This window comes from Anomaloglossus baeobatrachus, chromosome 5 (genome assembly GCF_048569485.1).
Source record: "Anomaloglossus baeobatrachus isolate aAnoBae1 chromosome 5, aAnoBae1.hap1, whole genome shotgun sequence".
In the NCBI taxonomy this organism is placed as follows: domain Eukaryota; kingdom Metazoa; phylum Chordata; class Amphibia; order Anura; family Aromobatidae; genus Anomaloglossus; species Anomaloglossus baeobatrachus.
In genome coordinates, this window is record NC_134357.1 from 276,307,428 (window position 1) to 276,379,516 (window position 72,089).

Consider the following 72,089-nt stretch of genomic DNA (forward strand, 5'->3'; position numbering starts at 1 on the left):
ACACGCTGAAGTCTCTGGTAAACCAAACAAGATGGTGAACGGTGCCCGCAGCTGGCTGTAGTTTTCCCCTTAACAGGTTGGTGGTTTCCGCCTTTCTCCTGCACCTCTCTTGTGTGAAAGTTATGACTCTTATGCCTAAGCAACGGCAGTCCGCTCCCCAGCTTGCTGTGTGTCAGGAGAGCCCTGTTTGTCCGCAGACGCTGGCCCCTTGGGTCTCTATGCCTTGGCGGTGGCTTTACCCTAATCGTTGGGCTGTTGTCTTCAGTCGGGTCTTGTGTGGGAAAGGTCCTAAAGTCCAGTCCTCAATCAGTTGATTTGACTTAGCCTAGTTGTTTCTGGGCCTCGTACTGGGTCTGAGTAACCAGGGGTGGGATTCAGCCGGTTCTGCCCAGTTCTGGAGAACCGGTTGTTAAAATAGCAGCCGGTTCCTAGAACCGGCAAGAAACAGCTCTGGCGATCCGGCTCCCTGTATTGATTTGTGCTAGTGTCTCTTTAAGGCTCTAGCACAAATGAATCCCCGCCCCTCCGCGCCACACTTCCTGGTTCAGTGCAGCCTGTCGGCCCCCTGATCCAGCGTGCAGCGACGCACTGAAGCTGCAGAGGTGACGGCAGCGTGAGGAGGGAGCTCCTCCCACTGCCAACTGTCAGCGTCTCAGTTCAGAGTACCGCGGAGGAGGACAGGAGACACAGGAGAGGCCGCCGCTGCTTGGATCAGGTAAAGCGCTCAGTGAGCCGAAGCTGCAGGGAGAGGAGCCACATAAGATGGGAACGGTTACTATATGTGGCTATAGGGGGAGAGGAGGCCACAATAGGATGGTATCTGCAGGGGGGGAGGAGGCCTCAATAGGATGGGATCTGCAGGGGGAAAGGAGGCCACAATAGGATGGGATCTGCAGGGGGAAAGGAGGCCACAATAGGATGGGATCTGCAGGGGGAAAGGAGGCCACAATAAGATGGGATCTGCAGGGGGAAAGGGGCCACAATGGGATGGTATCTGCAGGGGGAAAGGGGCCACAATGGGATGGTATCTGCAGGGGGAAAGGGGCCACAATGGGATGGTATCTGCAGGGGGAAAGGGGCCACAATGGGATGGGATCTGCAGGGGGAAAGGGGCCACAATGGGATGGGATCAGCAGGGGGAAAGGGGCCATAATGGGATGGTATCTGCAGGGGGAAAGGGGCCATAATGGGATGGTATCTGCAGGGGGAAAGGGGCCACAATGGGATGGGATCTGCAGGGGGAAAGGGGCCATAATGGGATGGGATCGGCAGGGTGGGAGAGACCATATGGGATGAGATCTGTATGGGGAAGGTCGTCCATTCCAATTTTAGCAGGGCTCCTTTAGTAATAATTTTTAAAAACTGTAGAAAAACCGTTTAATACAATATGACTGACCGTGACTGGAACAACTGATGCTGGACAGGAGAGTGACTGTATAGGAGGGGAAGAAGGGGAAAAAGATTATACTTTAAATTACTTGTATTTTTGGTTGAGGAAAGTGCGTGAAAATGGGTGTGGCTAACAAAATGGGTGTGGTTACAAAATGGGTGTGGTTTTCAAATGGGTGGGGTTTACAGAGAACCTGTTGTTAAAAATTTGAATCCCACCCCTGTGAGTAACCCTCCTGGTGCTTCGGTTTCCAATTGGTTCCCCGGTTCGGTACCGGCGGGCCACCGCCCGTCCCCGGTCCCTACGGTTCCACCAGCTGTAATCCCAGCTCCTGCAGGCGGCCACCACCGTCTGCCTCTTTGCCAGAGGTGACTGGGCTCCAACCCAGACACCTGGTGTAGACTTTGGCAGGCCTAAGCACAGGTCTGCCCTTGAACTTGACTCCACTTCACTCCACTGTCAAGACTAAACTCTAACTAACTGTTTTCCCGCCTCCGGGCCTGTGAACTCCTCGGTTGGTGGAGCCAACCGCCTGGCTCCGCCCCCCTGGTGTGAACATCAAACTCGGAGGGTGGTGACAAAGGTTTGTAGTTTGGCTGCTGTCACCTTTTTAGGGGAGGGGTGTGTGTGCATGGGACTACCTGGGACGACCTGACTAGTCCAGAGCGTCACACATACATCACATGAGGGGTTGGGGACATATATATATATATATATATATATATATGCCCCTAGCCCCTCCTGGGATGTAAGTTCCCCTAGCCCCTCCTGTAATGTAAATGCCCCCAGCCCCTCCAATGATGTAAATGCCCCCAGCCCATCCTGTGTTGTGTATGTCTCCAGTGTCATCTGTGATGTATATTCCCCCAGCATTTCCAATGTAATGTATAAGTCACAAGAGGGGCTGGGGGGCATACACATCACAGGAGACACTGGGGGCATACACAACGCAAGAGGGGCTGAGGAGCATACACAATGCAAGAGGGGCTGAGGGGCATACACAACGCAAGAGGGGTTGGGGGGCATACACAATGCAAGAGGGGCTGGGGGCATACACAATGCAAGAGGGGCTGGGGGAACAGACATCACAAGAGGGGCTGGTGACACAGATATCACAAGAGGGGCTTGGGGCACAGACATCACAAGATGGGCTAGGGGCACAGACATCACAAGAGGGTCTGAGGCACAGACATCACAAGAGGGGCTGGGGCAGAGACATCACTGGGAGGGGGCAGACATCACTGGGGGGCTGAGACATCACTGGGGGCAGAGACATTACTGGAGGGACTGGGGGCATGGACAGCACTTTCAGAGCACAGACATCACTGGGTGAACACAACACTGGGGGTGATACACAGCATTGGGAGGGCACACTACATGGGGGGGCTGCACAGCACTGGGGGGAGACTGTACACAGCACTTGCAGAGCCATGACATCACTGGGGGGACACAAACCTGGGGTGATACACAGCATGGGTGAGGGGGAGTGGACACAGCACTGAGCGTTGCACACAACTCTAAGGGGTGGTATACAGAACTGGAAGGCCCCAATGTACTGGATGGGGCACAGAGCGCACGGAGGGCAGACGCTGGAATGCAGGTGCCGGACACACAGCGCCGGAAGGAAGAGGGGCGAGCACACTGATCCAGAGAACAGAGTGGCAGGCACACCGCTACGAGGGCAGAGGGGCGGGCACACCACTCCGAGGGCAGAGGGGTGGGCACACACCACTGAGCACGCTGACAATGGACAGTGGCGCATGGGGTGATTTAAAGGGCCAACAGCCACAAGACCGCAGCAGCGGCCACAGCACTGCAGTCCTCGGGAATCTGCCCAGGGGCCGCATAAAAGGTCATCCCCACCCCTGGCCTTGAGGCACAAAGGGCAACAGAATAATTAAGTCAAGACGCCTCTATTTTTCCAGACTCTGGCTCTTACTCCTGCTCCAATTCTGATACTTAGTAATACTAAATCTACTGCAATAAAAAGGTAATATCACAGTTTTTACTTTGTTAAATAGGGGCTTAGATTCTTGATTAAATATACTAAATTACTAGCTGTAGTACCCGATGTTGCCTTAGATAGTAACTGAATATATCTTTGTCTCTCTCCCACTCTCTCACTCTCCCTCTCTGTCTGTTTCATTCTCTGACTGTCCGTTTCCCTCTCTGTCTGTCTGTCTCCCTCTTTGTCTGTCTCCCAGTCTGTCTCCATCTCTCTCTTTGTGTCTGTGTGTTTCTCTGTGTGTCTTTGTGTGTGTCTCGCTCTGTGTCTCTGTTTCTGAGTGTCTCTGTGTGTGTGTATTTCTGTGTGTGTGTGTCTCTGTCTGTGTGTCACAGTCTCTGTGTGTCTCTGTGAGTCTCTGTGTCTGTGTCTTTGTCTCTGTCTCTCTGTGTGTCTCTGTGTGTCTCTGTGTATCTGTATATCACTGTTTCTGTGTGTCTGTGTGTCTCGGTGTATATGTGTCTCTGTGTGTGTCTGTCTCTGTGGGTGTTCTGTCTCTGTGTCTCTGTGTTTCTGTCTCTGTGCGTCTCTGTGTGTATCTGTCTTTACCGATATCATATTACCTCACACATTAGCTTATTATTCTAAGAATGTCCTTCGTTGCCTATAGCAACCAATCAAAGCTGACTTGTAGCTCCCAGCTCCATTGACCTTAATGTAAGAAGAATAACTGTAAAGTGCGGGGTTAAATTTTCCCCTCAAAACAGTCTACGACGTTCCCTGAGTCGAATGAGGCGGCTGTGCAAAATGTCTTGATTGTAAATGCGACTATGCGGATTCCTTTAGTGGACACACACACACACACACACACACACACACACACACATACACACATACATACTCCGCTTTATATATTAGATTATAATTTCTAAACTTGTGGAGATTCCTATGAAAGTATATAAATTAACCAATATTTATAATGGACTATAATGTTTTAAAGCTGGTGTCAGAATCAGTACATTTCTACTGACACTGACTGTCTCCAACCAAAACTTTCTCCAACTATGCCTCCATAGCTCTGTTGCTTAATAGGAAAAAAGGGATATACGTTTATAAAAAGATATAATAGATCCAGGTAATCTGCTCACCTCAGTGTGTTGTGTAGGCAGAACTCCTGTGAAAGAGCAATTGTTGCTGCTGCCCTGTAGCTGGGGGATGAACTCCACCAGGATGCTTGAAGGAAAAGACAATTCTTGGTTTTGGGCTGCGTTAACCGGAATGAATATCCTTGATCTAAGAATATAAACAAGCCGTTTTTATTCTACAGAGCAGGTAAGAAAAGTCATCCAGCTTGAGCATCCAGAAATTCCAAGTTTAAATAAAACGTAGCTATTATTCCTCTTTTAAAACCAGTCAATATATAAAAAGGCCGACAGTATGTCTTTATGAAGTGGTCAGCAACAGACAACGCGTTTCAGCAGACTTAGTGCGCTTTTATTAGGGTCTAAAGACTAGCATCTTTTTCAAGTGTACAAAAGGTACAGTTGGTTTTTACACTTGAAAAAGATGCCAGTTCGGCATGGAAATGTACCGCCCCCGTGTCAGCGGCCGAGCCGCTCGGATCTGGAACCGCGGTGGCTCGAGGGGTCTCCGGACCCGGGGAGGGGTCGTGCGGACACTCGAATTTAAAAGGGGGGATATGTACAGGGGAGTTAGAAGTTCGTGACGCCACCCATGGTGCGTGGTAAGATGGAGTACCACCGCTGCTGTTGGCGCCGGTGGTGGTGGTATAGCAGCAAGGTGTTTAATCCCTCCGTGGGTAGGGGGTTTTGCCCCGGGGCCCGGTGATGGTAGTGAAGGGGTGCCGTTGGAGAGGAAAGGGTTTTCTGCGTACTCACTCAGTCCAAGAATACTGACACTGACAACTTGTAAACCAGAATTTTGAGCACCACTGCAGCAGGGAGGGAGCACGCGTGGATCCGTGCGCCTTGGTGTTGCTTGTTAGCCTGTGACCTTTTCCGTGGCACTCTCTTCACTATTTGGACCCTGTATTGTGGAACTAGTCGGGTCCCGCTCACCCGTATGGCTAACGGATTGAGCTTGCTCTCAGGGTTCACACTTGGGATTTTCTGGACTATGGATTGGGAAAGTCCTATCCCCTCGTTGTGCTACTACCCCGATTTTGGAGCGGGTGGAGGATGAATCTTGAAGACTTCACCCTCGTCGGGTAAATTACCGGGCTGCGTGAAGCTACTTCCCGGCCTAGGGTCCACGTACCCCGTCATGCCCTGGCCCCTGCCCGGAGATGGCTCTAGGCCGCCGGCTGCCCTTCTCGGCAGTTCCGTGCCCCTTGACACGATCCCCTGAGATCAGGGTTCCAGCTCCTACCAGGCCCAGACCAACATCTGCCACATAGTATTCTACAGGGAGCCCTGCTCCTTACCTCCTCCAACTACTTGTGACCTCTCCGCATGAGAGTCACCGCACACTCTCCTGCTCCTAACACCTCTGACTCTCCCCTACCAACCCCCCAAGTGGGTGGCCCTATTCCCTTCAGGCCCCCAAATGGTGTGTCTGGTGGGTGTGGTGCAGAGTGTTCCTAGGGTTTTGGCTGGCTCTGCTCTTAGCAACACCGAAGGACAGGAATCCGTAATCAAGGAGGATTTGGATACCGTGCAGAAGGGCAGATTGCAAAATACCCTGTGACGACCTAATAGCCCAGGGCATCACAGAAACACGTAGAATAAAAACGACTTCTTTATATTCTTGGATCAAGATTATTAATTTCAGTCTTTTCCTTCAACTTCGATCTTTATACAGAGAAAATTCTCCTTTTAACAAAGGACTAACCACATAGTTCCACAGTAGATTTTTCCCATCAGTCATCAACCATTGCCCCTCAATAGCTGTGTCCTATCGGGATTACTGGACAACATTCCGTAGCGGCAATATTTATACCTGTGTCAGGCCTCTGCTGATACTGCCATGTCTTCCAGTAAATTGGCAGCTAGAAAATAATCATTGCTACTGTTGGGCTGCTCTGGCAGGGCATGATGGCACCACGGCATACACATACATAGCATATTATTATTTTCATATATATATATATATATATATATATATATATATATATATATATATATACTAGAAGGTGGCCCGATTCTACGCATCGGGTATTCTAGAATTTACGTATTGTGTAGTTCATGTATGATTTTTGTTATAGATATAGATATAGATATATATATATATATATATATATATATATATATATATATAGATGTTGTGTGTAGTTACCAAGTGTTTGTGTAGGGCGCTGTACATGTTCTGGGTGTTGTCTGGTTGTGGCGGGGGGTGAGAGCGGTGTTGTATGTGTGTTGCGTGTGTTGCGTTGTTTGTGGAGCGCTGTGTGTCTGTAGCATTGTGTGTGTGTGTTGCGTGGTTTGTGTGTGTTTTGGGGGGAGGTATGTTTTGTGCAGTGTGTGTGTTGCGCGGTATGTGCGTATATTTATGTATGCCGCGGTGTTTGTGTGTTGGGTGTTGTGTGTGTGCAGCGTTGTCTGTGTGTGTGGGTGTCTGTGTAGGGCGGTGTTTGTGTTTCCCAGTGTGTGTGTGTTGTGCAGTGCGCGTGTGTGTGTGTGTTGGGGGGAGGTGTGCACCTCCCATCGTGCTCCATCCCCCATCCTGCGCACCCCCCATTGTGCTCCATCCCCCATCCTGCGCACCCCCCATCGTGCTCCATCCTCCAAGCTGCGCACCCCCCATCGTGCTCCATCCCCCATGCTGTGCACCTCCCATCGTTCTCCATCCCCCATGCTGCGCATTCCCCATCGTGCTCCATCCACTATGCTGCGCATTCCCCATCGTGCTCCATCTCCCATGCTGCGCACTCCCAAACGTGCGCCATCCGCCATGCTGCGCACTCCCAAACGTGCTCCATCCGCCATGCTGCGCACTCCCAAACGTGCTCCATCCGCCATGATGCGCACTCCCAAACGTGCTCCATCCCCCATGCTGCGCACTCCCCATCGTGCTCTATCCGCCATGCTGCGCACTCCCAAACGTGCTCCATCCGCCATGCTGCGCACTCCCAAACGTGCTCCATCCGCCATGCTGCGCACTCCCAAACGTGCTCCATCCGCCATGCTGCGCACTCCCAAACGTGCTCCATCCGCCATGCTGCGCACTCCCAAACGTGCTCCATCCGCCATGCTGCACACTCCCAAATGTGCTCCATCCGCCATGCTGCGCACTCCCAAACGTGCTCCATCCGCCATGCTGCGCACTCCCAAACGTGCTCCATCCGCCATGCTGCGCACTCCCAAACGTGCTCCATCCGCCATGCTGCGCACCCCCCATAGTTTAGACATGCAGGCGCATGGAAAATCACCACATCAATTCAATAGCAACAACTCATATATGATGAGAACAAAGAGGAACGGCGTCTTTAAATTCACTTAATAGAAGAGCCCATACAAGCAAAATTATGAAAATATTAAATATTTTATTAAGGTGCTGTTGGGTACAAAAATATAAAATACATATGGACCAGAGGGAGCGGTGCTGAAGGGGAAAGAACCCCACGTGTCCCAGAGTGTAAAGAGGAATAATTCCTCAACCGTGATCTTGAAGGGCTTGTAAGAGGTGACTAATGACCAAGAGCAAGGCTGCGTCATAAGATAGTGGAGACAGGTATACATACAAAATGCAAAAACCTTCCTAAATACAAGCAGCACAACTCACCTCCTCAAGTCACTGTTCAGATCACTGCACCACCGGGGTAACCACGAGGGGACCGACGTCCCAACACGTGTTTCGCGTTTAGGGTATGCTTCGTCGGGGGACAGATAAAAAAGTGTGCAAGTACTGACCTTAAATAGGCACCCAAAGTACCTCAAGAAACCACCCACCATGAGCGCGTCATAGGGAGCCCTGAAAACCGGACATCCGCCCAGGTTCGGCGTCCACAGAGAAGATCGGACGGAAGAAAACTTCCTGTGACGTCACCAGTATTGTTCCGGTCCCGCTGTTAAGGACGCCACCGCAGCGATGTCCGAGCAACAGGCACGCCCCACGACGCGTCTCAGAATACCACCCCCTCCCATCACCATCATCACACCCCCCCACACACACACACAAAACGCGCCGCCCACTACCAGGGTAGGCAGAAGCTCCTCCGTATCACCAGCCCAGGAAAGAGCTCACCCCATATCCACGCGGGTATGCCCACCGCAATACAATCCGAAACAGCGGATAAACCCCAAAATACTTCACAAATGCATCCAGTCTTACTCCTTCAGAAGGAGAGACTGCCACCCTCCAGAGGAAAAATAAGTAGAAAATTCAAAACGATCATCTATTAGATATCCCACATCCCAAGAGGAAGCCAAATATAGTAGAAGATGTAAAGAAATCCATATACTCCTGTCAGGCTACTACAATAGGAGAAAAATAGGGAAAGGAACAAAAACCACAATATATAAACATATAACACCTTCCCAAAAGTATATGGAAAGGCACCAAATTCCAAAATTTTCCAATAACTAGTAATGCAAAGATTTGTCCCGTGAGAGTCCATGTGACCAATTGTATATAATATGATGTCAGCACCCCGTATCTTCCTTATCCATGATGTAAAACGGAATCCAGGATGTAAATGGTCGTTTTTCATGGTGGTTACAGTCCATCCGTTCCAATGCATATATTTCCACCCGAAGGTAAGGCAGGATGATGAGCAATGAGAAGCCAAGTACAGGGTTTACGAAGAGGGGAAGAAAAGGGGAGGGGCGTGGAAAGGGAGGGGGGAGAAGGTTTTCCTGAGGGCGAAGGGGGGGGGGGGAGAGGGGGGGGTCCTTCACAGAAGATGATACACATGGGTGCCCACTCACTAACAAGAAAAAGAGAAACAAACACTGTTAAAAAGAGAACCATAACCACTGTCCAAAAATGAAATAAAATAAAATAAAATAAAATAAAGAGAGGGCCGCATGGGCAGTCTAGAATGCTCAACCAGATGAAATATTGTGGATACCAAGCGGCAACATTTGCGTGCGTGTAACACACACGCACGTCAGTGCCGCTGATACACCTCATTGCCTAGAAAAAGGGGGGGGGGGAAGACAATGGAAAAGTAAACGTAAAAACTATAGGAAAGGCGCAAAAGAGAGGCGCTCATTGAGGCCATGTGGGGACATAGTCCCCAAGGTGAAGATCCAGCGACATTCAACCTGTGCCAGTCGTTTTTTGAGATCTCCACCCCGAATACCCATGTGAACCTTGTCAATACCTCGAATCTTAAGAGTTTTTGGATCACAGTTGTGGGCCGCCCTAAAGTGTCGAGGTATTGTTTTCAAGGTATCCGGGTCTACAGCTTCCTTAGCTGCGAGGATGTCACGCACATGTTCTCTTGTGCGTATTCTAAGCTCACGGGAAGTCAAGCCGATGTATATCATGCCACAGCCACACATGGCATAATAAATTACGCCAGATGTGCTGCAGGAGATATACTCTCAGATCCGATACTCTCTCTTCCCGTCGGCTTTAGAGAAATGGGTAGCTCGAATAATGTTCTGACATCCCCGACAGCTGCCACATGGGTAACAGCCAACCCGTTGAGGACCACAGCCAAAAAGAGGCGGCACCGTAGCCACATAATGGCTATGTACTAAGGTATCCCTAAGGCTCCTGCCTCTCTTGGCTGTCATAAGAGGACGTGCTGGAAGATATCCCGCCAGGGAGGACTCAGTCTGAAGAACCCCCCAGTGTTTACTCAGCACTTCTCTTATTTGGTCCCATTGGCGGCAGTAGGTGGAGATAAATCTAGCCACAGGTTTAGAATTCGCTGCTGGAGACTTTCTCTCCAACAATAATTGGTCTCGTTGAGAAGATCTCACTCGCTGGTATCCCCGCTTAATAGATCTTCCGCTATAGCCCCTATTGGCAAATCTCTCCCTCATGTCACATGATTCCACTTCAAAAGCCCGATCCGACGAGCACAGTCTGCGCAACCGCAAAAACTGGCCGGTCGGAATCGCGTTTATCGTGGACTGCGGATGTCCCGAGGTCGCATGAAGCAGAGCATTCACCGCAGTGGGCTTACGGAAGATATTGGTGGATACCAACCCGCTGTGTTCGATTGAGATCCGGATGTCCAGGAAATCAATGGTCCTAGGACCGATGTGGTAGGTCAAGTAGATGTTAAGACTCTTGGAGTTGAGTCGACGCACAAAGTCCTCGAACTCAGAGCCGGTTCCCCCCCAGACGACCAGCACGTCGTCTATATAGTGGAGCCAGCACTGCGCATGGGAGCTCGCCGGCACGCTGTCCCCGAAAACCTCCCTCTCCCAAAAACCGAGAAAGAGGTTAGCGTAGGACAGCGCGCAGGCCGCCCCCATCGCAGTGCCGCGCCACTGGAGGAAGAACCGGTCCCGAAAAACGAAGAAATTGTGCGTCAACACAAACTCCAACAATTCCATGATTAATAAAGATAGAGACCTATCAATATTACTGGCATCCAGAAAAAAATCGCACAGCTTTAAGTCCCTCCTGATGGCCTATACTGGAATATAGAGCCTCCACGTCCATAGTCGCCAGTGATACTTCCTCCTTTAAGACCAAACCCTCCAGCCGCCTCAGGACGTCAGAAGTGTCTCGGACATAGGAGGGCAACGTCTCGACTAATGGGTGCAGATAATGTTCAATGAACTTGCACGTGACGTCACACAGCCCTCCTATGCCCGAGACAATAGGACGTCCCGGGGGTATGTTGGGGTTTTTATGGATCTTTGGGAGGAGGTAAAAAGTTGGTACCACTGGCGATCTAACTAGGAGGCCCTCATAAACCTTCTTGGGAATGGTCCCTGCCTCAAAAGCACTAAACAAAATCTGCTCAAGATCGTGTGTATAGGACTTCACTGGGTTGGAGTGGAGGGGCGTGTAGGCCTCCCGATCTTTAAGCTGCCGCCATGCCTCCCTTTCATAGAGTTCCACTGGCCAAATTACGACATTCCCCCCTTGTCTGCAGGTTTTATAACCACCCCTTCCAGAGGCAGTATTTCTGTCAGAGCTTTCTCCTGTTTCAATGAGAGGTTGTTGGTACCACCTCTCCGGGAGAGCTCCTGGATATCCCTGGTAACCAGGTCTCCAAAGATCTGGATCGGGGGGCAAAGTGACAGAGGGGGGAATGCAGTTGACCTCGGCCTCACATGATGGGGGAAGTTACCTGGTGGGTGGCCCGTAGACTCCTCCTCCAACTCCTCAAGTGCCGCCAGAGCTTCTTCTTCCATAGCTGACATAGATGGTTTTCCTGAGCCTTTCTTGGAGTGTAACTTATGCAGCACCAGCTTCCGAAGGAACAAATGGAGGTCCTTAATCACTGTGAAGACACTAAAATTAGACTGCGGGACAAAAGTCAGTCCCAGCTTAAGAACCTCCAGCTGACTTTCAGTAAGCCGGTGCTGAGACAAATTAATCACCTCCAAATTAGTATCACCACCCTTCTTTTGAGCTGGAAGAGGAGTCCCGCGACCACCACCAAGAGCCGGAGTATTCTTATTCCGTGTGGTTAATGCTCTCGTGTTTGGTCTCATATTCCTAGCCCTTTCCGATGTTGATTCTTCCTCCAATGAGGAAACCGACAATGCCGAGACAGACATAGATGAGGCATGATGTTTCTTCTTATTCTGGGAGGCCCCCCGCCATCGAAAGACCTGGCCATTCCTATAATCTGTAACGTCCCGCTGATATTTCTTGGTCTTAATGCTCAAAATCTCCCTCTCCCACTTGGAGAACTCCCTGTCCAGTGACTCATTAAATTTACTCAATTCGTCGGGGGTTAGCTCCGAGGACAATTGGGCCTGAGAGTCAGATATTTCTATTTCTAAATCATGAATGCTTTTCTCATTCATCTCAATGAGGAGCTTCATGAAGGTGTTGGAGCAACTAGCAGCAGCCTCCTCCCACCACTTCCTAAAGGATTCCTCCGAGACCACAAAAGAGGGAAATACCCTGACCCTCAGCCCCCTCGGTACCAAACCCCGTTCTACATATCTTTTCATAAATGCCACATTCCACCACAGGCGTGTTTTCCTATTGAGCATTGTTTTAAGACTGCCCATGCGATCCAGGACAGTCCTGGAACTCAGGTTATGTAACTCAACCCCTTCAGTTTCAAACGCTCGGTCCAATTGTGTCTCCCACGCTTTCTCGCGGGCCTTGAGATCCATTAGATCCTGCAAAAAAACTGTGATAAACCACAGGAACAATAATTTAGACATGCAGGCGCATGGAAAATCACCACATCAATTCAATAGCAACAACTCATATATGATGAGAACAAAGAGGAATGGAGTCTTTAAATTCACTTAATAGAAGAGCCCATACAAGCAAAATTATGAAAATATTAAATATTTTATTAAGGTGCTGTTGGGTACAAAAATATAAAATACATATGGACCAGAGGGAGCGGTGCTGAAGGGGAAAGAACCCCACGTGTCCCAGAGTGTAAAGAGGAATAATTCCTCAACCGTGATCTTGAAGGGCTTGTAAGAGGTGACTAATGACCAAGAGCAAGGCTGCGTCATAAGATAGTGGAGACAGGTATACATACAAAATGCAAAAACCTTCCTAAATACAAGCAGCACAACTCCTGTGCAACGACCTGTGCCTTAAATAGGCACCCAAAGTTTTCAGGGCTCCCTATGACGCGCTCATGGTGGGTGGTTTCTTGAGGTACTTTGGGTGCCTATTTAAGGTCAGTACTTGCACACTTTTTTATCCATCCCCCGAGGAAGCATGCCCTAAACGCGAAACACGTGTTGGGACGTCGGTCCCCTCGCGGTTACCCCGGTGGTTTAGTGATCTGAACAGTGACTTGAGGAGGTGAGTTGTGCTGCTTGTATTTAGGAAGGTTTTTGCATTTTGTATGTATACCTGTCTCCACTATCTTATGACGCAGCCTTGCTCTTGGTCATTAGTCACCTCTTACAAGCCCTTCAAGATCACGGTTGAGGAATTATTCCTCTTTACACTCTGGGACACGTGGGGTTCTTTCCACTTCAGCACCGCTCCCTCTGGTCCATATGTATTTTATATTTTTGTACCCAACAGCACCTTAATAAAATATTTAATATTTTCATAATTTTGCTTGTATGGGCTCTTCTATTAAGTGAATTTAAAAACTCCGTTCCTCTTTGTTCGCACCCCCCATAGTGCTCCATCCCCCATGTTGCCCGCAGCATCAGCCTCTGTGCCCGCAGCATCAGCCTCTGTGCCCGCAGCATCAGCCTTTTCTGTCCCTAGCATCAGCCTTTTCTGTCCCTAGCATCAGCCTCTCTCCTCCCAGCCTACCCCAGCCTCAGCTCCATCCGCCATGCTGCGCACCCCCCATAGTGCTCCATCCCCCATGCTGCCCGCAGCATCAGCCTCTGTGCCCGCAGCATCAGCCTCTGTGCCCGCAGCATCAGCCTTTTCTGTCCCCAGCATCAGCCTCTCTCCTCCCAGCCTACCCCAGCCTCAGCCTCCCCCAACATCAGCCTCTCTTCTCTCAGCCTCCCCCCTCCCAGCCTTCCCCAGGATCAGCCTCTCTCCTCCCAGCCTCCTCCAGCACGCCGTGCTCTTCTGCCGACACTCACAGATCCGATCGTATACACTCACACCCACCCACCCGATCGCATACACTCACACCCACCCGATCGCATACACTCACACTCACCCGATCGCATACACTCACACACACCCACCCGATCGCATACACTCACACACACCCGATCGCATACACTCACGCACACACACATTGACGATATTACACATACGCGCTCACACTCACAACATCCGGAGATACCACATGCTTCTGGTCATGTGATCCTCCGGCAGGTCCTGGAAGCTCACAGCACAGGATCGCCGCCGAGAAGCAAGCGATATCCCAGGATGTTGTGAGTGTGTGGATATGATGTGTGTGTGAGGTGTGTGTGAGAGTGAGTGTGATCTGATGTGTGTGTGTGTACTCACCTGTGAGTCGGAGCTCAGTGTCAGTTGGGCCAGAGCGAGCGTGCATTGCGTGAGGGGGGCGGTGCCTGCAGAGAGCCGGGGCGAGAGGCCAATCCGTGTGGGGGGCGGGGCCATGGCGAGCCCAGCGGCCAATCAGCTTTGTGTCACCGTAACACAATTTTGGAGCATGACAGACAGACAGACAGACAGACAGACAGAATAAGGCAATTATATATATAGATGTATATATATATATATATATATATATATATATATATATATATATATAACACACATCTATGGGTATAACAATTACAGAGATATATCAATACACAGTTTACTTAAAAGGACATCACCAGTCTATTATGTAACGGAGAGACAAGTTTACTCCTCATAATAATGTATCAACTATGGACCACAAAGACGTATTTATTCTTTTCCTTTTCGAAACAGTCTAGTACTGAAAAGTCATTATGCGTGTGGTTTTCCAAGAAAAGATGATCATTTATAGACAACTTAGCACAATTACATTACTAAAGATTGTCTTTGTGCTTAAGGGCTTATAATGCAATGTGACAAACATTATATTCCTCTACATAATATTATTAACTAGATTGCGACATTCGCAGGCTGAATAAACTAACCTGTGGCATCAATCTAAAAATTAAGATAATTGCAGGTCTGCAAAAAAAAATTTTTTCTAGAGCTGTTTTGGTTATTCCACAAAATCTTTATGTTTTTGGGTGCACTGAATCTGAAAATGACCTCCGTTTTGTCATAGGATATCACGTTTTCTGACAATTTAGGTAGCTGTTAAATAAGGCAGTACCTCAAAAGAAATTAAAATAGACATAAAATTAATTTTTTATTACAATTTTTTCATGAAAATAATTTTTTTTAACTAGAATATGCTCACTAACACATTAAAATTAATTATTCTTCCCTGTGAGGCTCCTCTTGGTACATTTAGGTACATTTACGCTTGTGACGCTCTCCCGTTAAAGCACCTGCGAAACACGTGTCGGGACCGGGTCCACATGTTAGGCTGACAGACTCCCCTCTTTGGGTGCTATACATACCACAGGTAGGTCCTTCAGGTATTGTATGATTTTTTTTTTCTCTTTATTTGAGATTATGCTATGTACTCGCTGGTGGTGTTACATACTATTGTGTTCAGGCCCTGATTTGGACCTTATCCTGTTGGTTACTTTTCATGTATAAGCACTCCATTACTCTACTATTTTAGGGGATATACCTATGTTTCTCTGGTTATTTATATGGCCAATTGGAATTAATCTAACTATCCTGTTCCCCGCACAGAAATTAAGGGGTAGCCTGTCTTCCTCCCTGTGACTTTCTTTTCTCTGTCTCATTTAATTGGATTTTAACTATGCATGTCTAATCACTAACTGCAATCACATGTGATTTCCAGTATTTTGTATTTTTTGTAATAATAAAAACTGTATACTTTTTTCACAACTGTGGTGCAGTAATTCTTACTCCAAAAAAACATGGTAAATACCCCCCCTCGTTCACAAGTTTTTGTATGTATTCTATGGGGTTCATGTACACTACCATCATTATGAGGTTCGCTGTACTTGGTCTTTGTTTTTCTCCAATTTACGCTTGTGAGTAGCATCTGGAATGCCTCTCTGAAGTGTTGTCTGCCAGTATGGTAATGCTCCATCTTCCCTGGTATCTTCATTTCATCTTTAATATCCTGGTGGAACCATTCACCTTGCTCTTCACTCACAGCTCCCAAATTTCAGAAAAGTTGTCAAGGTGGGAATGGAGGAAAGGCACTATCAAACTCATCAGGCAACCTAAAGCTTGTAATGCTTTCAGCATTTGTCCAACAATCTTTTTGTAGTCAGGATCTTTGTTATTGTCTAAAAATGTCTCTATGACCTCTTTACTGATAAAATGTGGTATGTACCACACAAGTGGTGTGAGCCTCGGGAATGTTGGCTGTTATAATCTGGTCACCGTGGATGATCACAAAAATCACTTAAGCAGAAAAAACACAAGACTAGTTGGAACCTGAGCTGACCGCAATCCTCTGTCAGACCACACTAGAAGTAGCCGTGCAGCGTTCCTAAACACACCTAGACGCCTCGTCACAGCCGGAGAAACTTACTACACCTCACAGATAGATATGAGGAAACCTATCTTGCCTCAGAGTAGTCCCCAAAAGAATAGCAAGCCCCCGACATATAAAGGCAACGGTGATGTAAGAAAACACAATACACAGATAGGAAATATAGATTAGCAAAGGCGAGGCCCGACTTCCTAGATAGAACAGGACAGGACAAATAACTGTTTGCGGTCAGTGAAAACCCTGCGGAAAAATACCAATCTTCTGATAAGAAAAATAATGAGACCACACGGACTCTTCTCCACTATATCAGGTACTCTTGTAAATAATGGGAGAAACAAAATACCAAAAATAACACAAGAAATACAAAAGTGCAAATAATCAAATAGAACAGGGAGAATCTCTCTTTTCTTACATTGGGACATGGAGAGAGGGAACCCCCATGCTCAACAAAACAGAAAGACAATTCGTCTCCTGCAAGAAAACAGACTTTAAGCAAAACAAAAAGAAAAACAAAAACACCCTTAGGTGAGGATCAGGCAATAACGCAAATAACTTGAAACTTATCTAGAATGGGACAGGCACAGGATAAATGGAAGGACAACTCCAAGCCAATTCAGAGACAGAGGAACAACATCTATAACTGGCCCCAGCCAGCAGACACTGCTCTTCTATATAACCCAGGCTGATCTGCAATTGGGCTTCCCAAACTCCCAATTAACTCCCACACCTGTTGAGGCACAGTCAGCTTCACCCCCAGTCCTGACCACCAGAGGGAGCTCCAAACCATCACCCCCTCGGATGACATTCACAACAGCTGGCACTGCTAGTGCCACATTTTATGTTTTTTTTTTCATTAGTGTTCTTATGGGTAAGACTCACAGGTGGCTAGAGAGATGAGTGGGTCTGGCCACCTATGTACCCCCCCATCCATGGGTGTTTGACATGTGGCTGACAAGTCACATATAGCGAATAACAGTCTACCATTTGCAGATGGGTGTAGTACTCTGGTAATCAGTCTGGGTTTGGACTGTGAAGAGTGTGCTGAAGGTCTCAGGGGTACTTTGCACACTACGACATCGCAAGCCGATGCTGCGATGCCGAGCGCGATAGTCTCCGCCCCCGTCGCAGCTGCGTTATCATTGTGATAGCTGCCGTAGCGAATATTATCGCTACGGCTGCTTCACATGCACTCACCTGCCGTGCGACGTCGCTCTGGCCGGCGAACCGCCTCCTTATTAAGGGGACGGGTCATGCGGCGTCACAGTGACGTCACACGGCAGGCGGCCAATAGGAGCGGAGGGGCGGAGATGAGTGGGATGTAAACATCCCGCCCACCTCCTTCCTTCGCATAGCCGACGGGAGCCGTGGTGACGCAGGTAGATGTTCCTCGCTCCTGCGGCTTCACTCACAGCGATGTGTGCTGCCGCAGGAACGAGGAACAACATCGGACCGTCGCGTCAGCGTAATTATGGAATTTACCGATGCTACATCGATGATACGATTACGACGCTTTTGCGCTCGTTAATTGTATCATCTAGGATTTACACACTACGATGTCGAGAGCGACGCCGGATGTGCGTCACTTTCGACAAGACCCCACCGACATCGCACCTGCGATGTCGTAGTGTGCAAAGTACCCCTCAGTCTGGGTGAAGACTGAAGAGATCTGTGTGCAAGTCAGTCTGGGTTTAGACTCGGGAGAGACTGCAGCCAGTCTGGTAATTGCTGGGGCTGCAGCTCACAGTGTAAAATTCAGTCTGGGTTAAGATTGTAAGGAGACTGCAGCCAGGCTGGTGAGTGCTGTGGCTACAGGGACAAACCTCTACTGGAGGAGATTACACTGAGAGGAGCCAGTGTGAGGAGGCTGCCATACCTCCACTATGGACTCTAACGGACTCTAACGAACTGGAAGCCCACGGTATGTGGCTAAATTAGTGTTTTGTGTGAGCCAGGAAAAGGCCTATTCATGTTTAAGAGCAGTTTATGCATAGAATATTGTAATAAAGTGCTGGAATCTTTTAAAAGACTGTGTTTTCTGCATCCCTACCTACGCCTATCATGTGCAAAGCCCCACAGCAGGTACTCTTGGAGGACATTTTTTTCGACAACTGTTAGCACTCTCAGCTGACATCTCTTCTTGATTCAGTGATTTTGTCAGTCTTGACTGTCCCATAGACACAGAAAACAAGGGTATTTGGTATACACAGCTTGTTGCCTATGCAGCATGCACAAGACTTTCAAATCTCCCAGTCACCTGTGGTCTTCATATTTAAGTTTACGAAGAACCAATTCCAATTTCTCGTTGGTGTTCTTGAGGTGTATAGAATGACCTACAGGGATGGAAGCATGAAAACTACTGTTGTGGAGTAAAACTGCTTTGAAACTTCTTTTTGAAGAATCTATAAAAAGACGCCATTGCGCTGAATCATATTGGATTTTGAATTGACACATCAAACCTTCGATATCGATGCAATAAACCAAATTGTCTTCCAGAACAAAGTAAGGAAAAAACTTCTTTTCACGATGTCTGACTCTGAACCATGAAAAATACACTTCTGGCAACAATAAATTCCTGCTTTTGAGCCTTGATCTGAGTAACTGAGCGGCATCTTTGGGAAGATTTAAGTCTCTTACCAAATCATGCATTTCCTCCTGGAAAACAATTTTCGACTTGTAACATCTTCAAAGTAAGAACTTGATTCATCATCTGGTTCAGGTATAACTCCACCTTCATCGGACATAGGTATCTCTTCAAAGGTAGCAGGGGCCTTGGGTACTGGTATATCTGTGCAATGGGGAAAGGAACCAATTGCTGAGTGAAGATTGGGGTATGAAATGGAATGCTTCCATTTTAAATTATAACCTTTCACATCGCATGAACAAAAGTAACAATCATCACTATGGTTCTTTTGCTCTCACCATTTCATAGGAATCCCATAATGAAAAGCTTTTTTCATACCCTTGAATTAATTTCAGAGGTCCTCAACACACAGTTTGCACACTTTATGAGGTGCTGAAGCTTTATCTTGATCTCCAAGCTTTAAGACCCCTTTACACACTGAGACTTTCTAGCGATCCCACCAGCGATCCCAACCTGGCCGGCATCGCTAGAAAGTCTCTGGTGAGTCGCTGGTGAGCTGTCAAACAGGCATACCTGGTAAACGACGCAACAGCGATACGGACCTGCAGAACGACCTAGCTGGTCATTGGGGACGTTGTAAAGCAGGTTTTGAAAGGGAAGTCGCTAACGAAGTCGCTGTAATGGTGTCAAACACACCGATGCATGCTAAACAGCGGGAAACAAAGGACCAAAGAATGGTCCTGAGAGATGTGTAGTGATCAGCAACCTCACAGCAGGGGCCAGGTCGCTGATGCGTTTCACACACTGCAATGTCGATGGGGAGGTCGCTATTATGCCACAAAACTGGTGACATTACAGCGATGTCGTTTGCGATGTTACAGTGTGTAAAGGGGCCTTTAGTCCAAAGTAAGCAAAGTATACTTTTTTCACAGTATGTAATATTCAGCTGCTGCCTCAACACTGAATATTCACCACAAATGTAACAGAGACTACCAGGCAACTTAATACACTTCCACTGGGCCATAATGATAATTTTGGGAAACACGGTTAAATAATGACGAGTTAACACGGACTTAGATGAAAAAGTGTGAACAAGTGACAACCAAGAAAAAACAAGCTGGGCACGTCCAAGCTCCCTCATTCAGCTTGCAACATGTTCATGCTGGTTTCATTAGCTTACTCGGAAAGTTCTTTTGTTTGAATATATTGCATGTACTGATGTAAATTAATTAGTAGTAATTTTTACTTTAAATTTGGTTAAAAACCCTAAGATCAGAAAAATATCAAAAATTTAGAAAAATTTGCTAAATGTTTTAGAGAATTTAGAATTTTGTGGCAAATTCTGACGTCCAGGATTTTTTTCAATATTTTTTTTTGTTTTCTGCACATCAAAATACATGGAAATTAGATGAAAATGATCAAACAGCTTCTTAGTCACTCACCTGTGTGGAAAGTCTGAGCCTAAAAAACTGAGCCTGTACGTCTGCTGGTTCTGAAGACTCTATAGTGATAGAAATTTAATAATTAACAGCTCCTTTCCTCTCACTTTCGGATTCTGAACATGGACATGACAGAACTTCCTATGTCAGTTGCATCTTCTGCCTCATACCATACCCAACGTATTGCATCCCATGGAACAAGCTCCCTTTTTGGCTTACTTTAATTATTTTAATATTGCATATAAAATCTTTCTACTTCTTCCTGTCTCCTGAGCATGAGATACCCAAAATGCCAGTGCATGCATCATTCCCCTACTAGCCTACTGAAAATCCGAATCTTGTAAATGAATAGATTGGCACAGATATACAACTCTATGCAATTCCACCCATTCCGCCTACTTCTTGCTCCTTAAGGAGGTTGTCCACTTCTTTTACATTGATGGCCTATTCTTAAGATAGGTCATCAATATCTGATCGGCCAGGGTCTGACACCACGCACCCCCGTCGATCAGCTGTTACCAGTGCCAGTGGCGGCAGCAGCTAGGTGGAAATACTCAGTTCCGGAGCTGTTCCGTCTTCTAATAGAAGCTGTGGCAAGGTACTACATATCGGCCTCCCATTCTAATCAATCGGAGTCGGTAACCGGCCGCAGCTGCTATCAGAAGACAGGGCAGATCTGCAACTGAGCATTTCCGGTTGCCTGATACTGCCGCCAGCACCAAGAACAGTTGATTAATGGTAGTGCAGGCTGATGGACCATGGGTGATCAAACATTAATGACCTCTCCTAAGGATAGGCCATCAATGTAAAAGTAGTGGACAACCTCTTTAAACTTAAACCCCAAGGGACCATCCATTGCTTAGCATACAATTCACAATCTTTATCTTAACTGTTTAGATGTTCAACAAAAGATGTGGATCTTGACACAGTGCTAGTCCAATGAATAATTCCCAGCTCTGGTGGGCCACTGTTGACCACTGAAATCAATAGGTAGCATGTAATGATTCACTTTACCTGTAGAGTGACAGCTGAAAACATTTCTATCTGCATGGTAATTTACCCAGAAATGGTAGCTTGTCACTGGAGCACCTGCAATATAAGAAGGAGACTGGATAGCCACTGTAAGCTCTGCACTTGCATAGTTTGAGCTCAGTCATAATGCCGTGTGACAGTGGTTTAGAAAAACTGCTGTGTGTTATTCTGAGTAATGCGGAGTATTCTCTCCTTTAGAGCTCTTCTCATTTTTCATGTAAGAAGCTGCCTCAATGTTATAAATACATGTCTACTTAAAAAAATGATGTTATAAGATGCAAGAGATAGAAAGTCCTAAATAGGCCGGAGGCCAAAAGGTTTGGACAGGTTGCCAGCAATAGCTCTGCTTTTCTAGGGTGATGATGTCAGTGGGTTTTTTATATTGTACCCCTTCTGGATGATGATTTGTAGACTGTTCATGACAAAGAGTCAAAAGAGGATTTCTATTTCCTTAGCTTCATTCACATCTGGTTTGGTAATTCAGTGGTTTTGATCAGTATATAGGAGCAGAACAATAAACTTAACGGGATTTCTGGAGGTCACATAATAAGTTCGGGTGGGCTTTCGTGGTAGTCAGGGGACAAAGACAGAAGAATGCCCCTGTGCAAAAACAATATTTGGGCACTTTATACTCTAATAGCTCATCATAATGCACAATTTCACCTCCTTTGGAGGTAGAAGTAGCCCTCTTCTCTCTAGGGCCCCTGTGTGGCCATGGCTGCACAGGTTGCTCTAGTGGCATGTTCCATATATTGGATCATAATGCTTTGGATGAATTTCAATCTTCAGTCAAGTATGGTAAGCAGAAATGATAAATGATCTGGGTTAAAAATAGCTAGACTTTATCAGATCAGTTACCCATGAGCTATAGGCTGGGGTATAGATATCTTAAGATTAGCAGGGACCGGTTAGCTAAGGAGCCCATTTTTATTTATAGGTATATGTAGTTAGAGATCACTGTGGATGATGGTAGTGGCAGTTGGATAACTAGTAAGCTGCAAAAGATACATAGGACAAAGAATAGATGAAGTACTCCTATCACTTTTGGAAGTAATCATGGTAAAAAGGCCCCATTCTAAGTTTGGTGGGGACCCCTTCCATATCCCTAGAAATCACTAGGATAAAAGGCTGATAGAGATGATTATTAAAAGGAGTTGTCCAGTATTGGACAACCCATAATAATGGGATCAGGAAAAAAAAAAGAATCTCACCTCTCGGCTCATTAAGAGAAAATGAGAATGCTTCATTGTGGTGCTTCAAAGTTACTTAGTTATATAGGTTGGAAAAAAGACCTAGGTCCATGAAGTTCAACCTTCCTTCACCAATTAATAGAGTTGAGCGGATCGGTCAGAATCCGGGTCGGTTTGCCGCCGAAGTCCGGAATCCGCGGCCATGTAAATGAATGGGGAGCCGGGACGAGAGAGAGAGAGAGAGAGAGAGACACAGACAGAGAGACAGAGAGAGAGAGAAAAAAAAAAATAAAATAAAATCCGGATCCGAATCGTGCACCCCGAGTCCCGGGTACTGGTCGGACTCGGATCGGGCGCTCAAACCGTGCGGATCCGGATTTTGCGGATCCGGGTCCGCTCAACACTACCAATTATACATTTTTGTCACAAAATCACCTGTAAATCAACAATGTTGTGTGTACTGAGGAAATCATCCAGCCCTTTTTTTTTTATAAGCTTTTATAATGTCTGCCATTACTACCTCTTGTGGTAAGGCATACCACAGTCAGACTGCTCTATCTGTAAAAAACCCTTTCCTATTTAGCTGCCGGAATCACCTTTCTTCCACCTGAAATGAAGGCACCCTGGTCCTTAGTATGGTCTGTGGAAGGAATAAGTCATGTGCCAGTCCTTTATATTGACCACACATGTAAATGTATGTAAATATACATATAAATGAGATCTCCTCTTAGATTTTGTTTTTCTAAGCTAAAAATGCCCAACGTTTTCAACCTTTCATCATATGTGAGGCCTTCCATTCCTTGTAGTAAGTAGTTGCCTGCATTTGAACTGACTTGAACTTTGGAATATCATTTTTAAAATGTGGAGCCCAAAACTGGATCCCATATTCAAGATATGGCCTTACAAGTGACTTATAGAGGGGTAAAAATATGTTGGGATCAAATCTCTCTTTTAATACTGCCTAAAATCTTGTTTGCTTTTGCACCTGCTGCTTGACATTGAGTGCTGCTGCTCAGCTTACTTGTAACCAGAATACCTGTCACAACCTCACCGCCAGCAGATCCAGGAAGGCGGCAAGTGTCCGAGAGTAGAGTGGACCCACTGGACCAAAGGAGGAGCCTGGACTTACCCTCTAGCAAAGGGAGGGGCTTAACTAAGCGCCTGCCACAAGGTGGGATGCCAGGTGCCACTCCCAGGGCAGGTGGCCGGGACTCTGGCAGCTGAGCGGGCCTGGGTGACAGCTAGACTGGGGAAGCAAAAACACAGAGCAGGGACCTAAACAGGAATGAGCAAGGTAAGCCCCAGCAGACATCAGGCATGAGACACCAAGAGTAGGACCTCAGGGACCGGTCCTCAGGCATAGGTCATGGACATCGAGTCAGGCTCCTGACAATGGGCAGAAGTTATCAGACACCGGACATTGGGTACAGCAGGCATGGACCACAACAGGGCAATGCAGGCACAGGCGTGGACCACAGCAGAGTGACGTCAGCACAACATGTACATCCAGAGTTTAGGTTACATAAAACACAACTTTATTACACAGGACACAGAAGGACTTCAGGTATATCACACAGCAGGATAACAGGTAATACAGCAGGGCTTCAGGTACATCACATGGCAGGATATCAGGGTACATCTGTGGCGCCCCTGAGAACTTTGGTTGCCACAGGGTACTACATCTTAATTAAGGTACAATATCTATCCCAGGTATGGGGAGATTGGTGTCTGGTATGTCTTTCTTATATAGCTTGCTTAACACAGCCAGGAAATAAGTCAGACAGTTTCCCTTGCATAACACTGGCTTCCCACTAACTAGAGCAGAGGTGATCACCATGACAACTGGAAAGTTGGAAAATTTCTAGCTTGGTGACTCATTCAGAGGTAGGAGGGGGCACAAGAAAATACAGGAGCAGACAGAATTACTTTAGATCAGTCTGGGACACAGAACAACACGGTTCCTGGAAGACGTGCTTCAGAGCTCCTCAAGGTAGAACCGGCCAGACCGGGGGCAGGCTGGAGACACCGGGAGGAAGGAGACCGGTACCTGTAGATCTTGTGGGATGGAAGAGTTCAACAGCAGTTGCCAAAGGAGAACTTCATTGTTTCACCGGGACCGGCGCTACTACAGGATGCAGAGTCCTAGGGCAAGTTATCCTTCACGTTGTCTTTCAAAATCTGCAGGACGTAAAGGTTTCAAGTCTCCCGTCCACCATCAAAATAGCTCGAGCCACAGTGGTACACTGGATGTGGGACTGAGTTCAGCGGCATGTCCCAAGGTGAGGATCCACTTCACCTGCAATAGGGCTGGGATACTTAAACAATCAAGGGGGTCCCCAAGGTGCTTTATGCCACGGGGATCGACACAGTGCATCTTAGAGAAGGAGAGACCCACAGAGACTGCCATACCGGACCTAACCTCTGACCTACCTGGGATTGACCGGAGCTTCATCAGGGCAGAGACCAGTTCCAGGGGTGCGGCGTTGAACCAGTAAGTAAAGACCTGGAACCCGCACCTATTGACTCTGACTCTGATTGCCGTCGCCCTGCGCTCCGGCGCTCCCGGGGACTGCCGTGCCCCCCGCCATCCTCCCAGGGCCCGCTCCGCCTGTGGGGAGCGATACCATCCCGGCTGCACCCAACATCTGCCCCGGTGAGAGACCCTGCAGCGGCGGCCGCCTACCTGGCCGCATACCACAGGTGGCGTCATGATCATCTAAAGACTTTCCTCACCATCACCCCCATCCTCCACCTCCAACGTCCACTCCATTCTTCCTCCTTTCTGTATGCCTCGGGGCAACGGAACCGGGCCAGTCCACCCCATGACGACACAGAAGATCTGCATCCCTGGCCCGGCAACGAGTAGGTTAAAACACCTGCCCCATGGGGTGCTACATTTGCGTCACAAACAGGATTTTCATGCCTACAACAACCGGGTACTGTGCGCCTATTGAACTTTCTGTTTATGGACTGTGTTGAATGTTTATTTTGTGCCCGCAGCTGCGGGTACTGTGTGACCACCTGATTGTTACTGTACCCTGGCGTCCATTGAGAAAAAGATGGGTGCCATGTGTACCCAAAAGGACTGGAACTGCCTGCCGTTCATGAGAGGGATTGCAGCAGGGCACAAAAAGCCTTACACGCCCCCTACATGACATTTACCTATAGGATCCAGGAGCCCCACCTCCCTAGAATGCAGGAAAAGATGGGGTGGTGGCATGGACTGAGACTGGCTGCCATCATTGTCCCAAAACCTGGATGCCTGGAGGGCCCTGGAGCGTCACTGACAGGCATGTAAATATTGAAAGTACTTTTCTGCTAGTTCGACTGGAGGGATTTCTGGACCACTGGGTTATGCGTGGCCAGGACTGCCGCTGTAAGTAATTGGCACCAGTTTATGGTATCATGGACTAGGTTACTTATTGCTGCTGGTTGAGAACGTTGTACCTGTTCCATCTGAGATTCGAACTTTTTGATTGAAAGGCAAAGTTTTTTTGTTTTTTTTCTTTTCTCTTCTCTCTATGCACATGTTTTATTTTATTATTGTCTTAATAAACCTGATGACCTGAAAAGTTTGCAATGTTTGATATGTTGAAGTGATCTGCCTCCCATAAAGGGAAGACTGTTATCTTGTTTTTTATGCATGACAAAATATTGCGGTGTTTAACTGTGCTTTGTTGCAGCCCCGGAGTGCTGCGATTTTCTGTGGGGGTATTTGGCACCCCTGAGGCTTTTGGTCTCCACAGGGTACTACATCTTAATTAAAGTACAGTATCTATCCTGGGTATGGGGAGATTGGTGTCTGGTATGTCTCTCTTATACAACAACCTGTGTCATAGCTTGCTTAGCACAGCCAGGAAATGAGTCAGTTTCCCTTGCATAACACTGGCTTCTCACTAACTAGTGCAGAGGTGATCACCAGGACAACTCGAAAGTCCCTAGCTTGATGACTTATCCAGAGGGACGGGGGAACATAGGGAAATACAGGAGCAGAGACAAAATTACTTTAGATCAGTCTGGAATACAGAACAACACGGTCCCTGGAAGGCATGCTCCAGAGCTCCTCCGGGTAGAACCATCCAGACCAGGGGCAGGCTGGAGACACCAGAAGGAAGGGGACCAGTGCCGGTAGATCTTGTGGGACGGAGGGATTCAACAGCAGTCGCCGAAGGAGAGCTTTATTGTTTCACCAGGACCGGTGCTACTACAGGGTGCAGAGCCCTAGGGCAAGTTATAATTCAGTTATACCATCTAGGCTGCACCCAACATCTGCAGAGACCTTGCAGCGGCGGCCACCTACCTGGCCGCATACCACAGGTGGCTTTATGACCGTCTAAAGACTTTCCTCGCCATCACCCCCATCCTCCACCTCCAACTACCACCTCCATCATTCCTACCACCCTCGTTTCTGTACACCTTGGGGCAACAGTACTGGGCCAGGCCACCCCGTGACGATGCAGAGGATCTGCATCCCTGGCCCGGCAACAAGTAGATTAAAACACCTGCCCCTTGGGGCGCTACACATCACACGGCAGAATATCAGGGTACATCACATAGCAGGAACACAAATACAGGACACAGGACCAGGCTGGAGTCCAGGGGGATTGCCAGTAACCAGATACGCTGGTCCCTGAATATGCAGATACTTGAAGACCCAGGACAATGGTTAACCGGACTACAAACAGGATACCAGTTTCAGACAGGTGACCGGACTCAGGGAGTATACTGGACTCAGAAACAGAAGACACCAGCCCTTCAGGAAAGACATATACAAAAATAATACAAAATGCTCTGCTCCTCCTATCAGGGGGAAAAGCCTTAAATAGCTGGTGCCTCCCAGCAATAGGCTGGGGACACCTAAGGTGCGCACATCTCACTATAAAAGGTGAGGAAGTATGCGCATGCACCCCATAGGCTGGAGAGCAGGAAACCCCACACAACATGTGCAGATCCTGCTGCCTAGGTGAGAGAAGAGCCAACTATCACGTGGGCATCCACTGGGAACAGCAGCCGGGGACTGCACTTAAGTGCAGATGGCAGAGAAGAGGGAAGCAGGTACACTGCACAAGGTACAGAGGGACGCCGGTAACCCTAGTATGCCGGCATGACAGTACCCAAGTCCTTCTCCTGTTTTGTAGTCCTGAGTTTACTTCCATTTAATGTACGAGTATATGCAGCAACATGATTACCCCATCCTAAGTGCATTACTCTACATTTATCAACATTATATCTCATTTGTCAAGTGTTTGCCCATTTAGACATCTTATACAGATTGTTTTGTAACACTGTGCTATAAAGCTCAGTTTTTAATATCCTATATAGTTTGGTGCTGTCAGCAAAGATCCATCCACAAGGTGGATTAAAAAGAGATTAAAAGAATTGGTCTTAGCATAGATCCCTGCAGTACCACACTGTTGACTATAGCCTATTTACACAATGTGCCATTTACAGAGACTCTTTGTTTCCTGTCTTTTAAGTAATAGTAGCTAGGTAGCCCAGCAGTAACAACGCCAACGCGTTTCATCATATCCTCAGGAGAGTGTGAAATAAGTCCAAGAGATGACTAGTATCCATCATAGGACCGGCATATCAGCCACTGTATAAACAACTTATTTTGTTTCCTGTCTTTTAGCCAATTCCTTACCCAGTTGCATATAGTTTCCCCAAGTCCCTGCTTTTGGAGCTTCATTATAAGGCTATTATGTGGTACAGCATCAAATGCCTTTGCAAAGTCCATATAAATCACATCAGCCACATTACCAACATCCAGATTTGCACTTACCTCCTCATAGAAACCCAACTTGTTGGTTAGACACGATTTAGCTTTTGAGAATCCAAGCTAGTTACCAGTAATTATATTATTCTCTGCAATATATTTTTGTATGTCACCTCTTAAAATGCCCTTGAAAACTTTGTACTCCAATAATGTCAGACTTACTGGATGGTAGTTGCCTGGATCCACCTTCTTATCTTTTCTTTCTTAATTATCGGTACCACATCCTCCAATCCTGAGGTACCAACCCTGTTATAACAGAGTCTAAGAAGACGAGTTACAGCAGTCTGTCAATTACTGAGCTCAATTCCCTCAATAATCATGGGTGAATGCCATCTGGCCCTAGGGATTTGTTATTGTTTAATTTGCTTAGACACAAACCTACTTCTTCTTGTGTTAAATTAGTTAAATCAAGTGGAAAACTTAATTTTTGCCTTGATGAATGATCCCTGGAACAGTCAGTTCCTTGGTGAACATGAATGAAATGTGCTTGTTTAATATCTCAACCTTTTCTTTGTCCACTATAATTATCCTGGCATTGATGTATATATAACTGTTTTTGGATTTATTTTAAAGTTGTTGGCGATTTGAGTTTCAGTTGCTAATTTTGCTTGCTTGATTTCTTTTTTACATTCCTCATTTAGATTGTTATACTCCTTAAATGTTATTTCTGTACTGTCAGCCTTCAAGATTTTTATGCCATTTGTTTTTGTCTTATGCTTTGTACTGTCTTATTATTCATAGTGGTTTATTTTTATTCCTGTGGACATTTTATTAGCAGAGGCTATAAGTTTTATTCAGGATTCTAGAAGTTTATCCTTAGACTTGCACCATTTATGTTCAGTTACCATGACATGGTCACAGTCTACACAATTAACCTCTTCCCTTAATTTGTTGAAATCAGCTTACCTTAAGTTCAAGGTTTTTGCATTTCTTCTTTTACAAGGGCTATTGAATATTATATTGAAACTTACCATATTATGGTCACTGCTGCCCAAGTGCTCCCGGACCTGTAGATCTGAAATTGTAACTGGTCTATTTGACAGGACCAGATCCAGCAAATTATCTCCCCTGGTTGGTTCATCTACCATCTGAGAGAGGAAATTGTCTTGAATTGTAGATAAGAACTTGCAGCTTTTAACACAACCAAAAGATTATATGCCCATAGAATATCTTAGTTGAAATCCCCCATAATAGGGACCTGATTATTATTATTATTATTATTATTATTATTATTATTATCTGCTGCCTTTTCAATTTGTTTCAGCATTTCATTCTCTACCTGTTCAGGTATGTTAGGAGGCTTCTATCAAAATAACAATAGCTTTCAAACTTACACTATATAGAGCACAAAAGAATTTCTCCAAGTATTAGGCTAAAAAATGTTTTACTTTATTGCACAAAGAAATTACATACAGATAAATAGACAATATTAAAATACAAATACAAAAGCTGCTATTACCAGAAATAGTGGTGGATTATATAATATAAGTACATCTCATTACTATTAGCATGATCTAGTCACCGCATGGATGTGTGCGCTGTAATGGTAAGATTATATTTATATATATATATATATATATATATATATATATATATATATATATACAGTCATATGAAAAAGTTTGGGCACCCCTATTAATGTTAACCTTTTTTCTTTATAACTATTTGGGTTTTTGTAACAGCTATTTTAGTTTCATATATCTAATAACTGATGGACTGAGTAATATTTCTGGATTGAAATGAGGTTTATTGTACTAACAGAAAATGTGGGGACTGGGATGGCCATTCCAGAACATTGTAATTGTTCATCTGCATGAATGCCTGAGTAGATTTGGAGCGGTGTTTTGGATCATTGTCTTGCTGAAATATTCATCCCCTGTGTAACTATAACTTCGTCACTCATTCTTGCACATTATTGTCAAGAATCTGCTGATACTGAGTTGAATCCATGCGACCCTCAACTTTAACAAGATTCCCAGTGCCGGGATTGGCCACACAGCCCCAAAGCATGATGGAACCTCCACCAAATTTTACTGTGGGTAGCAAGTGCTTTTCTTGATATGCTGTGTTTTTTTGCCTCCATGCATAACGCCTTTTTGTATGACCAAACAACTCAATCTTTGTTTCATCAGTCCACAGGACCTTCTTCCAAAATGTAACTGGCTTGTCCAAATGTGTTTTTGCATACCTCAGGTGACTCTGTTTGTGGCGTGCTTGCAGAAACGGCTTCTTTCGCATCACTCTCCCATACAGCTTCATCTTGTGCAACGTGCGCGGTATTGTTGATCGATGCACATTGACACCATCTGCAGCAAGATGATGCTGCAGGTCCTTGGAATTGGTCTGTGGATTGTTCTTGACTGTTCTCACCATTCTTCTTCTCTGCCTTTCTGATATTTTTCTGGGCCTGCCACTTCTGGGCTTAACAAGAACTGTACCTGTGTTCTTCCATTTCCTTACTATGTTCCTCACAGTGGAAACTGACAGTTTAAATCTCTGAGACAATTTTTTGTATCCTTCCCCTGAACAACTATCTTGAATAATCTTTGTTTTCAGATCATTTGAGAGTTGTTTTGAGGAGCCCATGATGCCACTCTTCATAGGAGATTAAAATAGAACAACTTGCAAGTGGCCACCTTAAATACCTTTTCTCATGATTGGATACACCTGCCTATGAAGTTCAAAGCTCAATGAGGTTACAAAACCAATTTAGTGCTTTAGTAAGTTAGTAAAAAGTAGTTAGGAGTGTTCAAATCAAGAAATTGATAAGGGTGCCCATACTTTTGCACTGGTCAAATTTTGTTTAAATGCGGATTGCACATTTTCTGTTAGTACAATAAACCTCATTTCAATCCAGAAATATTACTCAGTCCATCAGTTATTAGATATATGAAACTAAAATAGCTGTTGCAAAAACCCAAATTTTTATAAAGAAAAAAGGTTAACATTAATAGGGGTGCCCAAACTTTTTCATATGACTGTATATATATATATATATATATATATATGTAGCTGCAGTCTAATGTGGGCATCACACGAGACAATATATCGTGCGATATGTCGTCGGGGGTCACGGTTTTTGTGACGCACATCTGTCATCGTTTACAACGTCGTCCCGTGTGACACCTACGAGCGACGCAGAACGTTCGCAAATCGTGTATTGTTGACACGTCGCTCATTTTTAAAAAGTAGTTTATTTTTCTTTGCGCCGGTTTTTCATCGTATCCGGGGCAGCACACATAGCTCCGTGTGACACCCCGGGAATGATGTACACAGCTTACCTGCGTCCCGTGGCTCCCGCCAGCTATGCGAAAGCAAGGAAGTGGGCGGGATGTTTATGTCTCGCACATCTCCGCCCTTCCGCTTCTATTGACCGGCCGCTGTGACGTCACTGTGACTCCGAACGTCCCACCCCCTTCAGGAAGTGGTCGTTTACCGCCCACAGCGATGTCGCTCAGCAGGTAAGTACGTGTGACGGTGGTTTAATGACTTTGTGCGCCACGGGCAACTAATTGCCCGTGACGCACAAAGGACGGGGGCGGGTACGATCGCTCGTGTGATCACACGATAGATCGTATCGTGTGTCACCCGCATAAGGCTATATATAAAGATAAGATAGTACATAAGGTAATAAAGTTAAGTATTATCAACTACATATACGCAAACCTGCGTTGTGCAAAGTGCAAAGTAGCGATAATCATATATTCTAATCTGAAAAAGTGCTAGATGCCAACTATCCAAGCATAAAGGACTGCTCTTGATGAATGATCTTCTTCTTCTTCACACCTCCTGAAGAAGATATCATTTTTAAACATATGTTGAGGTGACCAGACGTGGTGGAAGTGCTCTTCTTATAAGTAACGCAGTCCTTTAAGGTGGCTTTACACACTGCAACATCGCAAATGACATCGCTGTAACGTCACCGGTTTTGTGACGTTACAGCGACCTCCCCAGCGACATTGCAGTGTGTGAAACCTATCAGCGACCTGGCCCCTGCTGTGAAGTTGTGATCGCTACAAATCGTTCAGGACCATTCCTAGGTCCTTTGTTTCCCGCTGTGCAGCATGCATCGCTAGAAAGTTTCAGCGTGTAAAGGGGACTTTACAGCGACTTCCCTTTCAAAAAGCTGCTTTACAACGTCCCCAACAACCAGCTAGGTCGCTCTGCAGGTCCGGATCGCTGTTGCGTCCTTGGCCAGGTTTGCCTGTTTGACAGCTCACCAGCGACTCAACAGAGACTTGGGGAGGTCGCTATAACGTCACAAAACCGGTGACATTACAGCGATGTCCTTTGCGATGTTGCAGTGTGTAAACCCAGCTTTATGCTTGGATAGTTGGCATCTAGCACTTTTTCAGATTAGAATATATGATTATCACTACTTTGCACTTTGCACAACGCAGGTTTGCGTATATGTAGTTGATAATACTTAACTTTATTACCTTATATACTATCTTATCTTTATATATATAACCTTAGACTACAGCTACACATATATATATATATATATATATATTATAATGTTACCATTACAACACACATTTTAATATTGTCTATTTATCTGTATTAAAGTAAAAGATTTTTTAGCCTATTGCCGGCGTCATACAGTACGATATATTGGGCGATATGTCGTTGGGGGTCACGTTTTTAATGACGCACATCCAGCATCGTTAGATATATCGTACCGTGTGACACCTCCGAACGACTGTGAATGAGCAAAAATACTCACCTTATCATTGCTCATTGACACGTCGTTCATTTCAATAATATCGTCCCACCTTCTCTGCGCCGGTTGTTCATCGTTCCTGAGGCAGCATACATCGCTCCGTGTGACACCCTGGGAATGATGAACACAGCTTACCTGCGTCCCGCCGGCAATGCCGAAGGAAGGAGGTGGGCGGGATGTTTACGTCCCGCTCATCTCCGCCCCTCCGCTTCTATTGGCCGGCCCTGTGTGACGTCGCTGTGATGCCGAATGTCCCTCCCCTTTCAGGAAGAGGATGTTCGCCGCCCACAGCAACATCGTCCGGGAGGTAAGTGCATGTGACAGGGGGTTAACGACTTTGTGCACCACGGGCAACTAATTGCCCGTGACGCACAAACGACAGGGGCGGGTACGATTGCTCGTGCGATCGCACGATAGATCGTACCGTGTGATGCCGGCATAATACTTGGAGAAATTCTTTTGTGCTCTATGTTAGGAGGCTTATAGCAATCTCCCATTGGCAGCTTTTCATTTTTCCCCTCCCCATGTACATTTACCCATACTGACTCTACATTGTCACAGCTCCAATAAAGGTCTTCCTTGAGCACAGGTCTTAATTAAGATTTAACAAATACACACAACCTTCCATCTTTTTTGTCTTTCCTGTCCTTTCTGAATGTGGTGTAACCAATTACGTTTGTCACCCAGTCAGGTCTTTCATGCAACCAGGTTTCCGTAATGCCCACTACATTGTAATCTGTGGATGACATGAGAGTCTCCAATTCATTCATTTTCTTTGCAAGACTTTTTGCATTTGCCAGTAGACATTTAATACTATTAACACATTTATTACTTCTCTCCTCCATACTTTCCTTGCCTGTCCCTGCCCCCTCAATCCTAATTGATGCATACTTTCTCACTCTCTGTCTACTCTATCCCCTTTTTTGCACAACTACCCTTCTTCCCCTCAGATCCTAGTTTAAAAGCTCCTTCAACTGTCCGATCATTTTTTCCCCAGCACAGCTGCACCCTCCATATTGAGATGCAGCCCATCTCTAACGTAGAGCCTGTAGCCGACAGAATAGTTGGCCCGGTTCTCCATGAACCCAAACCCTTCGTTCCTGCCTCAATTTCTAAGCCACAGATGTATCTCCCTAAGCTCCCACTGTCTTTCTGGTGACACTTGTGGCACCGGTAATATTTCTGAAAACATCACATTGGAGGTCCTGGACTTCAGCTTCTATCCTAGTTCCCTGTAATCATTTTTAAGGACCTTCCACCTGCCTCTAACTTTGTCATTAGTACCAATGTGCGCAATGACCGCTGGGTTTTCCTCAGCCCCACCCAGCAATCTGTCTATCCGATCCGCAATATGCCGAATCCAAGCACCTGGCAGACAACACACTGTTTGGCATTCACATCTCAGTGGCAGATGACCCTGTCTGTCCGCCTAATTATAGATTCCCCTACCACCAATATCTGTCTGGCCTTTGGTGCACTGCTATTACCCTCCTTCCTACAGCAATCATCCTGGTTGACAGGAGCAACGTCATGCTGTAGTGATCCTAGTTCTGCGCCTGCATCCCTAATATTAGCCAAATAGGCATATTTACAAGGTTGCGCCAGATCAGGACTAGGTTACCTGACATTTTTCCCCCTACCCCTTCTTCTATCTGTTAAACAGCTACCTACCTCTGGGTCCTGATCTTCCCCACCTCCACCGTCCTCCATATCACTATCCCCAGCCAGAGCATGCTCAGTGAGCTCTAAACTTCTCTCCAGGTTTGCAATGCTGCTGAGTGTTGCAAGCTGCATATTTAGATCCATTACCTGGGCTTCCAAATATGTAATACGCTGACATCAAGCGCAGACATATTCCCCCTCGAACAGTTGTTAAAGGCATGCATACATGTGACAAGATACACACTTGGTAGCATTATCCATGGAGCACATAGTAAATAGATACAAACAGTACAGATAAAAGCATAAAAAAAATAAAATTCTAGTAAGGAAAATAACAAACTATGCTCTTGTGCTAAACTATGATATTGTGTTTAACTATGCACTGTTAACGCTCTCCACCAAATATAGTAAAGCAGCGAGCTGAAGTGGACCAACTGGACGACAGGGGGACCGAGGGATCCAGGGATTACACTTTAGTGGGAGGGGCTTGACTAAGAAACCACCGCAGGGTGGACGCTAAGTGTCACTTCCTGGACAGTGACCGTGACTGTGGCAGCTGACCCCCAGGGCAGAGACAGACACAGGTGCAGACAGGCTGATCTTTAGAGTAGACAGGACCACTAGGATGGCTGAGGAAGACAGCACAGCCAGGACGGACAGGCAGAGTCACTAGCAAGCACAGGAACCACCGGGGTAGCTTAGGCATGACATGACATGACATGACATGACAGGATGGACTGAAGCCAGGTGCTAACAGGGCAGGATGGGCTGGGACCAGGTACAGGCAGGACAAGATGGACTGGAACCAGGTGCCAATGGGGCAGGTTAAGCTGGAACCAGGTACAGGCAGGACAGGACAACGAGCTGGCTAGTGCACAGAAACACTAGTTAACTAAACTAGGGCGTTGATCAGGCACCTCCCCTAGTGGGAGAGTGCCTTAAGTACCCAGTGCCTCTCAACAATAGGATGAGAAGCACTTCCTGGGAATGATATTATGGCCCTTTAAGAGAAGGGCAGAAGGTGAGCACGCACGCCCTAGGAGCACTCTCGGAGGACCTGTGCCACGTGCACAGGCCCTGGGATGGGGCAGTAGGAAGGAAGTACCTACTTGAAGGAGTGTAGGGACGCCAGGCAGCATGGTGAGAGCAGGACGCGGAGGTGAGTAAACGCGTGTCCCTGCGGCGAGGAGAGCAAGGGATGTCAACACTACAACACTTATCTGCAGCCTGCACTTAAATTGCAGCCCTCACTTGGGGTGGCTAACACTTGTAGTTTGTGAACCCTTCATAATTTTCTATATTTCTGCATAAATTTGAGCTAAAACTACACTAGAGTGTCACTCAAAGTAGCTAAAGAGAACCAAATAAAAAACATTATAGTAATGTACATATTTAGTATACATTTTATTTTTTTCACCTTCTTGGAGCCTTTAATAAGGTGATTGTTAACAAGTGGACAACCCATTTATTTAGATAAACCCTTTAATAAACACAACGCAGTCCATATGACCTGAGCTACCTTATTGACGGCCATGGATTGATTTTCTATGTCTTTTGATTGTCTGTATTCATTTATGCATGTTTCGTGGATGAAAGATTAGGAGAATGTAATGCATTCTGTGCTGCTCTACTCATTAGGAACCTGGCACAACTTCTGTACTGTACTAGATGCAAAGCAGAAAAAACTAATTGGTTACTAATTGGTGTTGAAGATAAAAACCCTGTTATATTTGTCTTTTATGTCAGAATTTGCTTAGATAAGTGGAGAATTTCCAGAACGGCAAATGCCTCAGATCCCTTTGCAGTGAATTGCACTGAAGATCCAGAACATCACTTAGTTCTTTTTAAATTCTTTGAAGATTTTAGATGCAATCTGAAATCTCATAAAAATATGTTTTTACTTTATTTGGTTAACTGTAGTTATAAACAGGTAATAGAAGTGTTGTCTTCTAGTCTCTGAAAATACAGAAAATGTATGAACACCGAAGAGAAATGCGAGCCTATGCCAATCTCCATATAAAACTCAATTTGTACTAATTGTGTACTAATAAGTATCACCGTATCCATCCCTATTTAGAAAGTCATAAGTACATAAAAGTAACAGACACAAGTGTGTCAAGAAATAGCAGCAAGTTATAAATTTAACAACATAGGTGCCAAAGTGCAGATCAAATTACCAGTCCAGAGAGCCACACGTGAGGGCCAAGTACCACAAGACTCGCCGCGCGTTTCGCAAAACTCCTGGATGAAGCATTTCTTGCAAAACCCGTGTTGAGTGCGGTGGTATCTAGCCCTCACGTATGACTCTGTTACTTTTATGTACTATCTAAATATGGATGGATACGGTGATACTTATTAGTACACATTGATTAATTTATTCAATTGATTACGTATATTTATATATCTATTTCTAATATATGTTACAGAATATGTTTTTGTGCATTACCAGTTGAGCTTGCCAGGTGTCCCCCTTGTCTTTTTCCTTGTGCTTGTTGTATTTTTACATTTGGTCTTGCACCTTTTTATCTTTCTTCAATAAAATTGATTTTTATATGGCGATTGGCATAGGCTTGCATTTCTCTTTGGTGTACATTTAATTTTTGCTTTCTGCTATTATGTTTGGATTGTGTTATAGGTTATACAGGAAATGTATGCCAAAAAAACACAGAACATTAATAAAATGTTATTAAACAATAAAAGTAGAAACTATGCTCTAAAAATTATAAAAAGAAAAACATCAACTTAATCCCTATGTTATCATCTGTTGTCAATTTTCTAGAATTTTTTTAGCCACATTACTTACTGTATATCAGTCTCTAGGAAAACGGATTCACAGCCAATATGGTCGTCATTACCACTCCAGAGGAGGTTGTCAGACGCTTTTTCCAAACCCCTCAATGGAAAATCTGCCTTGCTGAAATATTATACACCTTATATATCCTATGTATCTTTACTTTCCCATACAGACCTTAAGAAAACTGGTTGACAATCCGAGAACTGCAATGGTGGCTGTATTACTGTAGTTTTTATTCATTCTTCTCAAAAACAGATATACATAGTAAATAATGAAATAAAATATTTAATTTTGCTTTATGAGTTAAGCAGGATGTGAACTGGATGGGTTTTCAACCTCTGGTCATAAACAAAAATCATTCTATTCATTAACAGCAAGCAGTTATCTTAATAAAACGGTGTGGAATGGTATCGAAAGGTATGTGTGCAACATGCAGAATGTATACAAGAAAATAAAAGCGACCAGCAGTTCCCAGCAGAATAAGAGAAATGTCAACAGGTGCAATAGTCGTCATAGTTTGCACCTGTTCACACTTGTCTTATTCTACTTGGAAGTGCTGGTGTAACAGGGGTGTACACAGGGCCGTATTTACCATTAGGCACCCGTGGTCCGGTGCCTAGGGCGGCAGATTGTGAGGGGCGGCACCTTCTGGCAGCAAAAAAAAAAAAAAAAAAAAAAAAAAATTTTTTTTTTTTTTTTTTACATTTTTTTTTTTGTGGCCGCCGAGCACAGGGAGCTGATTGACCCCGGAACTGCCGGCGCCTGCACTTCCGGGGTCACAGGCGCGCGCCAATCAGCTCCTTCCTCTGTGCTGCGTCCACTGCTGTGTGGACGTCACATGCAGAGCTCACAGCAGGACGCCGCGGAGGACGCCGTGATGGAATCCGGTGTCAGAAGAGGATACTCACGTGAGCCAGGAAGATGGCGGCGGGCACTGGAGCAGGTAAGTGGATTCATAAGGAGCGTGGGAGTGTCTCTAATGCAGACCGGAGATCTGCGCATGCGGGGGGGGAGGCGGCAAAGGCAGATACTGGAGGGAGGCAGAGGCTGAGACTGGGGGGAGGCTGGAGGGAGGCAGAAGCTGAGACTGGGGGGAGGCTGGAGGGAGGCTGAGACTGGGGGGAGGCTGGAGGGAGGCTGAGACTGGGGGGAGGCTGGAGGGAGGCAGAGGCTGAGACTGGAGGGAGGCAGAGGCTGAGACTGGAGGGAGGCTGGAGGGAGGCAGAGGCTGAGACTGGAGAGAGGCAGAGGCTGAGACTGGGGGGAGGCTGGAGGGAGGCAGAGGCTGAGACTGGAGGGAGGCAGAGGCTGAGACTGTGGGGAGGCTGGAGGGAGGCAGAGGCTGAGACTGGGGGAGGCTGGAGGGAGGCAGAGGCAGAGACTGGGGGGAGGCTGGAGGGAGGCAGAGGCAGAGACTGGGGGGAGGCTGGAGGGAGACAGAGGCTGAGACTGGGGGGAGGCTGGAGAGAGGCAGAGGCTGAGACTGGGGGGAGGCTGGAGGGAGGCAGAGGCTGAGACTGGGGGGATGCTGGAGGGAGGCAGAGGCTGAGACTGGGGGGAGGCTGGAGGGAGGCAGAGGCTGAGACTGTGGGGAGGCTGGAGGGAGGCAGAGACTGTGGGGAGGCTGGAGGGAGGCAGAGGCAGAGACTGGGGGGAGGCTGGAGGGAGGCAGAGGCAGAGACTGGGGGGAGGCTGGAGGGAGGCAGAGGCTGAGACTGGGGGGAGGCTGGAGGGAGGCAGAGGCAGAGACTGGGGGGAGGCTGGAGGGAGGCAGAGGCAGAGACTGGAGGGAGGCAGAGGCTGAGACTGGGGGGAGGCTGGAGGGAGGCAGAGGCTGAGACTGGAGAGAGGCAGAGGCTGAGACTGGGGGGAGGTTGTAGGGAGGCAGAGGCTGAGACTGGAGGGAGGCAGAGGCTGAGACTGTGGGGAGGCTGGAGGGAGGCAGAGGCTGAGACTGGGGGAGGCTGGAGGGAGGTAGAGGCAGAGACTGGGGGGAGGCTGGAGGGAGGCAGAGGAAGAGACTGGGGGGAGGCTGGAGGGAGGCAGAGGCTGAGACTGGGGGGAGGCTGGAGGGAGGCAGAGGCTGAGACTGGGGGGAGGCTGGAGGGAGGCAGAGGCTGAGACTGGGGGGAGGCTGGAGGGAGGCAGAGGCAGAGACTGGGGGGAGGCTGGAGGGAGGCAGAGGCAGAGACTGGGGGGAGGCTGGAGGGAGGCAGAGGCAGAGACTGGGGGGAGGCTGGAGGGAGGCAGAGGCAGAGACTGGGGGGAGGCTGGAGGGAGGCAGAGGCAGAGACTGGAGGGAGGCTGGAGGGAGGCAGAGGCAGAGACTGGAGGGAGGCTGGAGGGAGGCAGAGGCAGAGACTGGGGGGAGGCTGGAGGGAGGCAGAGGCTGAGACTGGGGGGAGGCTTGAGGGAGGCAGAGGCTGAGACTGGGGGGAGGCTGGAGGGAGACAGAGGCAGAGACTGGGGGAGGCTGGAGGATGGCAGAGGCAGAGACTGGGGAGAGGCTGGAGGGAGGCAGAGGCAGAGACTGGGGGGAGGCTGGAGGGAGGCAGAGGCAGAGACTGGGGGGAGGCTGGAGAGAGGCAGAGGCTGAGACTGGGGGGAGGCTGGAGGGAGGCAGAGGCAGAGACTGGGGGGTGGCTGGAGGGAGGCAGAGGCAGAGACTGGGGAGGCTGGAGGGAGGCAGAGGCAGAGACTGGGGGGAGGCTGGAGGGAGGCAGAGGCAGAGACTGGGGGGAGGCTGGAGAGAGGCAGAGGCTGAGACTGGGGGGAGGCTGGAGGGAGGCAGAGGCAGAGACTGGGGGGAGGCTGGAGGGAGGCAGAGGCAGAGACTGGGGGGAGGCTGGAGGGAGGCAGAGGCAGAGACTGGGGGGAGGCTGGAGTGAGGCAGAGACTGGGGGGAGGCTGGAGGGAGGCAGAGGCAGAGACTGGGGGGAGGCTGGAGGGAGGCAGAGGCAGAGACTGGGGGGAGGCTGGAGGGAGGCAGAGGCAGAGACTGGGGGGAGGCTGGAGGGAGGCAGAGGCAGAGACTGGGGGGAGTCTGGAGGGAGGCAGAGGCTGAGACTTGGGGGAGGCTGGAGGGAGGCAGAGGCTGGGACTGGGGGGAGGCTGGAAGGAGGCTGAGACTGGGGTGAGGCTGGAGGGAGGCTGAGACTGGGGTGAGGCTGGAGGGAGGCTGAGACTGGGGTGAGGCTGGAGGGAGGCTGAGACTGGAGGGAGGCTGGAGGGAGGCTGAGACTGGGGGGAGGCTGGAGGGAGGCAGAAGCTGAGACTGGAGGGAGGCTGAGACTGGGGGGAGGCTGGAGGGAGACTGAGGCTGAGACTGGGGGGAGGCTGGAGGGAGGCTGAGGCTGAGACTGGAGGGAGGCTGAGGCTGAGACTGGGGGGAGGCTGGAGGGAGGCTGAGGCTGAGACTGGAGGGAGGCTGAGACTTGAGGGAGGCTGAGGCTGAGACTGGAGGGAGGTTGGAGGGAGGCTGAGGCGGAGACTGGGGCAGGCTGAGGCTGGAGGGAGGCAAAGGCTGAGACTGGGGGAGAGAGGCTGATGCTGAGGGAAGATAGAGGCTGATGCTGGGGGAGAGAGGCTGATGCTGGGGGAATGGGAGAGAGGGGCTAATGCTAGAGACAGAGGACAAGGGATGAGGGATAGGGCAATGACAAAATCGATTGGGTGGGGGGAGTGTAAGGACTCAGAATAAGAGGGGGCAGCATTGGGAGCTCATTGTGAAGAAGGGGCAGCATGTGTGGGATCAGTATGGAGTGGAGCAATGTAGGGGAGTCAATATCAAGAGTGGGGTAGTGTGTGTGTGTGGGGGTCTCAGCATAAGCGTTAGTGTGGTGGTCTTAGCATGAGTGGGGCAACATGAAGGTCTCATTATGGAAAAGAGGAAGGCAGCATTAGGAGCTCATGGAGAGGGACAGCATGCATGGGACATTGTGAGAAGGGGGCAGCATGCATGGGACACTGAGGAGGGGGCAGCATGCATGAGACATTGTGAGGAGGGGGCAGCATGCATGGGACATTGTGAGAAGGGGGCAGCATGCATGGGACACTGAGGAGGGGGCAGCATGCATGAGACATTGTGAGGAGGGGGCAGCATGCATGGGACATTGTGAGGAGGGAGCAGCATGCATGGGACACTGTGAGGAGGGAGCATCAAGCATGAGACATTGTGCTGAGGGAGCAGCATGCATGGGACATTGTGAGGCGGGAGCAGCATACATGAGACATTGTGAGGAGGGAGCAGCATGCATGAGACATTGTGAGGAGGGAGCAGCATTCATGGGATATTGTGAGGAGGGAGCAGCATGCATGGGACATTGTGAGGAGGGGCAGCATGCATGGGACATTGTGAGGAGGGAGCAGCATGCATGGGACATTGTGAAGAGGGGGCAGCATGCATGGGACATTGTGAGAAGAGAGCAGCATGCATGGGACATTGTGAGGAGGGGGCAGCATGCATGGGACATTGTGAGGAGGGGGCAGCATGCATGGGACATTGTGAGGAGGGAGCAGCATGCATGGGACATTGTGAAGAGGGCGCAGCATGCATGGGACATTGTGAGAAGGGAGCAGCATGCATGGGACATTGTGAGAAGAGAGCAGCATGCATGGGACACTGAGGAGGGAGCATCAAGCATGAGACATTGTGCTGAGGGAGCAGCATACATGAGACATTGTGAGGAGGGAGCAGCATGCATGGGACATTGTGAGGCGGGAGCAGCATACATGAGACATTGTGAGGAGGGAGCAGCATGCATGGGACATTGTGAGGAGGGGGCAGCATGCATGGGATATTGTGAGGAGGGGGCAGCATGCATGGGACATTGTGAGGAGGGGCAGCATGCATGGGACATTGTGAGGAGGGAGCAGCATGCATGGGACATTGTGAAGAGGGGGCAGCATGCATGGGACATTGTGAGGAGGGGGCAGCATGCATGGGACATTGTGAGGAGGGGGCAGCATGCATGGGACATTGTGAGGAGGGAGCAGCATGCATGGGACATTGTGAGGAGGGGGCAGCATGCATGGGACATTGTGAAGAGGGCGCAGCATGCATGGGACATTGTGAAGAGAGAGCAGCATGCATGGGACATTGTGAGGAGGGGGCAGCATGCAAGGGACATTGTGAGGAGGGAGCAGCATGCATGGGACATTGTCCTCACATCATGCTGCTCCCTCCTCACAGTGTACAGATCATATTTCATAATCGAGGAAGGTGTGGTGCATATACAGTAGTTTATAAGGGAGGGCAGTGTGGTGTTTTAGTTTATTAGGGGCAGTGTCACAGTCACAGTATATAAGTGGGGACGGTGTGGTGGGAATATTTTATACTCATGCTATGTTTTGATGTGCCTGTGGTGATCCCCATTGGGGGGGGGTTCGTTTCTCATTGATACTTTTTAAAGTGTGCTACAGAGTAGATCTGCCTTAAACAGATGTCGTGTGCGAAAACTCAGTTTTACGTTGTCACTAAGGGGCGCGACCACTTAAAGTGCCTAGGGCAGCATGAAGGCAAAATACAGCCCTGGGTGTACAGATCGAACAGGGGCTCCTATGCTGACTCTAAAGGGTGCTTTACATGCTGCGACACTGCTACCGATATATCGTTGGGGGTCACGTCGTTAGTGACGCACATCCGGCGCCGGTAGCGACATCGCAGCGTGTGACACCAAGGAGCAACGATCAACAATCGCAAAATCGTTCAAAAACCGTGATCGTTGACACGTCGCTCCTTTCCTTAATATCGCTGCTGCCATAGGTACGATGTTGTTCGGCGTTCCTGCGGCATCACACATTGCTATGTGTGACACCGCAGGAACGACGAACATCTCCTTACCTGCGTCCACCGGCAATGCGGCAGGAAGCAGGTGGGCGGGATTGTGACGGGGTATGCGACAGAGCAGTGAGGGACGCCAGGCCAAGGAACAATCCAATGGGCTTTATTGGAACCACAAAGATAAAGCACCAAACAAATATAAATCCTTAAAGTCTGCAAGGAGTCCACAACAAAACAAAAGATCCAGGGGCACCGCCTGGTATTCCGATGCCAGGGAAAATAGAGCAATGGTCCTCATATGAGTTCCTTGAATCCAACAGGGGGAACATTAAAACACAATGCCACGTGGCCACTGATCTCCAGTCTGTAACAGTCCATACACAGGCTCTAGGATCCAGCCTCAGCTACAGATCCTAGTGCTTCTCCAGCCGAGATCCAACTAACTAACCTAATATGGGTCCCATTGTTCTTCTCTCCTGGGATCAGCCCCTATGAATAAATAAGCGAATTTACCTGACTGGAGGATGTACAATGTGCTGCTGTCCCGAACGACCCGACGCACGTTTCGCACCCGGCTTCAACAGGCCCCCCCTTTATTCATACTTCACTTAATCGCGGTGCGCGGTGTAACGTGTATGTTATACTTACAGCTCTCATGCTGTGCCTAACACGTGTATCACTGCATAGGTGCATCCGTCCTGATTACTATATTGTAGCACCAGTGATTTTCTTACCGGGAGGCGGTATTTAACGTCTTTAAACCTCCAGGAGTGACAGGCTGATCACTTACTTTATAGCGGTGCTGGATCCTTTCAACCTATCTACCTCATTAGTGGGATATGTGCAATTTGGGCACTATGTACACTTTATTTGGAGTAGGTTTGCTGTATCCAGAGTAGCTCTTACTGATATGTCAAGCACATGTCACTTTACCTGGGTGGTGATGAGAAATTTTATGCCATTTTTGTATGCTGCTAGTCCCGCTATTACATTTGATACTCTGCATACATCTCTTTTATTGGTGTGTTTTGTTTTTTTTTTGTTTCTTTTTTTTTTGTTATGTTGTTGTATAATAAAATATTAATTTTGATGTGAACTGGACGTTGTACTCTCCTTTTGTTGAGAAAATATATCTTCAATTTTTTCATGATGAATTGATGGTAGCGAGGTTCAAGCCCCTAGTGTGACCCTGTCTTCTGTCAAAGCCCTGATACTTCTTCCCCCAACCTAGGGAGTGGGCTGGAAACCCAGCAACCAAAACCCCACAAATAATCACAGACAGGGGTGAATGAATGTCTATAATCCCATTCACTATGCTTGTACTGTACAACGCGGAGTTTTGGCCACAACAAAAACACAGAGTCCAAATTGCTGCTAACACTGTTCATATGCATGTACCCTAAGGCACTTTTAATTAAAGCTGGATTCTGCCTGCCCTTTAAATTGTTCGCTTTCAGCCTGAGAGAGGCATATTTGACTATGGTCCCATCAAAGAGGTACGCCTTGTCGCGGCTGTTGGGCTCGTATGGATTGGCCAATTTGTGCAATAAGTACTTTCTTTGTATAACACCTATCTTCTATAGCAGTAATACAGTTGCAATTTCAGATATTCAATGGTTGCATAATATAGAATTTACAGAGGGTAGTTGTATTTTTTTAATATAATACAAGAAGTCTTTATTTAGGTGAAAACGTAAAACCCTCTAAACCGATGACAGTTGCCAGATCTGACTCACAATATCAGGCACCAAAGTATGTGTATTAAAGGTAGGGCTTATGACGAAGTGTATATTTATTAATGATAAAGTAGGCGGAGCTAGAATGGGTGTGGTCTGTAAACGTCTGTCCGAAAATATTTCAATCCTTATATCTGTCTCGTATCTCCAGAGGCTATGACGAGGTTAATCATTAGCAGAGTGTGAGCGGTACTATTCATTTACTTTATTTCAGATGATTTTCTAATGCTCTCACCAGATGTGAAAACTAATTTATTAAATCAAGTAAATAAGTGCTCAGAGGCAAGTAAATCACAGGGAAGGATGCCAGGCGCAGCCAAGGCCAAGGAATTAGATAGCTCATTAACAATACCATTAATTGTTCTGCTCGGTAAAAGGAAACTTTATGACCTGCATCAGGACAGAGCACCCAGCGAACTCTGCATTGTGACATACAGAACAGATTTTATTTATAGAGGTCCCTGTGTGCAGAATGCAATGATTGCGAGACCTCTAGGTGAAATATTAACAGACCGTAACTTATTAAAGAGTATCACAGAGCTGCTGCTCTTCTTCTAAGAAGCTGTGGTCTAGATACACAGAAAAAATGTGCACATTACTCAGTGTATATACGATGTGGAATGTGCCGTAGGTTTTGGGTTTGTGCTGAGCACAGCCATAGTTTAGTTCCTGATCAGCACTTATTAGTATATTCAATAAGGATCATGCATGGTTATTATTCTTCATTATTTTTCTTGGTAAATACCCTGACTTCAAGTGGCTATCAGTATGATATCTATGACCAAAAGCTGAATGTCCTGGTGACCCTCTACTTTCTTTGTCCCATGGTAAAACTTGCCTCAGCGCTGGATGTATCATTATGTTTGTGAGACCATACCCCAACTTGAATCATGGTCAAAGCATTGAGCTGCCACTGTTAGGGGTACTTTGCACACTATGACATCGCAAGCCAATGCTGCGATGCCGAGCGAGATAGTCCCCACCCCCGTCGCAGCTGCGATATCATTGTGATAGCTGCCATAGCCAATATTATCGCTACGGCAGCTTCACATGCACTCACCTGCCGTGCGACGTCCCTGTGGCCAGCGAACCGCCTCCTTATTAAGGGGCGGGTCGTGCAGCGTCACTGCGACGTCACACGGCAGGCGGCCAATAGGAGCGGAGGGGAGGAGCTGAGCGGGATGTAAACATCCCGCCCACCTCCTTCCTTCCGCATAGCCGACGGGAGCTGCGGTGACGCAGGTAGGAGATGTTCCTCGCTCCTGCGACTTCACACACAGTGATGTGTGCTGCCGCAGGAGTGAGGAACAACATCGGACCGTCGCGTCAGCATAATTATGGAATTCGCCGACACTACACTGATGATACGATTACAACGCTTTTGTGCTCGTTAATCGTATCATCTAGGATTTACACACTACGATGTCGAGAGCGACGCAGGAAGTGCATCACTTTCGACATGACCCCACCGACATCGCAGCTGCGATGTCGTAGTGTGCAAAGTACCCCTTAGGCTAAGGTCAGACATGGCTATTGTAAAACTTGAGCCAGTCTTATCTACAAATGAAGGACTTGACTGGCTCTATGGGCAGCTCCATGTGCCAGTCCACATAGCAGATAAGTGCAAGAGCTGCCTGTTATTTACTTATACTAGTTTGGTCCTTAAAATGAAACTGTACTTTCAGCAAACTTTGCAGAAATCAATAGCACAGGCAAAAATACAAATTTTGTAATGCATTTTATCAGATAAATCAGCTTCTTTCCTCACTAATCAGACACATCTTACCCTTGCTCCCACGCACCTCCTGAATGTGTCATATACTGTGAAAAAATGTCTCAAAACCAAATCAAATCTTGCTCCAATAATACAGATTACAACCTAAATGTGGTGTCATGGTACACAACAGTTTGTGGACAGGGAAGAGATAGTGAGGATCAGGGAGAAGAAACAAGCAGAGGGAGAATTAGACCGTTTGGACTGAGCTTTCTAAGAAGTCGTTTGCCTCATCCCTGAAATAATTCACATCCAGTTAACGCAGAACTCCTGTTTAATTTCCTTCACGCTGGTGCACCTTTTCTCTGTGTGTTAAAAGATTAATGAAGAGACGGAATTTATCTTTTTACTGTGCTCTCTATTAAAGAAATGATTAGCTAGTCTCCCCCACTAAGTGGACTGCAAATTTAGAGATAGAGCATACAGAGGGCAAAACTGGTGGAAATGCTGGATGCAAGTCATAAAGTTGACAGAAATAGTGTCACGCTCCCCGGGTCCTCTGCTCCGCTCCCCGGCTCACCTGCCACGCTCCCCGCTCTCCAGCCTCCATTAGCCGCGCTTCCCAGGCCTCCTGGTCCCCGCTCCCGGCGCCCGTCGGCTTCCCAGCCCCTGGCCGGCTCTGCTGCTTCCTCCTCTCAGCCTCCTGCCCTGGCTTCTGGCACCCGGGCCGCGCGCATGCGCATTAGGGCGCGCGCGCGGTCACTGACCCTTTCTTAAAGGGCCAGTGTCCACTGACAGGAAATGATGCACACAGGTACAGGGTATAAAGGGGATTAATGTCCAAGAGGGCGCGGCCTGTTCTTCGTGTTTCCCAAGCTAGGAGTCAGGTCTCCTTGTGTTCCTATGAGATACTTACCTCATCACCGAGACCGGACTGCAGATGGACCCAAAGAAGGTCTCTGCCATTCTCAACTGGCCTCCTCCTTCTGGACTGAAGGCAATCCAACGTTTTCTGGGATTCGCCAATTATTACCGTCAGTTCATTCCTCACTTCTCTGCTCTGACTGCTCCTCTCTCCGCCTTGACCAAGAAGGGGGCTAATCCAAAGGACTGGTCACCTGCGGCCGACGCCGCGTTTGGCTCTCTAAAGCGAGCCTTTGCCTCCTCTCCTGTACTCCACCGTCCAGAGTTAAACCGCCAGTTCACCTTGGAGGTGGATGCCTCCTCCTCAGGAGCCGGAGCAGTGCTCATGCAGAAGTCCTCCTCCGGGAAGATGGTGACTTGCGGTTTCTTCTCCAAGAGCTTCTCCGCCCCTGAACGCAATTACACCATCGGTGATCGAGAGCTATTGGCAGTCAAACTGGCTCTGGAGGAATGGTGCTATCTTCTGGAAGGAGCAGTGTACCCCGTCATTATTTACACGGACCACAAAAACCTGGAATACCTGCGGTCCGCTCAGCGACTGAACCCCCGGCAAGCCAGGTGGTCCTTGTTCTTTGCCCGGTTCGATTTCCAGCTCCATTTCCGACCAGCGGACAAGAATGTACGCGCTGATGCCTTGTCTAGGTCTTTCATGCCCATGGAGCAGGAAGAGGAGACATCGCAACCCATCGTCTGTCCAAGTAAGATTATTCCGGTGGCTCCTGTCACCCTGGCCCAGATACCGCCCGGGAAGACCTATGTCTCTGAGACAGACAGGCATAAAGTGCTACACTGGGGCCATGCCTCGAAAACAGCCGGTCATGCTGGCCAGAAGAGAACATGGAGTGCGATTGTACGTCATTACTGGTGGCCATCCCTTCGCACGGACGTCGCCTCTTTTGTCTCTGCTTGCTCTTCTTGTGCCAGGAACAAGACGCCCAAACACCTGCCATATGGCCGTCTACTGCCTCTGCCCATACCCTCAGTTCCCTGGCAACACATTGCGATGGACTTTATTACGGACTTGCCATTGTCCTCCGGACACACAGTCATATGGGTCGTGGTGGATCGGTTCTCTAAAATGGCCCATTTCGTCCCTATGGCTGGACTGCCCTCTGCCCAGGAACTCGCGGACGCCTATATACATCACATCTTCCGCTTGCACGGCTTTCCATCACACATTGTGACCGACAGAGGAACTCAGTTCACCTCCCGCTTCTGGAGGGCTCTCTGTAAACATCTGGGAGTAACGCTGGACTTTTCTTCTGCCTACCATCCTCAGTCGAACGGCCAAGTGGAACGGGTCAATCAGATATTGACCTCTTTCTTACGTCACTACGTCAACGCCCATCATGACGATTGGTCCACACTTCTTCCTTGGGCTGAATTCTCCCATAATCACCACGTCAGTGAGTCCTCCTCCTGTTCTCCCTTCCATGTCGTCTACGGACTTCAGCCGTCTGTCCCATTGCCTGTATCCTCTTCCTCGGATATCCCTGCTGCTGATGCAGTACTCCGTGACTTTACAACCATTTGGGACTCAGTTAAGGCGTCCCTTGCACGTGCATCCCTACGGATGAAGAGACACGCGGACAAGAGACGTCTGGATCCTCCATGTTTCTCTCCGGGAGATCTCGTCTGGCTTGCTTCCAAGTACGTCCGATTGAAGTTACCATCCTACAAGCTGGGACCTCGCTACATCGGACCGTTTAAAGTCATCGGCAAGATCAATGAGGTCTCCTACAAACTGCAGCTTCCGGCCACGATGAGGATACCCAACTCCTTCCACGTCTCCCTGCTCAAGCCGGTTGTCCTTGGTCCCTTCTCCGCTGCTGCCAGTCCGGCTCCTCCTCCTATTGCTGAGGACGACATCTATGTGGTAAGGGATATCGTGGCCATGAAGACCGTACGAGGCCGACAGTTCTTCCTCGTGGACTGGGCAGGGTATGGTCCTGAGGATAGGTCCTGGGAGCCCAGAGAGAATGTGGGTACTCCGCTGATCCGTGCCTTCCTGTCCCGGTTGCGGGGAGGGGGGCGTGGGGGGGGGTACTGTCACGCTCCCCGGGTCTTCTGCTCCGCTCCCCGGCTCACCTGCCACGCTCCCCGCTCTCCAGCCTCCATTAGCCGCGCTTCCCAGGCCTCCTGGTCCCCGCTCCCGGCGCCCGTCGGCTTCCCAGCCCCTGGCCGGCTCTGCTGCTTCCTCCTCTCAGCCTCCTGCCCTGGCTTCTGGCACCCGGGCCGCGTGCATGCGCATTAGGGCGCGCGCGTGGTCACTGACCCTTTCTTAAAGTGCCAGTGTCCACTGACAGGAAATGATGCACACAGGTACAGGGTATAAAGGGGATTAATGTCCAAGGGGGCGGGGCCTGTTCTTCGTGTTTCCCAAGCTAGGAGTCAGGTCTCCTTGTGTTCTTATGAGATACTTACCTCTCTCTCTTTTAGAGCCGATCCTGCATTGCCATCCGGTCCTGCTGTATCTCAAACCCCGAACGCTGCCTATCTACCATCCTGACAGTCCGTACCATCCCGGTTCCCTGCGGTGACCCGCCATCTCGCTCCAACGGTTCCGGACCCCGCCTGACATCATGCCGGCTTCCGAACCTGAGCTCCGTCACCCGGACCACCATCAGTGACCCCGTGGTCCCAGGGACTTCTCCATTGTGTTCTAAGTGCACGGACTGTTCTGCTACCTAAACTGCTCCAGCTACCGGACTCCGTTCCCTCTTCGGGGAGTTCGGTCCAGAGGATCCACCTCCCGGGTCTGCCCATCCATCTGGCCCTAACAAATAGTGTTACTCTTCATGTACTTACAGTACAGCTTATTCTGAATTGTTGCCTTAATGACAATACCATAATTAGTGTGCTTATCTGCTTCCATTTTTTATGTATTTTAATGTGTTTTGTGTATTTTTGCTTTTAACATGTCTGTGTTGTCACTTGTGAATTTATAAATAAATATATATTCAATTATTTGGTCCATTTATGTTTGAATATGGACTTATAATAATAATAATCTTTATATCCATAGCGCCAACATATTTCGTAATGCGTTACAATTCAGTGGTTCATATACAAGCAATTAGAAGTAACAGTTATAGAAGATACATTAATTAAAGAAAAAATAAAGACAACCCTGCTCGTAAGAGCTTGCAATCTACAATGGGGATCTGTCTGAAAATTTACTAGAAAGTACAGTTATCCTTTAACTAGGACTAGACTAGTGAATGTTGCAATTTTTTTCACACAGGCCAGAGGTCCATGTGAAAAATAACCGATGTGCACTAGCATGTAGCTAACAGTGGGTAGTATGCTATATATTTTCTACATGGTCCGAAAATGGACCAAAAATAAGTACATTTGAAGGTACTCGTAAGCTGCATAGTGTCTTTCAATCACAAACCACTGTATAATTGTCTGCCTTTATTATGCTTGAGGAATTTGAAGAAATAACTTCAGAGAAACATTGACGGCATTGGCAGAGTAAACAATTGTCCGCCTCCTTCCAGAAACAATGCTACCCTTATAACTAGTTATGGGAGGTATTATATATCAGACTCCTTCATTTCAATGGACCTAAAGCGGGCTTTACACGCTGCGACATCGCTAATGCGGAGTCGTTGGGGTCACGGATTTGGTGACACACATCCGGCCGCATTAGCGATGCCGTTGCATGTGACATCGATAAGCGATTTTGCATCGTTGCAAAAACGTGCAAAATCGCTAATCGGCGACATGGGGGTCCATTCTTAAAAATCGTTACTGCAGCAGTAACGAAGTTGTTCCTCGTTCCTGCGGCAGCACACATCGCTGCATGTGACGCCGCAGGAACGAGGAAGCTCTCCTTACCTGCCTCCCGGCCGCTATGAGGAAGGAAGGAGGTGGGCGGGATGTTACGTCCCACTCATCTCCGCCCCTCCGCTGCAATTGGGCGGCGGTTCAGTGACGCTTCAGTGACGTCGCTGTGACGCCGCACGGACCGCCCCCTTAGAAAGGAGGCGGTTCGCCCGTCACAGCGACATTGCCGGACAGGTAAGTATGTGTGACGGCTGTTGTGCGGCACGGGCAGCGATTTGCCCGTGTCACGCAACAGATGGGGGCGGGTACCCACACTAGCGATATCGGGACCGATATCGCAGTGTGTAAAGTAGCCTTTAGGTAAAATACAAGGCATAACCAAAGGGTGCTATTTTTGGAAGACATTAGCAATGTTTTTCCAATCTGGGACAGCACCTTTAAAGAAACACTCCAGTGTTTTTTTTTCCCTGCTGGTAGCAATGATGCATGTATGTTTAATTAGTGCAGTAACATACTCATTGGATGAAGTCTATTGCTGTTTTCAGTAGCGCTCTGGTCCATTTTAGTACCATATGACCACTCATGACTTTTACTTGCCAATTCTCAAAGGGCCTGATTCATCAAGACCAGCATTGTTCATACTGGGCTTGATGAGGATTTGTGCTGTAGTCAGATGCTCCTAATTCATGAAGAGGCATATTATGATGGACTAGTGGTGTACACCTCCATGTAACATATTGTGTGGCCAATTGTCTCCAGAACTTACTCAATTAGTAAATTTGGTCCACCTAATTGAGTTTGTGTGTCATTTTTTCTCAGTATAATAATACCTGTTGTGAAAGTGTCCGATGTTTGAAAACATTAGGGATGAAAAAGCATAATGAAAACCTAGGAACACACCAGACATATCAGGGATAAAGTTGTGGAGAAGAGTAAAGCAGAGTTAGGTTATAAAAACTAGTCCAAACTCTGAACATCTCTGGAGCAATGTTCAATCCATCGTCTAAAAATAGAAGGAGAATGGCACAACTGCAAACCTACCAAGATGTGGCTGTCCATCTAAACTGACATCCCAAGCAAAGAGAGCACTAATAAGAAAAGAAGCCAAGAGGCCTGTGATCACTCTGGAGGAGCTGCAGCGATTCACAGCTCAGGTGAGAGAATCTGTCAACGGGACAACTATTATGCTAAGGACACACGGGCATTAAGCATCCGAGAACACTGGATGCGTTATGCTAATGCCCCTCGGCTTCCGCTCTGCTGCGAGTGTAAGCCAAGTGTCATGCCACTGTGCCACGATCCTGTGGCCGGAACACAGCTGCGGAGAGGAGGGAGGGATTAATCTGCCTATCTCCTACATTATCAGCTGATGCGTATATCACTCTGCACTCCGGTGTAATGCGAGTGCAGTGCGATGTTTATCTCGCACCTATAGACTTGTTTGGGTGTGAGTGAAAACAAATCGAATTCCACTCACAGGATGCTGCGATTGTTTTCTCGGTCCGATTAGGGCTGAGAAAAAAAAATCGCTCATGAGAGTGTGGCCCCTTAGAGTAACATTGATCCGAATGGAATGCAATTTTTTATTGCATTCCGCTCGCATTGTTTTATTCACCATGTGTCATTACCCTTAGCATATACTCCAAAAATTCTGCGATTATGGAAGAGTGGCAAGAAGAAAGCCAGTCCCATTTACAGTTTACAAAAAGCCATGCGTGGGACACAGCTAGAATGTTGAACAAGGTGCTCTGGTCAGATGAAACCAAGATTGAACTTTTTGGGAGAATGCAAAATGCTATGTGTATCAGAAAACTAACACTAGACATAATTCTGAAAAACCATCCCAACCATCCAACATGGTGGTGGCAACATCATGCTGTGGGCATACTTTTCTTCAGCAGGGACAGGGAGGTGATCAGAGTTGACAGGAATATAGATAGAGCTAAATATAGGACAATCCTGGAAGAAAACCTGTCATAGGCTGCAAAAAAACTTGAGCATGGAGCATAGGTTACCCTTCCAGCAGCCCAACATACTGCCATATCTACAATGCAATGGTTTAGATCAATCATATTTTTGTGTTTGAATGGCCCAGACCTAAATCTCATTGAGAATCTATGACAAAACTTGAAAATTGCTGTTCACAGACACTCTCCATCCAATCTTACTGAGCTAGAGGTAATTTGGAAAGAAGAATGTGCAAAACAGTTCTGCCTCTAGATGTACAAAGCTGGTAGAGACATATCTGAACAGACTTGCCACAGCAATTTCAATAAAAGACGGTCCTACATAATATTGACTTATTGACTCAGGGGGCTAAATACAAATGCACGTGACCTAAAAGCCCAATAAAATACATCTAAGTTTGTGGGTACAACACTAAAAAATGTGGAAACGTTCATGGGGTATGAATATGTGGCGCCCTGGACAAGCCAGGGGCCACAGAGAACAACACCCACACACCCCACCTTCCAGCAGGCACACCGAAGTCAAACACAAAACCCTTGTTGCCTTCCTCCAGGAGCTGATGTCCACACAAGGGGGTGGGCCAGGCGGTTGGTCCCGCCCACCGAGGAGTTCACAGTCCTGGAGGCGGGAAAAGTAAACAGATTAGTTTTGGAGAGGAGTGAGGACAGTTGGAGAAGTGAAAGTGGAAGGAGGAAAGTAGTAAAAGAGCAACCTGAAATTGGTCCGCGTGTGTGGCCCGGACAGATCAGCAAGGTTGGCAGACGGTGGTGACCGTCTGCAGGAGTGGCCGATTGGAGTCTACCATAAGGACTGTGGACGAGCGGTGTCCCGGCGGTACCGGACCGGTACGCGAAGAGAAGCCAGCACCATCTGGCAGGGGCTTACGGACCCCGGCAAGGCTAGGAGTCGCCGTGAATTTGCCAAATTCGTTAGTGAAGGGAACCTCCTGGGTTTCCCAACAGCCAAGTCCCGACAGAAGGCAACAGTCCAACCAAGTGAGGGAGACACCGCCACCGCCAAGGCAACCGTTTCTCAGGGCCAGCGCCTGCGGGCAAAAGGGGCTCCTCTGGCCTATATCCAAGCCGGGGAGCGGGTTACCGGTGGGAACCCATTGGAAACATCTACCGTATCTAGGTGCAGGGAAAGGCAGTCACCATCAACCTGCCGGGAGAAAACAACACCGCAGCCGTCTGTGGGACCCGTCCATCCAGCCGTGTGTTTTACCGAGAACTGTGTCCTCATCATTGGCTGAGTGAGTACCACCGTGCCGTGCGGCACAGCGCTGCCCCTGCGACCCTGCACCTCGCCAGGCCCCGTAACCCGCCTGCCATCCATCCCTATCCCATCACCGGGCTCCGAGACAACCAACCCCCTACCCACGGAGGGGAGAACTAACAACAAAGCTGCTCCCTGTCACCGCTCCCGGGATCTCCGTCCAGAGCAGCGGTGGTGTCACCAATATCACCACAACTGTGGGTGGCGTCACGGACAATAATCAAAACCCCCACAATCAAAATCCCCTTTTCACTCACGGGCGAGGAGCGTCGCTCGAGTCCCCGGGATCCGGCCCACCGCTCGAGCCACCACCGAGCAGCAGCAGCCGCAGCAGCGGCAGCCGGACCCGAGCAGTGGGAGAGCGCAGCGTCCCCTCCTCCGCCCGCGACAAATACTTTTTCAAGGCACTGGAACTATAATATATTGCACTCTGTTTACATCTGATCTGAAGACTCAGTCATAGATGTTGGTGTCCATCATTTGTTTGATCCAGCACTGCTATACTTTTTGCTATTTGATGGTGCAAAACCATGGAAATTTAGCAGATGTGAATGGAACCTTATTGAGTATAAGTGCAAAGCTCCTTATCCAATGTTTTTAATGATTTTTTATGAGCATGCAGGCTTTCTAAGTTACCATAATGAAGCTGAAAATAGGATATTTATTCGCTCCTTTCTAATAGATATGGGTAGTGTTTCCCTTTATATAAGATGATGACCATTATGAAAACGTCACATATAAAAAGGACCCTGAGGGATAAGTCCTCTTCTTTCAGTGCTGAGTGGGCAAATGATAATGAAAAGCTCCGGCAAATTACATTTCCAAAAAATATAACACAAGAGCATCACAAAAAAATAAAATTGTAGTCTTTTACGCAATAGGAAACTGGCTTATTCTTGTTTTAAAAGAATTTTTTTTTTCCAAGAACCCTATTTTCTGATAATTTCCAAATTGAACTTGCGTTATTAATGCGCACAAGTAGCTAATTGGTTGCAATTTTAGGCTTTTAGCAGGGACATATAAAAAAATAAGGTACTCAATAGCAATGTCCTATGGAAAATGTGAATCAGGATCTGAAACAAAAATTGTGGTAACCCTTCATCAACTGAGACTTTATTTCCTGAAGTTTGAAACAAACATAATGTAAAATAAATGTATTTTCCCCATGTGACCACATCATGTCCTGAATGTATATTCCGGCTTATCTAGACGTATACCAAAGCGAAGGAACATCAGAATCCTGAAAAGCTCCCTGATGTGTAATCAGGGCCGTATTTGGAGTTCATGCTGCCCTAGGCATGGTCAGTGGCGGCGCCCCCTTCTGATCAGTCAGACTAAAGTTATGTGCACACAGCATTTTTTTGATATTTCAGATAGATCCACTCTGTGACCCACCCAAAAAACTCGATAAATTCTAAAAGGAATGAACTCATACACTGCAGTGTAAAAACGACTTGCTGTCCATATGTTCAGTCTTCAGATTTTTTTTTAACCGTGTCAGGTTTCCTCAGACATGAAGCGGCTGAAAGTGACCGGTCCATTATATAGGCGGCTGCTACTTGGATGTCGCTTACTAGTTTATTAACAATTAAATAAAAAACAGTAGCTAAAAGATGTTCTCTCTCTGTCCATGTCGGTCTCTCCCCCCCACCCCGTCTCTCATACTCACCGATCCACGATCACCAGCACTGCTCTGAAGGGCGTTCACACTGTGGTGGCTTCTCCTCTTTTGAAAATGCCGGCCGCTCATTAATCCATCTCGTATTCCCTGCTTCCCCGCCCACCAGCACCTATGATTGATTGCAGTCAGACACGCCTTCACACTGAGTGGCAGCTGTCTCACTGCAACCAATCACAGCTGCCGGTGGGCGTGTCTATATCGAGCAGTAAAAAAACTAAATAAATAATTAAAAAAAACGACATGCGGTCCCCCCCAAATTTGGATACCAGCCAGGGTAAAGCCACATGGCTGAAGGCTGGTATTCTCAGGATGGGGAGCTCCACGTTATGGGGAGCCCCCCAGCCTAACAATATGAGCCAGCTGCCACCCAGAATTGCCGCATCCATTAGATGTGACAGTACCAGGACTCTACCCGGCTCATCCCGAATTGCCCTGGTTCGGTGGCAAACGGGGTAATAAGGAGTTAATGTCAGCAGCCCATAGCTGCCACTAAGTCCTAGATTAATCATGGCAGGCGTCTCCCCGAGATACCTTCCATGATTAACCTGTAAGTTAAAGAAAATAAACACACACATCCAAAAAATCCTTTATTTGTAATGAAAGATTAAAAAAAACACCCTCTTTCACCACTTTATTAATCCCTCAAAAACACCTCCAGGTCCGAATTAATCCATGCAAGGTCCCACGACGCTTTCAGCTCTGCTACATCGGAAGCTGACAGGAGCGGCAGAAGAACACCGCCACTCCTGTGAGCTCCATGCAGCAACTGAAGTGAGTCGCGCGATCAGCTGTGCTGTCACTGAAGTTACTCGCGGCCACCGTTCTCAGGTAGAGGACTGCAGCTGTGGCCGCGAGTAACCTGAGTGAAAGCACAGCTGTTCGCGCGGATCACTGCAGTCACTCAGGGGATCTGCAATCACAGGTGAGTCCTTCATGTGTGACCACAAACCAGGCTGCGACACAGAGAGAGAGAGACACGCGATGTCAGCGAAATCGGGTGAAGCTATGATGTCACTGCTGCGGACTCCTGTGTCCTTGCACTGACCTCAGAGGTTCATCTGAGGTCATGACAGCACACAGAAACAGAGCCAAGGGATGACAATGACGTCGGGTGCAGTTCATCCGAGTTCATTCTCATTGCCGGCTCTGTCTGTGTCTGCTGTCAGCGGGCATGTAGCAGAGTTGGGGGACCGCACTGACAAAAATGCATCCAAAAAGCATGTAAAATGCATGCAAAATGCATCCAAAATACTGTACATGTGTTTTGCATGCATTCTTTTTGTTAACATGCAGCGTCATGTCTGTCAGAGGGCGCATTTATTTCTGCACTGGCCAGGACGCAACGTGCGCATGAGCCCTAATGCGGGCGTCACACGAGACGATCCATTGTGCAGTATGTCGTCGGGGTCACGGTTTTCGTGACGCACATCCGGCATCGTTTGGAACGTTGTTTTGTGTGACACCTACGAGCGTCTCAGAACGATCGCAAATCGGTTACAAATTGTGTATCGTTTACACGTCGTTTATTTTTAAAAAATCGTTTATTCTTCTCTGCGCCGGTTGTTCATCGTTCCCGAGGTAACACACATCGCTCCGTGTGACACCGCGGGAATGATGAACTGCAGCTAACCTGCGGCCGCCGGCAATGCTGAAGGAAGAAGGTGGGCGGGATGTTTACGTCCCGCTCATCTCCGCCCCTCCGCTTCTATTGGCCAGCGGCTGTGTGACGTCGCTGTGACGCCGAACGTCCCACACCCTTCAGGAAGTGGATGTTCGCCGCCCACAGCGACGTCACTCAGCAGGTAAGTACGTGTGACGGGGGTTTAACGACTTTGTGCGCCACGGGCAACTAATTGCCCGTGATGCACAAACAACGGGGGAGGGTACGATCGCTCGCACGATAGATCGTATCGTGTGACGCCCGCATTACTCCGAACTCTGTTTGGCCTCTGTTCAGGGATGGCCATCATTTCAAAGATGAACAAACGTGTTGATAACCGCATTTTTGTGTACATCTAAAAAGATGGACACTGCCAGATCACAGCAGGATGAGTTGGAGGTTTTATTGGTAGCATTTTTCGCCACAATATTTTTTTTATCACTTTTTATTACATATTTTGTGAAGCAGAATCATAAAGAAACACCAATTCAGGATTTTATTTTTTTTTACACTGTTCACCGTGTCATAAAAGTAATAAGACAACTTTATTCTTCAGGTCAGAACAATTACAGAGATACCACCATTTATATAGACTTTTTTTTCATGTTTTGCAGTTTTTACACCATAAAAACTATGTTATAGAAAAAAAATAGTTATAGCATTGCTGTATTCTGAGAGCTATAGCTTTATTATTTTTTGACTGACTGAGTTCTATGGCAGCTTGTTTTTTGTGGGACAAGATGACGTTTTAAAGTGGTTCCATTTTTATTTATATATGACTTTTTGGTCGTGTTTTATTCCACTTTTTTGTCAGCTGTATGATGAAAAGACAGTTTTTGCTATGTTTTTTTATTGTGTTCATTGAACGGGTTAACTAGCGTGACAGTTTTATAGATTGGGTTGTTAAGGACATGACGATACCAAATATGTGTACTTTTTTGTTTAACTTTATGTTTACATAAACATAAATATTTATTGGAATAATATTTTTACAACTTTTTTAACTTTTTTTACTTAGTATCTATATGGGACATTGCTTTTTATTTCCCTAATCTCTGGTAGAGTGTATTACAATGCTCGATCATTGCAATACATTTTAGCAGTCAGTTTTACACTGACAAATGCATCAGGGATTATGCTCCTGGCATAATCCCTGAGGCTACACATAGCTTAGTGACCTGGAGGTTGTCATGACAACCTTAGGTCACCATTGTTGGCAATGATCAAGCCCTCGCAATTAGATAGAAGGGCCACCGATCGGAGGGGAGCGTGATCCATCTCCCAATCCCCTAAATGCCTGCGGGGGAGAAATTGTTAAAAAAAAAAAAATCACAATTCTGACATGTTTTTTTGGGAATTGTTTTTATGGTGTACATTTTGTGGAAATAAATTAACTCGTAGTATGATTCTCCTCATTAGTACAATTACAGCGATATCAAGCGTCCCATTCTTTTCATTATTTTAGTAGTGACAATTTTTTTTTTAAATTTGGAAGAAAAAAAATGACGGTTGTTTCACCATTTTTCAAGACCTGTAACATTTTTATTTTTTTCGTTGATGGAGCTGTGTGATGGTTTATTTTTTGCAGGTGAGACAACATTTTTATTGATGCAATTTTAAGATAGATATGTTTTGATCACATGTTGTAGCATTTTTTGTTGTATTGCAGCTCTCAAAAAAACATAAGTTTGGCATTCTTGATTTTTTTCGTTTACCGATCTTGCTAATTATTATTTTATTTTGATAGATTGGACTTTTCTGAAGGTGGCGATATGTGGCACATACTGTATGTGTTTTTATCTTTATTTTTAATTGGGCAAAAGGGGTTGATTTGAACTTTATTTTTACACTTTTCTCATATTTTTAAAATGTTTTTTTTTTTTTTACTTTTCCAAGTAGGGATTGCAGCAAAGACGTAAAGGAGGGACTTTGACAACATTTTGGGTAATTTTAAAAAGATTCTGACTCCTACTCTCGTAAAGCCTATGCATTCTTGCTGCGTGTATTGCAATCCATCTTTGGAATTTAAGCTAGGCCTGGAACTGAGTGCATAGGCTTTACAAGGGTAGGAGTCAGAATCTTTTTAAAATTGCACCAAAATGTTGTCAAAGTCCCTACTCTATGTCTCTTGCTGCGTGTATTGTAATCCCCAGTAGGAATTTTAAGCTAGGCCTTGAATTGAGTTGACAGACTTTATCAAGGTAAGGAAGATTCTGACTCCTACCCTGGTAAAGCCTATGCACTCAGTGGAATCTTTAGCTTAAATTCATAGGAGGGATTGCAAGAGACATAGAGGAGGAACTTTTCTGTAAAAAAGAGACAGACTGGGAAACACCTAAGCCTCAGCCTGGGATCTGGCCATGTGTGGGTGCTCGAGGGGAACAGTTGACCCCCTTCTCCCTCTGCCCACCCCACTGCCTTTTGCAGTGCTGCGTATCCTTCACTCTCTGTGCTGCTGTGTTTGTTCTGTATGCCACCTTGCCAGGCCTGGTCGGTGGCTACAGCATCCTCCCCCTCATCTTCCACTTCCTCCCTCGGGTTTTCTTCTTGACTTTTGACTTAACATGACTTGTTGGCAACTGTGTCTCATCATCATCCACCTCTTAAGACAGTAATTGTTGTTCCCCACCATTGGCTTCATCAGATCATGGCTGCTCAAATATTTGGGCATCAACACACACAATCTCCTCATGTCTCTCTTGAAACGTGCATGGTGAGAGGCCAAAAGCGGCCATAATGGGAGTGTCCAAGTGTGGTTTCACTTGGCTCCTGGGACTCGCCATGGTGGGAGGAAGGAGGATCAGGGTTAGGACTATGGGGTCTATATTCTTGTCTGGTGAGACTGGACCATGTGGAAGATAGTGTTGTGCTGGCTCACAGAATTGAGGTAATATCTGTCATCCAACCTACCAACTGTTGTCTTGCGCACCCCTGCAATCTGGGATAATGACTGTTTGGTGTGCTCCCGCAGCAGGCCCAGTTTGCCCTGTCCCATGGCCACAGCCTCTGCATGCAGCACATCAGTGAGATGTCCACTTCCCCATCCCTTACCGTACACATTGCACATTTTAAAATAGGTATGCAGCTAAGAGCGGTATTATTACAAAATAGAATCTATTTAAATTGACCCTGAAAGGATTTTTGGTTGTATGTGGTAGCAGCCATGCATGGAAAGGCAATATTCCCTGACTAGATGGCTCTAATAGGCTATGCCTTCTCTACAAAACATGTATCATTTTTATTGGGGGCAAATGTATATATACTGTGCCTTGAAAAGTATTCATATCTAGTGAACTTTTCTACATTTTTTCACGTTACATCCACAAACTTGGATTTTATGTGACATACCAACTCTAAGAGGTACTTTACACGTTGCAACATCGCTAGCATCGGCTAGCGATGTCCAGCGCGATAGTACCCGCCCCATCGCACATGCGATATGTGGTGATTGCTGCCGTAGCTAACATTATCGCTACGGCAGCTTCACACGCCCCTACCTGTTCGGCGACGTCGCTGTAACTGCTGAACAATCCCTCCTTCAAGGGGGAGGTGCGTTTGGCGTCACAGCGACGTCACCGCGACGTCACTAATCGGCCGTCCAATAGAAGCGGAGGGGCGGAGATAAGCGGGACATAACATCCCGCCCACCTTCTCCCTTCCGCATTGCCATCGGGACGCAGGTAAGGAGATGTTCGTCGCTTCTGCGGGTTTACACACAGCGATGTGTGGAGCTGCAGGAGCGACAAACAACATCGTGCCTGCGGTCGACCCGACATTATGAAATTGAATGACGCCACACAGATCACCAATTTTCGACGCTTTTGCGATCGTTTATCGGCGCATCTAAGATTTACACGTTGCGATGTCGTTACCGGCGCCGGATATGCGTCACTAACGACGTGACCCCGATCATATTTCGGAAGCGATGTCGCAACGTGTAAAGCCCCCCTAAGTAACAAGTACTTGTGAAGTGTAAAGGAAATTATGCCTGGTTTTCTAAATATTTTAAAAATATAAATATGAAAATTGTGATGTATATTTGTATTCAGCCCCGAGTCAACACTTTGTAGTTTGTATACTTTGTTTAGTACCTTTTGCTGCAATTCTTTTGAAGCATGTCTCTACCAAATTTGCACATCTAGAGGCTGAATGTTTTGCCATTTTCTTTGCAAAATATCTCTAGCTCTGTCAGATTGGATGGAGGTGTCTGTGAACAGCAATTTTCAAGTCTTCCCACAGATTCTCAATGGAATTTAGGTCTTAACTGAGGAATGTCTGTTAGGCGGGCTTTGCACGTCGCGACATCGCAAGCCGATGCTGCGATGTTGCACGCGATAGTCCCCGCCCCGTCGCAGGTACGATATCGTGTGATAGCTGGCGTAGCAAAAATTATCGCTACGCCAGCTTCACATGCACTCATCTGCCCTGCGACCGTCGCTCTGGCCGGCGACCCGCCTCATTCCTAAGGGGGCGGGTCGTGCGGCGTCATAGCGACGTCACACGGCAGGCGGCCAATAGCGGCGGAGGGGCGGAGATGAGCAGGATGTAAACATCCTGCCCACCTCCTTCCTTCCGCATAGCCGCCGGCGGCAGGTAAGGAGATGTTCCTCGCTCCTGGGGCTTCATACACAGCGAACGAGGAACAACATCGTACCTGTCGCGGCATCGGCATTATGGAAATGTTGGTGAATGCAACCATGATACGCTAACGACGTTTTTGCGCTCGTTCATCTTATCATCTAGCATTTACACAGTACGATGTCGAAAGTGACGCCGGATGTGCGACACTTTCGATTTGACCCCACCAACATCGCACGTGCGATGTCGCAACGTGCAAAGCCGCCCTTAGAGGCTGCAAAAAACTTGAGACTAGGGTATAGGTTCACCTTCTAGCAGAACAATGAGTCTAAACAAACTGCCAGATCTAGAATGGATGTTATGAATATACGCATATTCATGTGTTTGAATGGCCCAGTTACAGTCTAGAGCTAAATCTCATTGAGAATCTGTGGCCTAACTTGAAAATTTCTGTTCACAAAATGTCAGCCTTTAGACATGCAAAGCTGGTAGAGACATACCCCCAAAAGACCTTGCAGCAGTAATTGCAGTGAAAGGTGATCCTACAAAGTATTGACTCTTAAGTGGGCTGAAAACAAATGGACTTCATAATTTTAAAATTTTTATTTTTAAAATATTTAGAAAACCATTTATAATTTGCTTTACACATCACAAATACTTGTTAGTTTGTGTTAGTATAAATTAAATCCCAATAAAATATATCTAAGCTCACTGGTGTAATGTGACATAAGTTGCAAAGTTCATGGGTTATGATTATGATTACTCTTTCCAAGCACTGTACAACCATATTGCTACCTAGATAGGTAAAAATGTGCTGACAGGCTCCTGTTATGTTTCAAGGAAGCTTTGACTAAATACTTGAAGCATTGGGAGAAGCAGTTTAGGCTACACGGTAATATCTAAATTTAAAGGGGGCTTTACAGTCAGCGGGCCTGTGTGTAATATATATATATATATATATATATATATATATATATATACACACACACACACACTACAGTTCAAACGTTTAGAGTCACTTAGATATTTCATTATTTTTTAAAGGAAAGCAACTTTTTTTCAATGAAGCTAACATTAAATTAAACAGAAATGCACTCTGTATATTGTAAATGTGGTAAATGACTATTCTAGCTTCAAACGTCTGGTTTTTAATGCAATATCTATGTAGGTGTATAGAGGCCCATGTCCAATAACCACCACTCCAGTGTTCTAATGGTACATTGTGTTTGCTAACTGTGTTAGAAGGCTAATTGATGTTTAGAAATCTCTTGAAAACCCTTGTGCAAGTATGGTAACACAACTGAAAACAGTTTTGCTGATTAGAGAAGCTATAAAATGGACTTTCCTTTGATCTAGTTGAGAATCTGAAGCATTACATTTGTTGGTTCCATTAAACTCTCGAAAAGGCCAGAAAAAGAGAACTTTCATGTGAAACTCGACAGTCTAGTCTTGCTCTTAGAAATGAAGGATATTCCATGTGAGAAATTGCGAAGAAACTGAAGATTTCCTACAATGGTGTACTACTCCCTTCAGAGGAGAGCACACACAGGCTCTAACCAGTGTAGAAAGAGAAGTGTGATGCCCTGCAGCACAGTTGAGCAACAAGACAAGTACATTAGAGTCTCTAGTTTGAGAAATCGGTGCCTCACAGGTCCTCAACTAGCAGCTTCATTAAATAGTACCCGTAAAACGACAGTGTCAACATCTACAGTGAAGAGGTGATTTTGGGGTAATGGCCTTCATGGCAGAGTGGCTAATAAAAGGAAAAGATTAATATGGGCAAAAGAACACAGAAATTAGAAAGAGGAAGATCGGAAAAGAGTGTTATGGACAGACAAATCAAAGTTTGAGGGGCTTGGATCACACAGAACATTTGTGAAACGCAGAACAACTGAAAACATGCTAGAAGAGTGCCTGACGCCATCTGTCAAGCATAGTGGAGGTAATGTGATGGTCTGGCGTATTTGGTGCTGGTTAAGTGGGAGATTTATACAAGGTAAAAGAGATTTTGAATAAGGAAGGCTATCACTCCATTTTGCAATGCCACGCCATATCCTGTGAACAGCGCTTGATTGGAGCCAATTTCATCCTACAACAGGACAATGATCCAAAGCACACCTCAAAATAATGCATGAACTATTTAGGGAAGAAGCATGCAGCTGGTATTCTATCTGTAATGGAGTGGCCAGTCCAGTCACCAGATCTCAACCCTATTGAGCCCATTGTGGGAGCAGCTTGACTGCATGGTACGCAAAAAGTCCCCATCAAGCCAATCCAACTTGTGGGAGGGGCTTGTGGAAGCATGGGATGAAATATCTCCAGATTACCGCAGCAAATTAACAGCTAGAATGCCAAAGGTCTGCAAAGCTGGAATTGCTGCAAAGGAGCATTCTGTGATGAAAGCAAAGTTTGAAGGAGAAAACGTATTATTTCAAGTAAAAATCACTATTTCTAACCTCGTCATTGTCTGGACTAGATTTTCTATTCATTATGCAACTTCAACTTATTTGATAAATAAAAGTACGATTCGTCATGGAAAAGACAAATTGTCTGGGTGACCCCAAACTTTTGAACGGTAGTGCGTATATGTAATATATATATATATATATATATATATATATATATATATATATATATATATATATATATATATATATATACACACACACACACACATGTATGTCTGTGTATATATATATATATTATATATATATATATATATATATATATATATGTCTACAGTATATATATTTATAATATTTATTGTAAGTTGACACCTGGCCTCATTGTAAATTGGCAGTGTGTACCACAAAAGTGATGTGAAGCTGGAAGTTCGTTCTGGCACTTGTAGTGCCACATGTTTTTGTATAGTATTCACACGTGTCAGGGAAAGGGAACACCCCCTTTCCACAAAAGCGTGTGACTCGCTCTCTTTATTTCCTCTCTTATAGTCAGGCCAATTGTGGAATTGCCAGACGGTAAGCAATGAGCCCGCTATTCTACTAGTATGCTGATTATTGTAGGGCTCCTGGTGAGAATAAGGTATATATTCCCCGACTCCTGTGAGTGGAATATATCTAATCCTCCCCTGATCTCACTGGTCGCCCCACAATGATCCTTGGCATAAACTCACTGCCACCAATCGATTACGATAACTATTAAGCCGAGCACACAGACATGGGATTCAGAAATTGAGATAAAAGAAACAGCTCGAGATTAAATTATACTTTTAATCGCCTTAAGGCCACACTAGAAACTATGATATATACAAGAGGGAATTTACAGAATATATATTTTCGAATACATTGACAGGTAAGACATGGTCACAAACAGACAGACAGATCGAGCAGTTACCTTATGCATCTGGCCACAGTGGGGTGCTGTAGGAGCAGGGTTTCATGGACTTCCTCACATTTGTGTAGTATGCATGACCCCCAAGTAAAGACAACCCAAATATGTCCGCACTGTGGTTATCAACCTGAGGACGTGACATCAGACTGGGATGGCTTTCTACTTCTCCAGGGAAATTATAGATTTCAGTTTTCCCCCATAACTCTGCCCCTGAACATCTTACGCGGAAGATATGACCATCATTTTTATTGTTGTGAATTGGTCTCCGTTTTCATAGGAAATATGAGAGTTCTGCAGGCTTCCTGTGGCCAGTTATTAATTCTGGCTGTTTATGAAATATGCGTGGCGTGCGCCTTTTTGTTCTGAAGTCATTAATATAAACATTGTGGATGTGTGCAGTATTTTCATAATTCCTCTATGATTTCCCAGACTAACCGTCTGCAATAGCTCAAGGGGTCTGTCCTATGATCCTTTTTGTATAATGGAATCTGTCACCCTACTAGGCCTGTGTGAACTGGGAAGAGGAGATTGCTTTTCACACGTGGGAGCAGGATAAAAGGGTTCTATTCCCCGGAGATTTCACAGCAGGGTGAGGGACTACTTAAGGAATATACCATGAATGGGACAATTTCTGGCCATATTCCATAATTTCTCTACACCTCCACCAGCATCTGGCCTTGGGTGTATATACAGCGCAGCTGACTGACATGTATGAAGGTCATAATTCTCATGTATTTCAGCATTATCCTCACAACAGGGCCCAGGTTTACAGATGGCTGGAGAGATGGGTGGGTCTGTCCATCCACATACCCCACCCAAGGGTGTGTTTGACATGTGTCTGACAGGTCACATGAGAGATTTAATATAGTCTGTTTGACACATGTGGAGAGACTGTAGCCAATATAGAGAGGGCTTGGCTGTAAGAAGGAGCCTTGGCTAGAGGTCCTGAGTATACACTGACAGGAGTCAGAGTGCGGAGGCTGCTATACCTCCAGTGCGTGTAAATCCACGAATGAGACGGTCAGTAAACCGTGTATGTGCTGACCAGGGTCAGTGAAGGGAGGCTGAGATACTTCCTGCTATACTTCCAGCAGTGAAGAGGTATCCGAATCTGTGCTGACATGCCCATGATTGAGTTACACGTACTTGAAAACCATGTTGTGTTGCTGTAAAGTGTATGGAAAGCTCATCTATGGTTATGTTCTGGAGTGTGGTTTATGGAGGAATAAATAGACCCTATAAACTTTTAAATGGGAGAAGTATTTCCTATCACTACCTTGAAAACCAGCAAGTGAGTAAGTACCTCCCATTGAACAGTGTATGGACTGTATGCAATGCCACAAGATATATATATATATATATATATATATATATATATATATATATATATATATATATTATTATTATTATATTATTTATTATTATAGCGCCATTTATTCCATGGCGCTTTACAAGTGAAAGAGGGTATACGTACAACAATCATTAACAGTACAAGACAGACTGGTATAGGAGGAGAGAGGACCCTGCCCGCGAGGGCTCACAGTCTACAGGGAATGGGTGATGGTACAATAGGTGAGGACAGAGCTGGTTGCGCAGTGGTCTACTGGGCTGAGGGCTATTGTAGGTTGTAGGCTTGTTGGAAGAGGTGGGTCTTGAGGTTCCTCTTGAAGCTTTCCACGGTAGTGGAGAGTCTGATGTGCTGAGGTAGAGCGTTCCAGAGTATGGGGGATGCACGGGAGAAATCTTGTACACGATTGTGGGAAGAGGAGATAAGAGAGGAGCAGAGAAGGAGATCTTGTGAGGATCTAAGGTTGTGTGCAGGTAGGTACTGGGAGACTAGGTCACAGATGTAGGGAGGAGACAGGTTGTGCATGGCTTTGTATGTCATGGTTAATGTTTTGAACTGATAAACAGACACACACCACATACAGTTAGGTCCAGAAATATTTGGACAGTGACACAATTTTCGCGAGTTGGGCTCTGCATGCCACCACATTGGATTTGAAATGAAATCTCTACAACAGAATTCAAATGCAGATTGTAACGTTTAATTTGAAGGTTTGAACAAAAATATCTGATAGAAATTGTAGGAATTGTACACATTTCTTTACAAACACTCCACATTTTAGGAGGTCAAAAGTAATTGGACAAATAAACCAAACCCAAACAAAATATTTTTATTTTCAATATTTTGTTGCAAATCCTTTGGAGGCAATCACTGCCTTAAGTCTGGAACCCATGGACATCACCAAACGCTGGGTTTCCTCCTTCTTAATGCTTTGCCAGGCCTTTACGGCCGCAGCCTTCAGGTCATGCTTGTTTGTGGGTCTTTCCGTCTTAAGTCTGGATTTGAGCAAGTGAAATGCATGCTCAATTGGGTTAAGATCTGGTGATTGACTTGGCCATTGCAGAATGTTCCACTTTTTTGCACTCATGAACTCCTGGGTAGCTTTGGCTGTATGCTTGGGGTCATTGTCCATCTGTACTATGAAGCGCCGTCCAATCAACTTTGCGGCATTTGGCTGAATCTGGGCTGAAAGTATATCCCGGTACACTTCAGAATTCATCCGGCTACTCTTGTCTGCTGTTATGTCATCAATAAACACAAGTGACCCAGTGCCATTGAAAGCCATGCATGCCCATGCCATCACGTTGCCTCCACCATGTTTTACAGAGGATGTGGTGTGCCTTGGATCATGTACCGTTCCCTTTCTTCTCCAAACTTTTTTCTTCCCATCATTCTGGTACAGGTTGATCTTTGTCTCATCTGTCCATAGAATACAGAACTGAGCTGGCTTCATGAGGTGTTTTTCAGCAAATTTAACTCTGGCCTGTCTATTTTTGGAATTGATGAATGGTTTGCATCTAGATGTGAACCCTTTGTATTTACTTTCATGGAGTCTTCTCTTTACTGTTGACTTAGAGACAGATACACCTACTTCACTGAGAGTGTTCTGGACTTCAGTTGATGTTGTGAACGGGTTCTTCTTCACCAAAGAAGGTATGCGGCGATCATCCACCACTGTTGTCATCCGTGGACGCCCAGGCCTTTTTGAGTTCCCAAGCTCACCAGTCAATTCCTTTTTTCTCAGAATGTACCCGACTGTTGATTTTGCTACTCCAAGCATGTCTGCTATCTCTTTGATGGATTTTTTTTTTTTTTCAGCCTCAGGATGTTCTGCTTCACCTCAATTGAGAGTTCCTTAGACCGCATGTTGTCTGGTCACAGCAACAGCTTCCAAATGCAAAACCACACACCTGTAATCAACCCCAGACCTTTTAACTACTTCATTGATTACAGGTTAACGAGGGAGACGCCTTCAGAGTTAATTGCAGCCCTTAGAGTCCCTTGTCCAATTACTTTTGGTCCCTTGAAAAAGAGGAGGCTATGCATTACAGAGCTATGATTCCTAAACCCTTTCTCCGATTTGGATGTGAAAACTCTCATATTGCAGCTGGGAGTGTGCACTTTCAGCCCATATTATATATATAATTGTATTTATGAACATGTTTTTGTAAACAGCTAAAATAACAAAACTTGTGTCACTGTCCAAATATTTCTGGACCCAACTGTACGTGTTAGTAAATATTAAGTAAGTGTAACAATTTGGGTACAATAAAAGTATCTTCTTTATAGGAGGATTGAAATGTTTTCTGAGGAGCTGGTTACAAGTCAGACAATCTTCTATACTTTTCTTTATTCTCCAGCTGGTATTATGACCCAGGGACTCATTAATTCCTTTGGCAACCAATTACTGTAGTAATTATATCTTTTTTCAGTCTAATGATCTGACTAATTGTCATTTCGGAACAAAGGTGTTTGTCACTGAGAGAGTTATCTTGTTCTCTAATTAATGTGTCAGGCTGTGCGCTCCCAAAGGTTATCAGGATGGTAGTACCTTGGTCATCAGTCACCATATTTGTGGATACACAGCTTTATGCATTGTAAGATAAAATATGCAGCACATAAGTATGCGACACAAGAAGAGTTAATGCTCCTGCCCACATCCAGTGAAGACAATATATCTAGAAAGTGTTATGAAAAACATGTAAAAGAAGTTGAAGTTGAAATGGTCTACCAGTCTAGTGATAACGGAACCCATGATGTTCTTCAATGGACAACCTCATCTGGAAAGGCTGACAATGGAGTAAAGGGTGCTTTACACGAGACGATCTATCGTGCGATAGATCGTCGGGGTCACGGTTTTTGTGACGCACATCCGGCATCGCTTGTGACGTCGGGCTGTGTGACACCTCCGAGCGACGCAGTATCACTCACAAATCGTGAGTCGTGTACTCGTCGCTCGGTTTCATAATCTCGTTTAATTAAAATGGTTGCTCATCGTTCCCGGGGTAGCACACGCCGCTCCGTGTGACACCCCAGACACGATGAACAGCAGCTTACTTCCGTCTCGCGGCACCTGCCGGCTATGCGGAAGGAGGAAGGTGGGCGGGATGTTTACGTCTCCGCCCCGCCGCTTCTATTGGCCGGCCGCTGTGTGACGTTGATGTGACGCCGAATGTCCCTCCCCCTTCAGGAAGAGGATGTTCGCCACCCACAGCGACGTTGCACAGCAAGTAAGTGCGTGTGACGGGGGTTAAAGACTTTGTGCGCCACGGGCAACTAATTGCCCGTGACGCACAAACGACAGGGGCGGGTACGATCGATCGTGAAATTGCACAATAGATCGTACCGTGTAAAGCAGGCTTAAGTCAATTGATAATGAGGTAACAAATACTAATAACATAATTTGATTGTATACATTTTAGCTAAAAAGATAATTTATGATTCAACTAAACATAATGTCAAATAAGAGACTAAATTGAAGCTGGTTTGAAAATGTGAAGGAATTTTTCATAGCAACCAATGTCTGGAGATTCTGCTTAAAGAACCAAGTAAGTTCTTTTGTTTTCCTTTTTGTTTTTATTTTTGCATTCCTGATCCATTTCTAGTTTTGGCCCAAAAATGATCTAAAAACACTTTTCAGAAACTTACAGCAAATAAAACCTAGTAAACAGATTTATATCCCTCTTCCCAGGAGGAACATTTTTCCATTTGTAGTTAATTATTTACATGGGATGACGTTATTCATCCATAGGTGACAATGTGCAATGAATCTTTACATTGTTAGGATGTGTTCGTACATGCATGGGGGTCTGAGTAAAAATAACCCAAGCACATGACTTACATCATCGATCCGCAAATGTTAAACGTTTCTCCAGCCCCATTGTCTCACAGGTAGAGATAAGGTTGTTATAAACTTATGTCACTTTGATTTGCACATATTTTCTGCCACGTTCCTCAAGGAGTGGAGAATAACTGTACTGGAAACATTACACAAATCATAGCTATGATAGATTTAAAGTCCGGCTTAAGTGTATATGTAAATCGTTGTAAATATATTGTGTTTTTCAGTAACAGTTTAGAAAGGGTTTCTATAATTCGTAGAACTAGGATCCATGAACCTGTGTCTCGGCTGTAGATAAAATTCCTAGATTGTATGTACGGAATGTAAGCGTCGTCTTCAGTAGTAAATTAAGTCTTTAGGCTCAGAAATTCATGGCTACAGTAGAGTTATATTTTAAAAGGGTTGTCCAGATCAGAAAACCAATTCTCATATGTAATATAAGGGAATTCCCAATTAATGGAAGTATGTCCTATAAGCATGGTGAAATGCCAAATTTTGACAATAATGCCTTGAGTGCCACTTGAGCAGTTTTGGGCAGTGCATAGCAAGAAGGTTAAAAAAAGGAAATAAGCAAGACAAGGTCCCAGAAAAAAAAAAAACTATATATAAAATGGTATAGTGGTTTTATATTTTAAGATTTTAACAGTATTTCTTTTTCATGCACAGGAGAATGACTGACAAATCTATTATAGGATATACAGTATAATGGTGCATAAACATTTTGTGAATCCTTTAGAATTTTCCATCTTTCTGCATACATTTGATCTAGATTCTATATCAGATTGTCAGACAAGTCCTAAAAGTTGTTAGGGAACGAAATAAAACA